The following is a 72,089-nucleotide window of genomic DNA, read 5'->3' on the forward strand; positions in this document are numbered from 1 at the left end:
ATCTTGCTCTTGCCATGATCAGAGCTTTATAGCTCAATAACACCTTATCCTTACACTGTCCTCTACAGACAACGGAGAATATGAAAAGCAATCTTGCTTCGCCCCTTTAAGCCAGTCCTTATAAGGACTGTTAATAAAAAAAAAAATATTATTACATATTATTGAAGTTGCAAAATGCAGATGCAATCACAATCGAAAATAATAGATTTATTTAAATATAAAGAGCTAATAAGCTTCATTTCGGCAACAAAAACATTATTTACATTATGATAAATACCTAAGAATAGTGATCAGAACTTTACCGACTTTGCTGCGAGATTTCCGGTATTGCACTACGTGCTGGGCCACTTGCATTTAGCGGACGCTTAGTGTTCGCCGATACTTTATAGTTTACTATACTATATTCGGCAAGAAACTCTCTGATTCCAATCTTTGAGTTTCTTATTCGGTTTTAAAACAATGTGGGATTTAATATCCCCTTAATTTAAATAATAGATTTATTATTTTATGAGCAGTGCAGTTACTTTTAGTTTTGAGATCACAAATATAGTAATAAAAGCGATTTACTTAGCATAAACAATATAAGTAGTGTAGTTATTATTACTACTTCTACTGTGTATGCTGATCCAATACGCATGTAATCTGCATACATAACACCATTCATTTTCCTGAAACAAATCTCGCCATTGCAATCTTAGGCATATACAAGCCAATACCGAACATTACTGATGTGTACACACCATCTCTCAGAAACAAAACTTCGATCTCTGGGCACTGTTTCATCTACACTGACATCGTCTCCTTATACTGTGCCATTTTCGTTGCTAAAATTTGCTGATCTCTGGCGATGGAAATGTGAAACTTCATAAGTATAATGAATACGTGATCTTTAGTTCGCACTAAAGAATTGGTTTATTTCGAAGCAACTAAGGTAATGCGATAGTGCATTTATGTTTTAATTGCGTATATACTTCTTGCATATTTATTTGTTTTGCACGATAAAACTTTAGCTTTGAAACGTTGAAATAAAAGTTCTTCGCCTCTGGGACGAGATTAGGGATTGTACTATGGCTATGGTTCTTAAAAATGTAGAAAATAATTATTTTAATTTTTTCACAAGTCCTTGCAAAATAAAACAATTATGTTTACAAGTGTTTGATAAATTGGCGATATTAGAAAAGTAAAGAAGGTAAAAAAAAAGAAAGCCCTATTTTTATCCGAAATGCACTGCTATTGATAAATCGTTCCAAAATTCTTATATTTTAGTACAGTAAATAAATTAATTTAGGATAATGAAAACAACACAAATATCATTTATAATAAGAGCATAAGGCAAGAGTTGGTTCTTGAGTCTTTTTTTATTTTCAGAGGTGAACATGACAGTCTACTTTCAAACCAGTTTGCGTTAACTCGACCCTGTTATCAGCGAGTATCAGCTTGCTAAAGACTGTAATTCCTTCCTAAAGTAATTTATTACGTCTAATGAGAAACGAGTCGATGCTCATGCCACAAGAACACGTCTAATTTTCCCCATCGATCTAGTTTTGAACGCTTTCCGATAATTTATCGTAATGCTCCCTCCCTGATTCCACACTCGTCGTGGTTACCGTAAGAATCATTAGCATCAAAAACTACAGTGTCTGAAAGTTTTTTTCTTTGTTACTTTTCTTATTCATTCGTAACAACAAGTATCTTTCTTAAAGTTAATAGCATACGTTTTGTGTAGTCAAATATGCCGAGATTTGATATTAGAACACATGCGAGTTCTCTGTTATTTAATATCTTTTGGGAGTATAATGGGTAACCACGGTATCCACAACATAACATTAATATGAGCACACATCTAAAGAATGTATTGGATGAAATTCCAGCAGTTATCATTATCTTTATTATAATTATTATCTTCAACATTCCGTCTCGGTAGAGGACTGCTTAATAATGCATAAAAATATATAATTAAATAAGACGTTACTTAAACGACCTTACAACGGGATATTAGCTGTAGCACGTACTCTTTATAGACTCCCTGTCAGAATAAAACAGTTGCAGAGAAAAACGTTTCTGCTGTAGTTCTTTAAAATTCTTCAAATATTGTACACAACAAATGTAAAATTATCATTCCAGATGAGTTCCCTAGAAGGTTCTGTATCCGTTACCTTCTTAGATAATCAAGAGAGTTATCTTTTCCATTGATTTCTTAACCAAATGAAAAACATTTCGTCCTCCATTCACCGAAATAATCATAATCATAATAATAATAATAATAATAATAATAATAAAAACATGATCCAAAACAGGAGAGAGTTTTGAAGAAAGTTCAAGGGGAGAGAACTCATTAATATTTACAGTTAAGAAATGAATAAAAGAAAAAAAAAAAAACTAACAGAGTCTTTTCTCCGACGGTTTGTTTCTTTTGGGAGAAAACATCCGAGTTTCTGGAGGAAACCACTTAATATCTTTGTATGGGATCAACTAAATCAACTTTGCGTAAAGAATATTTATAATATCTCTTATAAATATTCAAATCCTGATTTTTTACGACAGGATACACTTGATCTTCCAGGTACACTATGCGTTCTCCTGAAAGAGTTGGAACTGTCTGACGTTATCATCGAGATAAGATGCGTTATCTTTGTCGCTTGTAAGTTCTTAGGCTAGTTTGTTCTGCTGAAGGAAAACGTCAAGTTATCTGCAGGGAAACGCGATATCTCCGCCTAAGATGAATTCACTTAACCTTAACTTAAACTCAGTAACCAGTTTTTTTAATTTGGTGATGTGTCGCTAAATAACAACATCGAATATTTGGGTTGTACATTGCATTCATTTATTTTCTAAATAAAGGGTGATCCATGAATTATTTTCAATTCAATTTTATTGTGAAATACGCTGAAAACTATATGAAACAGGAATTTGTAAACCAAGTACATTCGATTCTACAAGGCATGCTTTCATGTTTTCAACGATCAAGTTTCGTACTATGTGTTTGTCTTCCTTGAGATGGGTCATCCATCAACTGTTTTCGGCGATAGCTGAGATTGTTTAGTTCTTCATTTTTATTGAAAACTTGCAATATGCTCTTTTGATTTCATGGAAAAAACAACTTCTACATTTCGGCAAAAGTCTTTTGCTGAGAGTCTCAGAAAGATGCATCTTCTCGGCCAAGCATAAGGAGTGGCAGAACAATTTTTGGAGCGTTTGTTGTCCGTGTATTGCTAAGGGTCACGTACACCAGCATTGGAGGAAAATGTGGAGCACGTCGAAGTATCATTTGCCAACAGTCCACAAAAAGCATCCAACACTGCATACAAGTAATGAGTTTAGGAATGTGGCAATCAATCATTAGACGAGTCTTCCGAAGACATCTGCGTATGAAGGCCACACAAATAATTAAAACTTCTACAGACTCTAGACGACATTGACAAAGGATTACCCTTCCCTTGACATTCTTTAATCAAATGCTGGACATCCTAGGCAAGACCGGTGCCGCCATACTTAATTGATTAGTGATCTCCAAAGAAGTGACGTTCCATCTGTCACGTGTACCATTAACGAGTGCGACACACACACACACACACACACACACACACACACACACACACACACACACACACACACACACACACACACACACACACACACACACACACACACACACACACACACACACACACACACACACACACACACACACACAATCAGAATTCTGTTTGGAAAAGGACCGGATTAAAATGTTTCGTACCGTGGCCTCTAGAACAATCAGGGCCTTTCCATTTTTTTTTCTTTCATGTGAATCTCATCTACAAGAATTTTTAAACCTATCATACATTCGTAGGCGGACTAAGGATCAGATAATTCGAAACCGTGCTCCTACAAAACAAAAATGTAATCGATTCAAGACACTTCTGGCTTCTAATAAACAGGAGACGAGCTCACATTGTGCAAATGAAATTTATCACCGTGTGGAGTTCGAACCGACAACCTGTTGATTGCAGAGTGGAAGAATACCCATTTGGCTAAATAATCACATCTTCGCTATTTCTTTGTGGTGCTTCAGTTTCAATAGGACCTTTTGAACAAAATATTATTTATTTTTTTAGCCAAGACAGAGATGCAGCTTAACGATTCATCCTTTTAACTTACATGATTTGCATACCAATCAGACATGCATGCGATGGTAAAGGAAGCATTGCGTGACCTCCAAGGTCTTCAACCGCAACTCACTCCTTTTCTGTAGTATGAAAAGTTTACTTTTATTAGCATTGCCACAAACCTTACAAAAACTCATGGATCGATGCCCCTCCCTCCACTGACACAGTTGCACCGGATGTGCTAGAGAAAGTGTGAGTTCGTTGTCCACTGTATAACAGACACGCAGCAATTTAATTTGAAACGTGTATGCAATCTAGTATACTTTAACTTTCAACTTTCGAATTTTCATACATATTATATAATAAAAATGGGCAGGTAAACAATGAATAACTTGACATATCTCTTTTGGAGGATTTCTTTTAACATATATGTTTCACAGCGAAATGAGAAAAACGTCATCTTGATATAACTGATTGTTCACCCTCATAAAAATACTAACCTATCTGAATTATTTCAAAATATTTTTTCATTCTTTGACAACCGGATCTTAGGCTGTTCAAACACGCTCTCATTAATCGCCAATTTGTTGAAATAATTCTCTTGAAAAATGGTACAGACAGTGTGTATAATCCAGTTGTGAGTTATTGTTTATGATAAAACAGATATAAAGCCTTCGTAGCTCAGTCGGTATAGACGAAGCCTTTTGGTAGGAAAGACATGGGTTCGATTCCCGTCCATGCCGTGAGAATAAGCTTTTATCTGATCTCTTTCGACTAAAAGTAAATTAGCCGGTTTCATACGAAGGTAGCGGGTTTTTTCACCCACAAACTCGGGTTTTTTCGTCTCTGAGAACAGACAAACCGACCTCGTGAACACACGCTGCTACAGTCAAATAATACATCCCTCACCCAGCGGAAGGCTCGACGACAGGTCGGTTTGGGGTTGTACTAATAAAGTCGTTATCTAATCTAACAAGCGGACAATGAATTGGAAGCGGGAATAACGCGTAGAAGAAGAAGAAGAAGAAATAGATATAAGCGATGCCTGAAATTATATGGTTCGTTTATTTCAATAGATAGAGTCACTTTTCATATTCTAATCTTTCGGAAAAATAATTTGTGCTCTTTAAAAAAGAAAGAAAAAAAGAAAAAAAACATTTTATATTAATGGATTCATGAGACCTAAATGGAAAAATAAATAAATGGATAATTAAATGCTAAAATCGGAATACAGAATACAGAAAAGAGAGTTAAATTATTAAAAGAAAATCTTGAACTAAGTAAATGGAAATAGGAATCTTCGAGATCCGACCTTATTTCAAAGCCGAATCCTGAACTAAGATTTCGTATATTTTAATTCTTATTTTATTTTGCAAATAACTTTGCGTTTCTCAGACATTGATATGCCCTGATGTTTATTTGTTTTCAGGGAAGTTTATCCCTGAGATAAGCTTTTATATCCTAATATCTATTTTGTGCGTTCAAGTGTCTCATTATTGGCCTTTCTGTGCATAAACGTGGCGCTGAGATTTAGCAGAGAGAGAGAGAGAGAGAGAGAGAGAGAGAAAAAGAGAGAGATGAAAAGATAGAGTGAAATGGTGATAGAGGAGAGAAAGAGGCCTCAGTTGACCAGTTTGACCAACCAAGTACTTCTAAAACGGTTTTTTGACTTTTCACTCATGTAAGGAAACGTCCCCCCCCCCCAAAAAAAAATACACTAAAAACCTAACAAGAGTAAACAAATAAAAACAGGAACATTAAAAATACCTTAAAACCAGTATATGAAGAATAAAAAAAGAATGTAAAACCTAAATAAACGAAAAAAAACAAAGGAACAATTTGGGGGAGACCTCTCCTGGGAGATCCCGCCCTGTATGGACTCAGGACCGCCTCAATATTGACCTTCGCAGCTCTGGTTTAGTCTCCCCCATTCCTTACATTGGAATGAAATTAAATTAGACTAAAATGACAAAAACCATATAAAAATCTGAGTTTAAGAGGTCGTGTAATCAATTTCACGACCTCTTAAACTTTTATTTGGCGTGTCCCACACTAACAATTTGTTATATCAGACAGTGGACGATTAAAGTTTGCATATATCTCTTCGTCTAGGCTTCGTCTAGACGAAGCAGTTTCCAATTCAATGGTAGATGAGGTTTTTCCCCCCCCCCTTACTATGGAAGGAAGAAATTGCAAGAATATCACCTCGGAAAAAATAGGTATCTGGATTCTAAGCACCTCAGCCAGACTCTGCCAAATGCGATGCACTGGTAGAAGAGGTGCCTTACAGTTTCAATTGCGTGGTATACTTCGCAAAAGAGGTCACAAGGTCGGAGACGATATCGTGATTTCACTAGTTTCACCGGGAGTCGGCCGTAAGCGATTCTCCAAGCCAAATCCCTGTGAAATAATCGTCCCCAGCTGTTTTTAATATTCGTAAAAGAGTACCTCTTCATTCGTTCCCAGATCAGGAGTCTCAAAACCTTAGAAATCGAAAAGTTTCCAGTACAGCTGACTTTGGGCTAAGCTGAAGCACCCGAACCCCCATCTGTAACAAATCTTTTAAGAATTTGCATATCGTATAGTACCACTCTAGCACCATTTTCACACATGGTCCAGCGTGACCAGTTGTCCCAAAACAGAGTAGGAAATATCCAATAAAGTATTTAGTTAGATTGGCAGATGGGTGGTTTGATACCAATGCTTTCCGTATGGTTCAAAGAGTGTTAGTGAATTATGAATATTTTAAGATTGGCAGGGCAAACTCTCCTTGCGTCGGGAGGGAAATAGAGAAAAGTCCTGCGGCTCCAGAAAAAGTCGATTAGTTGTCTGAAAATAACTCTATCCTCTGCATATGTGATGTTTATTAAGGTGATTGTGTGTAGCAGCATTGGTATTACGATGGGTGTGATGGCTATTGCTTTATTCGGAATAAAATCTAACTAATCGATACGATAAATCTCAAATTTACTTTTTTTTCCCTTTTCATGAAGCTAAAGTGGTATAATTCATAAAATTTCGAAATATTTTTTGTCAAATTTTGCTGTTGGAAATGGTAAAAATTTAAACGAAATTTCGGATGCCTGCACAATTAATTTTAGAGATTCCAAATATTAAATTTTAGTAATTTCTATCCAACCAAATCCGATAAATAAACATCATTTAGAAAGACGAATGGACAAAATCAATATTGGTACTTCCACATTTTGCACAACGCACCTAACAGACACTTGTTGCGCCATAATGTTACTGGGTACTTCATAGCTTTAATTCCGCCTCAGAACGAATATTTTTAGTTAAAAACAGACTGACGTTGGGTAAACGGTATGGTTTTAAATTGGAAAATGTTTTTCCAATTGAAAAAACCGCCGTTTTCTAACCTAACAACAATCTGTTTTTAAAAAATAAAACTGCTTTTCAACTAAAGGCGAATTTTAGTAGACTTGTGAAGAAAAAACTGTTTATCATTTATTTATTTGTTTATACAAATCAATTATTTGCAAAATCTTTTCATAAGCCATGAAACACTATTCTTACAAACAGCTGAAAAAACAGGAAAAATACGCTTTGTTTTTTTACAGGAAAAAACAAAGCGCTTCGTTTTGTTTCAGTAAGAAGCAAATAATGAAAGTAACATTTAACTATATTTGTACTATTTAAAAAGTAAGTTATTCATTTTACATAATAAATAATATTATAATTCTTATTATAATTAAGTTTTATCCTTAATATTAAATAATTTGCATTTTTTTTTTAATTTAAAAAAAAGTTATATTCTACACCATTAGAGATTTAATATTAGAATGTAATATAAATAAACAAAGAATAGATACTTTTCGTCGATACATTCATGCAGACTATAGCAACCAAATTCTTCTCAAAAGCAACTGTGCACCCTAACAGACTGATCCAACTGGCTGCTGATTATGATGCAATGGACTATTCTAAGCACAAAAGACCTAAAGCCATCCTCAACCCCAACGCTGAGGATTAATTTCCTAGCCCACTTAGGGCGAGTAATTAGCTCATAAACTTTCGCAACTCACAGCTTCTCTCAAGATAGCCGAATATGAAAAGCTTTTGCTTCGAAGACCCCGTAAGTCAGTAATGTTAATAGTTAATAGTATATTTTTCGTCGGAGGCAGATGCGGAGATTAACACCCTTGGAGGGTAATGGATGACAGTGCTGCAGCTAGTGAAGTTCTAAATGAGGCTCGGCTATTGCTGTTACCCTCCTGCCATGATCAGAGCTTTAATAGCTCAATAACACCTTATCCCTACACTGTCATCTATAGATAACGGGGAAGATGAAAAGCATTCTTGCTTCGCCCCTTTAAGCCAGTCCTTGTAAGGACTATGTTTTTCTTCGTTTCGAAGAAATGTTTGCAATGTAGTCCCTGAATTTTAATTTTAATGAGCTAGAACAATACTCGACAACATTTTTGTTCTTTTAAATCACAGAACAGTAATTAAATCTACATTAAAATGTTATACAAATTATAATGATGGTACTCAGACTAATTGATAATGAAGTATTACAATAAGGTGGTACTCAGAAGTTCCTTCTGAGAAACGTTTGAGTACTACCTGATAATTTATGTTGAATAACTCTCAGAAACAGCACAAAGTATTGGATTAATTTATGCACTTCAAAGAGTTTGTTCTTGTTCAAGTAAATGCATTTTGTTTCATACACAGCAAACTTGTGAAGAAAGGACATTATTTAGAAAAAGTGTGGATGCAGCTAAACGATGTTAATTATGTCTTTGTGTATTTTAATGAGCTAGAACAATACTCGACAACATTTTTGTTCTTTTAAATCACAGAACAGTAATTAAATATACATTAAAATGTTATACAAATTATAATGATGGTACTCAGACTAATTGATAATGAAGTATTACAATAAGGTGGTACTCAGAAGTTCCCTCTGAGAAACTTTTGAGTACTACCTGATAATTTATGTTGAATAACTCTCAGAAACAGCACAAAGTATTGGATTAATTTATGCACTTCAAAGAGTTTGTTCTTGTTCAAGTAAATGCATGTTGTTTCATACATAGCAAACTTTTGAAGAAAGGACATTATTTAGAAAAATTGTGGATGCAGCTAAACGATGTTAATTATGTCTTTGTGTATTTTAAGGGTAGTTTGCTTTTTTCCAAGGAAAAATTGGAATTTCTGAAATTAAAGACACTACTAATTATTGCCTGGAAAAACTTGAAAATTCCATCGATAACTTATCTGGATGTGAATTCAAATGATTCATAAGAAAATCATTAATTCAGTTCTTGCTGAAGAAATAATTATAAATAACTATTGTATTTAACATATTTGGAGATGTAATTTAAAAAAGCGAACCTTGAAAAAAGTGTAGTAAAATTTTGGCATTTTCACACAATCCACATGAAATTAATAAAGCTAGTTAGCAAGACATTTACTCCATCGATTCTGCTTGACTTCATTATTTCACAGGAGAGTGTGGTATTGATATCGCTTTAATTATTCCAAGCTGAATTTTTCTCCACCTTGTAACTGCATCTATTGTCTGCAGAGATAAACAACTCATTATTATTACATTATTCAAAGGCGCGATCCTATTATGTCTAGACAACTCGTTAGACACTGCCTATACTGCAGTAAAATGCTTGTCTGCTATAATTTACAGGACGATTATCTATAATTGCATCAAAATTGCACACTTCTGGTTCTGTTATGAATAAAATAATGCGAATATTTCGTGTAAAATAGTTTTTGTAAGAACTGTATACGGCAAACACGTGGAATTAACATAAGGAGGAAAAATAAGAAAAAAAAAATGTTACATAGGTTTGTATTATTTTGATTATTACAGCATAGGCGTGAAATTCAAATGGCAAATTAACCAGATTATTTGATTTGACTCAGCGAAGCAAACCATGCCGGCGGATACGAAAGGTATTTGTGTGTGTGTGTGTGTGTAGGGAGGGGAGCCTATGGTCTTCTGTGATATGTTTTATTTATTTATTTTCATAGAATTTTTAAACAAGCCTAAACATTACATTAGGGTTGAATTTTATTAAAGGGTAGAGCTAGTTTTTTAATTTGTTTATACATTTCTTTGCTTATTTTATTTTGTTTAGAGGAGCACTTAGCCACTAATTTCAATAGCTTTCTTGTGAAGAAACTTATTTTGTTATTATTCTTAGGTTTGCAGAACTGTCAATCAAATACGGATTGCAGGATAATACACTTGATTATTTTTTTAATAATTAATAGTGTTAATTAGTAATTGTTAATAAAAATTCCTATCCCTGACCTGCATTTGAAAACTTAATTTCAATTTCAACTAGCCTGTGAAAAAGCTGCTCAACAATTTCACGTTTCTAATTTAGCTTCCTAGTTAACCTATCTGCTTTACCTCTAATTGAATAAAGATGCATTCACTGATATCTCTTGAATATAAGAAAGGTTTCTTCATTTCTTCTTTATTATTTTTTTTTTCATGCACTCCGGTGTATGTCATACATTTCCATTGATAACAAACATTATTTAAATTCGATACCTTAATACCTTGTATCTACACACTTTCTCAGACGAGGATAACGACATAAACTCACTTATTTTCTTTTCATGGGTAGCAATAAAAATTTTTGTATATGATATTATAGTATATGGTGCATGTATTGAATATTGAGTCATCCCACGTCAACAATCGATGATACCATACTGAGATGGAAGCGCAGGGAGTCAAATGCAAGTGCTACTCGTAGCGGACGATCCACCACACTCAACGAACGTGACCGTGATGTAACATGTAATATATAAAAACTACTATTCGTCGGCCGACATTCAACACGAAGTTCCGAGCATCGACTGAAACTCAAATCTGCACGAAAATATTAAGGACTGAGGTCTCGGTTCTGAGGTTCACAACGTTGGTTTCTATGGTAGGACTGCAAGCCCCACATCACCCGAACCAACATTCAGTGGTTCAAAGAGCGTGTACAGTAGGACGTGTAATATTGGAAACCTGGGAGCGACGAATCACGCTATACCTTCGACCGAGCAGATAGACGAATGCAGGTGCCCAGTGAACGTCTCAACGACACCAACTATGAAATTCAGAGATGGTGGCGTGATGGTATGGTCATGTGTTTCCTAGTTTGGCCTCGGATCTCTGTTTGTGGTTCCACAAACATCGAACTCCGATAGGTATCCAAACATTCTGGACAATTTAATGCTTCCTACTTCGTGGCTTTTCTATGGAACTCACAATGCCATAAGGCTGCTGCGGTAACTGCGTAGTTTGTGGATATGAACGTCGCCACGTTCATATGCACTTGACTGGCCTCCACAGAGCCCCTAATCTGAATCCTATTGAACATCTGTGGGATGAACTGGAGCGTCGGGTGAGGTCAAGGGCGTCCGTCCCACAACCGTCCAGGACTTCATTACATGCCTACAGAAAAAAACGGTCCAAAGTTCCCATTCATCGATATCGTACCCTTGTGGAAAGTATTCACCGTGGGATTGCTGCAGTCATCGTAGCAAAAGGAAGTCCTACACCTTTTTAAGGTAGCCGGCATGCTGTCCGATAAAACATTGTATTTCTAAATTATTGATTACAATCCTATTTTCATTTAATTTATCCTTATGACCTTATAAGGACTGGCTTAAAAGGGCGAAGCAAGAATGCTTTTCATCTTCCCCGTTATCTGTAGAGGACAGTGTAAGGATGAGGTGTTATTGAGCTATTAAAGCTGTGATCATGGCAGGAGGGTAACAGCATTAACCGAACCTCAGTTAGAACTTCATTGGCTATAGCATTGCCATCCATTACTCTCCCAGGGTCTATGAAACCTTAGTCCTTATAAGGACTGGCTTAAAGGGGCGAATGGTTTTCGGCATTCGCCGAAATTAAAGGGGAAGATGAAAAGCAAGAATGCTTTTCATCTTCCCCATTATCTGTAGAGGATAATGTAAATATGAGGTGTTATTGAGCTATTAAAGCTCTGATCATGGCAGGAGAGTAACAGCAATAGCCGAGCCACAGTTAGAACTTCATTGCCTACAGCATTGCCATCCGTTACCTCCAAGGGTATTAATCACAGCCACGGTCCACTTCAACCTTCCTTATAAGGACTGGCTTAAAGGGGCGAAGCAAGAATGCTTTTCATCTTCCCAGTTATCAGTAGAGGACAGTGTAGTAATAAGGTATTATTGAGCTATATAAATAAAGCTCTGATCATGGCAAGAGGGTAACAGCAATAGCCGAGCCTCAGTTAGAACTTCATTGGCTACAGCATTGTCATCCATTACCCTCCAAGGGTATTAATCACAGCATCTCACGGTCGATTAACCTCCGTCGTATCTATTCAACCTTCCTTATCCTTATAAGGACTGGCTTAGAGGGGCGAAGCAAGAATGCCTTTCATCTTCCCAGTTATCTGTAGAGGACAGTGTAGTAATAAGGTATTATTTTATTGAGCTATATAAATAAAGCTCTTATCATGGCAAGAGGGTAACAGCAATAGTCGAGCCTCAGTTAGAACTTCATTAGCTACAGCATTGCCATCCATTACCCTCCAAGGGTATTTTGGATTGAATGAATCAATCACCGCATCTCATGGTCGATTAATTCAGTCTTCTCCTCAATTCAAACTTTCATGGTAATCACTTATAGAATTTTGTTATTAAAATAATAAAGGTGTATGCGCTCTAATTGCATAATTTTATAATTTATTTTGAATTACTTAGAATATTAGTTTGAATTTTAGTAAAATATATATATAAAAAAAAAAAATCAGCTAACGCCTTTTTATTCCCGTATACGGGAGTAGGCAAGGCCATTTAGCCCTATCTAACTTTTGGAGACTGAGTGGGCAGTTCAATCTCCACTGGTGCCCAATCAGAGACAGATGGCACAAGGCTCTCACTAATTAAGCGGTACGCAGTGAAGAGATACGGCTCAAATGTGCCGCCATATCGTGGTCCCTAACCCTAACACAATATATTTAATGTCTGAAATAATGTGAGTTCTACGGTCGATTTTCTTGAATTTACAGGAGACGAAAAACCCGAGAAAAACGCCACATCCACTGAGCTACACAGGCTCTAGTTGACAGGGTCTAGTAAAATATTAGTTACATTATTAATTCATGACAAATAATTTACTTAATTTTATTAAATGTAAAATATAGTAATCATAATATAACTTGGTGTCAAGCAAAAAACAATATTAAAAGCCATTTTGAAATGCTCCTTTTTAATGTTTTAACTATTACAAGTGAAATAATCGAAATGAGATTATGTTAAAATTGCCAGAATCTGTTTTTGCATTCCACCAAAGTCGCGAACGACATCAACTAGGAATTTTCGATAGAATATCACTAATAGCTCGTCTCTGTTAAACATGCTCAACCAACAAACATAACACAGCCACTGTAACCTGTACTAACTCAAAGTAATCATAATCTATCTTTTGTAAACGCTCTGGAAGTGTCAGAAAAGCGAATTGATTGCCTTAAATTATTCATTGCCAATAGCGGATGATTCATCAGCATAGGTCGTACAGTCAAAACCAATGAAAATTCCATAATCTGTTAGGAATAATCTTGTCCAATTACAAAAGTAAAAAAGAATGCAATTATAGTTTGGGGATAGGGAGTTACATCTAAGCGATACTAATTCATTTGGAACTACCTAAACACATCAGTCACCATTGTTTAGAGGTCTAAAGAAGAATTAAGATGAACGGGTCATATGAAGTGATGTACTTCAGTCACCTTCTCGTTTATATTTCATACTGCACTTCTGTGCGCTTCAAGATGAAGCGATTGCGAAGTTATCCAAACTTTTGGGATAATTTGTAGTCGGATAACGAAATCTGGAAGACGTGATAAAAAAAAATATAAAAAATATAGAGAACTCTGGAACAACAGGCAAGACGAATCACAATCGTTTATTTTATTTTATTTTTCATTTTAAAAGTGATATAAAAGATACAGTGTATCAAATGTAAAAGCTACAACGAATTTAAAGTGATAATTGGATACAAAAAATTGCTTTGCCAATCGGGAAAACAACAGTCGCAACTCTCAATTTAAAACAAGTTGTGCCAACTTTGAATGTTGAAATCTTTCAAGTATGAGAGAAGTTCGCGAACAGGTTGGTATCGTCTTGAGACATTTGTGGAATGTCTGTTATGATGGTCACATAGAGAATCCCATTTATCACGCGGAGTGGATTATCTTGACAAACAAGGAATAAGGTTGGTTAGCTCTTTTGGAATTATAACCTAAGAAACTAGATTAGAAGATAACTGTATTATAGTGGGGTGGGGGATAAATGCAATAAATCCATTGGATTTATTGCAGAAGCAACTAAGGCTATCGGGTCAACGTATTGTGTCTGTTAACTACGCATGTTATTATGTCCCTTTTGCCTGGAAAGCAGGCAAACTTCCCCGAACGTTTGGTTAAAGATTTGCGAAGAAGAAATAATATAAAGGTTCTTCTTCGAGGACTAGACGAAATTCGAATTCAGGTCCTTCCAGCATAGATCTCAAGCGAGGCGACAAAAAGAGTAAGAATGATAGCCGACGACGTGAACGTCCAGATGATATAAACGCGACGATCTTACAAAATAGAATATTTCAGTCAGAACGATGTTTCTTTGCTGTGAAATTTATACCTTATTTTTCGAGTGGTTCAAGTGAGATTTGACCCGGCTGGCCGCCGGTTCAAATCCTACTTCCGGCACGAATGCTTGCAATTATCTTTAGACAGGAGATGATTTTCATCGCCCGGTGTGAAACCGTCATCCCGTTCGTTGGAGGTCTGAAGTGGTTTGGAAATTTGCGTTTGATCTCTAGATCAGGGTTGCCAGTTTATGTTAAAAATAAATAAATAAATACTATTCAAAATAATCAAACCCTCTTGGTCCACTCACACTGCTACTGTACTATAAGTTCACAGCTTATCATGGCAGGCAGGGGAGGTCACGTAAAAAAATAAAGGACTTAATAACAGTTGTAGCGTTTCCATCAGTTTGTTTGTCAGATGAAGGCGAATATGAACATCAGACATAATTTACGCTATTATTTCATTTTTATTAATTTTTTTGTTTACTTAAATAACAGTGTATCATTTAATTTTAAATTTATTTAAATTATTTTATGTACATTAAAATTTATTAAAAATTAAAATAAAATTTCATTTTTTTTTAAATCTAAAATTTATAAAATTTCTTAAACCTTTAAATATTCTATATAATCTTACAATAAGTTTAAAAAAAAAAATCAAGGTAGTTTGGTTATAGATTAATTCTATTCCATTCGTTGTTAAAGGAAGTATTCTATTCCATTCGTTGTTAGCAAATGTCTATTTGATTGTGTTTGATTCAAGATATTTCAAGTATTTAATTGCTCGCACGATGAAGTTCAATTATTTGGATAAAATTTTTATCCTGTGTTTTTTTAATATAAAATTTTACCGTTGTTTTCATGTAAAAATTTGACCGGTTTTTTAAACACATTTTGAACAGACACATGTTCAAAAAACTGGTTGAACTTAATGAATTGACCGAACCAAATTTATCTCTTGAGACCTGACCAGAGCCTACCGGCTTCCAATTGACGTACACCCTGTGAGACCACAGGGTGTACGTCAAACTTCCGCTAAGTCGTCCCAAGTATTAACCGCTGACACAGTACATTTCAGAGCCTTATGTAGCTCGATTTAACAATCGGAATGTCACCAAATTTGGTAGGGAGACTTATCGACATATTGGAAGAAGGATTCCGCGAAACAAAAAGAAAATAGTTCGAGCAGTCGCCGATAGGGAAAATATGGCGCTGCATAATGTAAAAAAAGCGTCAAAATGGACGGACAAATAAATAACAAAGACTAAACTGAAATAAAAGATTACCTTCATGTGTTGCACTTATGATAGATAACACAGTAATAAAACATTTAATACTAATTTAACTTAGCACAGTAATTATGGTATTACAGTTACGGGAGCGTAAGTGTTGTCACAAATCTGTTGCACAACTCGAACACGTTGAGTTCACCGATCCTGTACGCAACATTCTCTGTTAAGAATGTTATGTAGAGGATGCAGACCGTAACACGTTTGAAGGAATGCTCGTCACATCCGTGATACGTTGTTCTTTAAGGCTACCAAGTTAGAGATACCGTCAAGATAGACGTTGGCCTTTAGGTAACCCCACAACCAACAATCGAATGGAGTAAGATCAGGGGAGCAAGCTGGCCAACTGGAGTGAAGCGACTAATTACTCTTCCTTCTGTGAGGTGATGCCGTAGAAGCTGCCTTACGTGACCGATCTTCTATGGAGAAAATGTAATAATTTTGCGCAAGACTTTTCACACCGTGGAATAAGGCATATCCAGTTGTCGCACTACTCTACAGGAGCTGCTACTACCAGCAACATTTTGTTGCTGGTAGTAGCAGCTCCTGTAGAGTAGTGCCAGGTCGAGCTTCCAAAGATCCTCTTTTTCCAAACTTTCGAATCTTCGATCTAACCGCATTAACTGAGAGAGGACCTTGATGCAAGTTCTAGTGGATTCTAATCTCACGAAGAGGCCGATGCATTACACTCGTTAAAGTAAAATAACTTTACAAGAACCGTGCGATAAAGTGAGGTGCATGTTGAACACGACTATCAAAAGGGAAGCGTTTGTGAAGTTTTCCATTTACTTTGTAACCCTTATGATGCATGCCACAGGTAGCTTTGTTTAATGCAAAATTTTGCTTCCTGGGCTACAACAACGCCATATACCCTCCTATGAGCGACTTTTGCAATTTTGTTTATCCATGGAATCCTTTTCCCCATGCTTTGATTAGTTTCCCTGACAAATTTAGTGATATTCCGGATGTTAGATTCGAGCTACAATAATAGGAAAGATTTCATTATGACCATCCCTGTACTTTCTATACTTGTGGAAGTTGCAAAGGAAACCAAGAGACATCCTCAACGAGCAGTTTGGATTTTCAACAGCACTCAGTATGTATCGGAGAAAGTCATATTCAATGTATCCGGTGCAGTGCAGCAGGTATATTGAGGTATTTGTCAATTCAATGTAGCTTTCAACTGGTGGCGCGCGCGTACACACACACACACACACACACACACACACACACACACACACACTTAGATATTGCAATAGCTTTTAATAAACTATAGCTCTGTGCATTAATTTTCGAACTTTCAAATCAAAATTTCTACCATGCTCTGATTCCACTCATCAAATCGTACTTAATTATCACTCAATTCAGAGAAAAGAAAATACAAAGAATCAATTCATCTGAAAGAAAAGCTACAGCAGGTGTCTATTCAAAAGAATTCATACTTATGGATACTTTCTAATCCAGGCCTACAAATGGAGGTTTAGTTGGGGTAGAGGGGGGGGGGATATTGATATTAATGCGGAAAAAAAGCGATGCAAGAAGACATTGTCAGAGTGTGACGTGGACATATTTGGCAATTCCATCACATGAAAACCACTAAGGATTAGGGAGTGCAATGGGATAAAGCCCTCCACTTTAACGCTCTTCCCGATTGTGTATAATCAATATACTCGGCTCTACCCATTTCTCAGATTTCAGTGATAAAAGATATCTAATGAAGATCGGAAAGGGTTTCATTTTGTATAGAAGGGACAGCAAAGAATCGACAAATATCACAAATTAGAATTCTATTTTGAAGAATATAAATACATCTTTGATTTTTTTTTTCAATTTGCATAATTTCGTTAAAAATTGCAAAGAATCTCAGGAACTTAAAATGCATTTGGAAATTTGTTCAAACATGCAGAAAAGCATCGCTGTTCTCTCTGGTAGTTAGTAATGGCTAATCTGTGTCTATCTGTTTTCAAATATTTTAGGAGGAAAAAAACTTAGTAAGTCTAAAAAGAACCATAAATAGTCAAGAACTTCAGTAAATCTCGACACTTTACAGTGTCGAGATTTACTGAATTTGAAATCTCGACATTATAAAATGTCGAGATTTCAAATAATTGTGCACCCTTATTTGGGATAAGAATTGAATTTCTCAAATCTTTATAAAGATGTAAGAAAACGATCGTGGACATCACCAAAATCCAATGTGAAAATAGCCACAAAAAAAAAATGTCGCCATTTCTACAGAAATTGAGACGAGCACATTTTTAGCGTGCAAAGATTGTGTGTGTGTCTTCATAGAGAACTAAAGCTTGTTTATAAGATAAATTGAATTGACTGTTAAGAATATAACCGTGCTAAATGAGAGATATAAATCAGGCCTTATCCTTTATCCGTAAAAAGATTTCAACTCGGATAAAATTTAAACTGCGGTAACTATTTTTTTTTAAATTTCGTTAGCGTATCTTATTTGAAGTCTTCCATTTTTTTCATTGGTTGATTTGTTTTAAATTGCTTATGAGGCGGAACTAAAGCTATGAGACGAGTGTAGTATATTTACATATTTCGTATGTTTTATAACCTATTTGCGTTTTACGTGGCGTGAAAAACCTGGGATTCCAGCAGTTAAAGTTGTGGAACTTCCTTATGAGACGAACTAAATCACCTTAATCCTTTCGATAACCAGTGATAAACACTCCTGTCTGAGTTTAATGGGAATATCAGTCTCTCCAACCAAAGTAGTTATCACAATGGAGTATACGACAGAAACGCTTCCATTTTTCGAAAATCAGGATAATTTATAAAATTTTATATTAATATAAAATTTTATTAATTTTATTAATATAAAATACTAATAATTACTTTAGTTTAACTGATTCGTTCTTCCTTAATTTCAGTTCTTCCATTCCATTTTGACACTGCTTACAATTTTGGTATATGTGTCGCTAATGTCATTGCAATATTGGAATGCAAAGGGACGTGTGTAGCCCTAGGGAATTATCGTTTGAACCATAGCGCTAGGACGCCGAAAAAATGACCGTTGAAAGTTCAATTCTATCTCCGCCAGCGGAACTTGTTAAAGATTTTCTTGGCCCGGTTTTGCATTCGAAGAAATCATTTTGTATCTCAAGAAAATATGTTCCACAAGAAAATACATTATTTTAGAAAATAATATATTGTGTTAAGTTAGTGACCGCGAGATGGCAGAAACTGTCTGTCGTACTCTTCTGTCGGTATGCCAATTAAAATCATTGATAATCGTAGGCCAGCTATCTGTGATTCGATAAGGGTGGAGTTTAGCGGCTCACTCATCTCCAAAGATTGACTGTGTGCTCCTACTCCATTTCGGGAATGTAAGGCGTAGCGGATTTATATATCATTTATACCTTACATGAAAATGAATACTGAAGGAACTTATACATATCAAGAGTTCATTTCTCCTATATTATTTTAATCTCTTAGATCACCTGCAGTTTTTATTATACGAAAAAAAAAATGGACGTAAAGAAAAGTTGTGCATGGTCATGAAATAACTACAGTCGAAGAGTTGTTATATTGAATCGTTTACTGTAGGGAAGTTTCTTATAATGGTATTATGATTCATTCGGGACTGTGTGGTGCTTTGTTATCGTCAGTTAATTTGTTTGTTTGTTATAATAGTTTTACTATAGTGAGAAGAGACTGTATTATCAAATGAAAACACCACCCACATAATAAAACCTTTAATTATTACCAAAACGTTATCCAGAAATTTGCATTTTATAAGAAGAAGAATTAAGAAAATAACTGATTTCTTTTCTCATCTAAGATTGCGTTTTTCTTTCATAACGAGGCAGTGTTAACAGATGAACTTTACGGGTCTATTTCTTCGGCATGAAACTTAAGATTTCTTCTTTTACAAAGTAGCAACATAATCGTATCACATCCAGTATTGTCTGGATTAACTCTTAAAGCCAAAACTAATTTGAAGCAGCATCTTAGAGTTATCTGAGAGAGGTCTTAGTATTTTATTAAATATTCATTCACAATAAAATAGGTACTTCATCAACATTAGTAGTGTCGTCCAAACAAATGCAGTATCAGTGATCTATCAGGAGCATCTTCCAATCTACTTTCCTTCTCCAGTTATTAATAAAAAAGAATTATAATTAGAGTGTGGTAAGAGCAAGTTGTATCTACCTGATAATAATTTATTTAGCACTACTTGAACGAAGCAGTCGCTACCGTTTGGTCCAGAGAAAAATTAGGATGGACGTGTGATAAGAAATGTAGCAGCAATCCGATCCAATCACGTTCACATTTATATTTCAAGCGGAATCTGTTTTGAACTCTTTTCCCCGTTCTCTTTTACCTTTAAAGAACTATGGAGCTCCATTCGTAATCTTAATAACGATGATGATCGATTTATTTATAACTTTGTTTTGTCCTCTGTCAGATCATGGTTATACCGAAAACGAAATTAAATCGTGGGAGGTTTAATTTAAATTTTATTCGGCTGGTGAAATGCAATCGGGTAACATCGATGTAGATAAAAAAAGAGTGATACAAGCACAGGTATAACTGCAAAATCTATGAATGCAGGAACATATTTAAACTGAGAAAATTGAGAGGAGATAAAGTAGGAATAAAAAAAAAGAGATGAACTTTCTTACATAATGCAAGAATGAAGTTAAAACGCAATATCTCAAGAAAGGGAATTTGGCTGTGAAAGTATACTGGTTTATTTTACATCTGTTGTATGCCATTGAAAGTAGAAAGTAGTTATTTGTATCATCTGTTAACATTAACGAAAAACAAACGTAGCTACAGCTCAATTTGTAGTTATACACCCTCTGTCCAAAACGAAACCGAACTTTTCGAAAATAGGAGAAACTATTGGCGCCACCTGTCGTGTTTTTTTGTAGTCGAAAGTTGTGTTGTATCAACTGTTTATGACATTTGTTTCATTAGAAGCTGAGTTATAGTGCCAAGAGTGACAGTGTGTTTTGACGAACGGTCGGTCGTCACGATATTCATGCCGTACGCGACGAATTCTCGCAAACAATCGCTTCGAAACTTCGATAGATAAAACTCACCATTGACCGTTTGACCAGGTGGAACGAACTCTTTGTGGATGCCCTTGGAATCGTAGAAACAAATCAGCATTGTCTTTACTTTTGACTTCTCCAAGCGAATTTTTTTACGGACGCCCCTCTTCTGCTGGTCTCTACTCAGCACTCTGGCGCTTTGTTTCGAGCTCATATTCATGTTTCGTCACCAGTAACGATCGTTGCAAGGAAGTTTGAGTCCTTATGAGCAGTTTTAATGAAGTCCTTGCAGTGTTCAATTCCATACATGCTTGGTCGTCGGTAAACTTGTGGGGGGGAGGGGGAACAAATCGCGAATTCACTTTACGAAGGCCCAAACTCTCGGTTAAAATGTTGTGCACAGTTGATTTTGGAATCTCGAATTCATCTTCAATCAATCTCAGTCCGGTTTTTCAAAAAGAGCCACTAGTTTCTTCTATTTTCGAAATGTTCGATTTCTTTTTTGGACAGAGGGTGTAATAAAGAAAAATGAAGCAATCATTTCTCTATAGGGATAAAATGCTTTTTATATACTTTTTTAAAAACCATTTTTACATCCTATGAATCAGGCGAACTCATTTTCAGATGAAATAATTTTAATGGTCTTTCGCATACTATTTGAGATTCGAACCAACATCTTTTCAAATGTATGAGACCGATGTGCCATGGAGGTTTGGAGGAGGAAGGCTAGAATGCAGCACTGCTTTCAGCAAATCTTTCAGAATAGTTTGCAGTCAGATGAAAGAAGCTATTCGGAATTTTACCTTCAAATGTCAGTTTCGGGATTCTTCATATTAACGCTCAAGTAACATTTTCCGTTTTTCATGAACAGGACAATCAGTAGCTCTGAATCTTAAATCGTGTCATCTTTCGGTTTTAAAACTTTAATTTTTATTAAATTTTAATTATTATTTATTAAGTAAATTAATCAATTAATATGAATTATTAATCGACGTCTTATGATTATTTTAATTTTAGTTTTTAATTTAAAACTACTTGATGAAAAATAGTACTAGATGACTCAAAGACATTTGTGTCTATTCTTGAGTAATACTTATATTTCTACAAGCACACGTATGGAGGATTTCTAATGCAATGGTTGCCAACCTTTTTCCACTTGTGTTCTATAAATTGTACCCTTTGTTTTTAAAATAGCTGTTTTTAAATACTGACACTTTTGTTCAATGCCTGTCTTGTGTGGAAATGAGGTGATGAGTTGGGAAAGAAAAATTACTACACTAAAAGTCCAAACCACAGATTTCATTTTACAATATTCGTAACACAGAAATAAGTATAGCTTCATGTTAAATATTGATAATGATGATCAAGTATTTAACAAACTTTTTTATTATTATTAATAATATTTATCTGTGTTATCTGAAAAGTCTGTAATAATTGGTATACAGATCACTAGCCGATCAAAACATTGTTGGTGAGATCTTTGAGCTTGCTTTGATGCACTTAGTTTCTTGAAATCAGGCTCAAAAGATGCAAGACACAGTCGTAAATCCGGGATTGCATTAAGTTTGTTGCAGTACTTATTTTTTATGAAGGTGTAAGAAGAAAAAGCTCTCCACTAGTTCAGTATTAGTAAAATGGCCAGAGGTATTTGAGAGCCTTCTCACTGAGCTGTTTGTATTACTAAGATGCTTTCTTTTTAAAACACTTATTGTTTTAAAAGAAATAACTAATGTTTTGCATTTTGTTTACTTTACTTGTTTTTCCACCATTACTGATTATTTTTCGTGTACCCCTTTCGTGTAGCGAAACGAATAACGAATAACATTTCTGGCTAGATGGGTGAAGCAAAATTGATTTTCGTATTCCCCTTTGTCTGTAATGAAAGAACTTTGAATGGAGTGTTTGTGAGCTATAGCTCGCCCATTGAGGGCAGTGAAATTAGCTGTGTTCAACTGGACGTAAGATTGGCTCGGGCCTTTTATATTTGTAACTTTTCGCTTCATTATATTTCGAAGCTTCCTTGATCAACGGGTTTGGGTGGTTGCTTGTCTTGGTAAGGAACTTCTCAGTTAGATCTAGAAGAAGGGAAGAGATATAAGGGATGTTGACTTCTTTATGAATCTGGGAGTTTCTAATAAATCAAGGGCATCTAGAATCATCCTCAGGTACTTATTCTGTAATCTCTGTAGTTTTAAAATATTTGTATTCGCGGTGGGGCTCCATGCGGGGGGGGGGGGGGTGCGTAAGTGATGACCGGTCGTATTACCATCTCGTAAATTGTTAATTTTGTTTGTGTATCTAGTTTGCTTTGTCTGTTGATCATAGGTTAGAGCTGTGCTATGACTTTGGATGTCTTCGAGGTAATGTGTCTTATATGATTGCTGAATAGGAGTTTCTATGAAGAATCACTCCGATATATTTGACTTCAGTCTCCCATGGAATCTTAACTCCCAATAGATAAATGGCCTCCATATTATGGATTTTCTTCCTTGTAAACAGTATGGCTGAGCTCTTCTGGGGGTTAACTTGGGTCCTCCAGTCTGCCAGCCACCTTTCTAAAATATGTATACTGGGTTGAAGTTTTCTAGTTGCCAGTTTTGGGCTCAGAGATCTTGCCATTAATGCAGCATCATCTGCCTATAATGCAGTGAATGTTGTTCTCGGGTTCAGAGGGATATCTGCTACATAGACTGAAAACAGGAGAGGGATCAGAAGAGACCCTGAGGTATGCCTGCCAAGACCTTGCGTCTGGATGAAATCGTTTCGCCGACCCTGAACTGCATATATCTGTCTTTCAGGTATGAGTGGAGTATTTTTATTAACTTGATTGGCAAGTTAAATTTTATCAGTTTGTAGAGAAGGCATTGATGCCATACTGCATCGAGCAGTATGGCATCGAAGGCGTTTGACCTTGATGTCAAACGCCTTCTCTGCGTCGATGAAGAATGCAGCTGTTTTGAGTTTCCAATTATAGCCTTTTGTAATGATTTCCACCAGCCCGTACTTGTTGAACTATACTATGGGCCTTTCGGAAGTCAAACTGTTCGTTAGGCAAAATTCCCAATTTATTTCTGCTTGGAATCTTGAGAGGATCACTTTCTCTGTCACCTTTCCGAGGCTGGACAACAGGCTGATGGGTCTGTAGCTTTCGGGAAGGTCAGGTTTGTTTCCCGGCTTCTTTTTCTAAAAATGGCATTAGTAATGTTGACGAGATGGACTATGGCATTTCTTGGAAGTAGTTTTACTATTCGCTTAGTTATGCCATCTGGTCCTAGAGCCTTTTTACTGTTTAGGTGAGTGATGATATTTATCATTTCTGCCGGAGTTGTAGGAGTGATATGTTCTGAATTAACAGTGTTCTGTCGTAAAATTGTCCTAATATGACGGTGAATCTTGTATATAAGGTTGATATTTAGATTTGCATAAGATGGATTGCACTGAGATTCAAGGTTATATATGCTTCAGCTTTCTCTTCATCTGTTCGAACTATCCCTTTCTTGGTTTGTATAGGGGGTATGAGTTGCTTTTTGGTGCAGATGGCTCTTAAGAATTTCCAGATGGAGTTATCTTAAGTATTGATGTTAGTCAATTTGGTTTCCCATTGATGGTTTCTGTGTTTTTGAAGAGCTTAACGTACTTGTCTGTTTAGGTTGTTCAATACTGTTTTGTCTTGTGGGGCCCTGGTATTGTGGTATCTCTTTCTGGCTCTATTTTGTGCTCTGGTTAGATCCACGATTTCCTCTGGGATACGATTAGTTGGTTGGAAGACAGTGGATTGCCTGACTGATTCTATTGCTTTCTGAATTTGTAAGGTTAAGTTATTTACAAATTCAGAAAGCAATAGAATCAGTCAAGCAATCCACTGTCTTCCAACCAACCAACCGTATCCCAGAGGAAATCATGGATCTAATCAGAGCACAAAATAGAGCCAGAAAGAGATACCACAATACCAGGGCCCCACAAGACAAAACAGTATTGAACAACCTAAACAGACAAGTACGTTAAGCTCTTCAACCTTATATACCTTATAAGGACTGGCTTAAAGGGGCGAAGCAAGAATGATTTTCATCTACCCCGTTATCTGTAGAGGACAGTGTAGGGATAAGGTGTTATTGAGCTATTAAATTAAAGCTCTGATCATGTCAGGAAGGTAACAGCAATAGCCGAGCCTCAGTTAGAACTTCATTGGCTACAGCATTGCCATCCATTACCCTCCAAGGGTATTGGATTGAATGAATTAATCACCGCAACTCACGGTCGACTGATCCGGTTCAGTTTTCCGCCTCCAATGTCGCCACATGAACTGTAATATTAAATTATTACATTTTTGAAAGAGGTATAAATGTTATATTCATGAATATTAAAAGTTGAAATAAAAATAAAATTAATACTTTTAATTATTCCTTAATAAGAATAGTTTTATTAAGATTTTTTAATATTTTATGCAAATATTTAATTTTTTTTGTATATTTACAAATATGTCAAACGGACGTTTGAGACATATTTGTAAATATACAAAAAAAACGTTTGGCTTTTTGGCCACATGAAGCTAGAGGCAATGTGATTGGACACCAAAGATCTAAAAAACTCTACATATAAATTTCACACTGTTCGATAATACCTCTTCAGATACTACTGTTTCAAAAACAGAGAACATTTTTTTATCAGCTTTATCTTTCATAAAATTTTAACATGCACTTTTTTCCCATCAACTCAAGGAGTAGTACGCGCATATCTATTACTACCGAGATGCTTCTGCTAAAAACTCCAAAAAGGTCTTCATGCAAAACATGATCAATCGTAAGACTGTATAGTTGTATTTAATTGTATATAATAATTAATTTGGAAATATTTGGGACGAAATATTAATTTTACGAAGAGTACAAATGCCATCGGGACAAAGTGAAATGTCACTTATAAACAGACATCATTAAAGACTTTTCTCACTCAAATACGATACCGTGCACACCATGCCAAAATGAATTAGTATAGGTATCTAAATATGATTAGCTGTTATATCATCAGATAGTTTGTGAATGTTATTCGATCAGCATAATCATACGTTGGCAAGGATAGCGAAGCCGAGCTAATTAAGAAATAGAATAATTAAGAAATAGAAAAACGTCATCATATGTTGGCATGGAAATAATTTATTTAAATTATAAATTAGGGAATAAAGATTCTGGTTTATTATCGAGTTTTATTATTATTATTACACATGCAGCCTACGGCTATGAGCCAGTATAGTATATATTGCAATCTATGCCAGCGTAAATTTTAGACTAAATAATTCATCCTTGGCTCAAAAGACTAAGACATTTTCCAGGACAAATAGCATCTGTAATTTTTCCTTCTGAGCCATTCAGAAAGAGTCTATTATTCTCATGAAATATTCATTCCATATAAAGTGAAAGATCACTCATCATCGAATGTGTTCCATTACGTCTTAAGTCAATAGACAAATATTATCAATATCAAAATATATGAATATATGAATAAGGAGCATTAGAAATTTATTATAAAAATTATTATACAAAATAATTTATACTGTTGGAATTAAACTTAAAGGTTCTTTTTAATAGTTTTTTTTTAAATTAAAAGTAAGATTTTTTGTGAGAAAAATCTTTTAATGATTCATAACGAAATAATTTCCACTGAGCACGTTCTAGAGCAGTGAGGGCTAACCTTTTAGGCTCGGCGTGTCAAAATTCGGAAAATGCCTAATATGACTCTGTTGGCTTGCACCCCCCCACGAACAAAAGAGAAATAATTCTTTATATATTCATTTAGTTAAAAAAATACGGTCCAGTCATGTGTGGTGTTATGAATTATACATTGAAATGTCAAATAATTACAAAAATGAAATACGTGTAAGACAAACTCAGACACATGTAAAATAATAATAATGAAAAATCAGTGATTTACTATAGAGAAAACGATATGCACACTGGATTAAAATAGTGCCCTAAAATTACCCCACTTTTAATAGTAATTTTGAATTGAACTGGAAAAAAAAATGGAACACATTGCATTTGATTTGATTGCCATCGATTAATGACTTATTTTGTTGCTGAGATATAATGGATACGTCTGAAATTGAAGGAAGGTACTTCGTGCACTTCAAGCCCAAGCAAGCAGCACTAACTTCATCTGTCAGTTGGTTTCTTTGGTCCATTTAAAGTTGTTTAACGCCGAGAATAAGGACTCGCAAGAGATGTGAGTAAAGCCATTGCTAGATTTTTGAGGGTGCTAAACGTTTCCGGTTTCAAGCATTCAGAAGTTCTTATTCTTAGTGGCATTCTGAAGGCGATTTCTTTCCACATCCACAAGTTGAGACCTCAGGTGGACAAACACTTGAGTTCAGATGCTAGCCTGGAACTCTGCTAACTGCAGCTGTAATCCTTCGATTTGTAGCCATTGGAAATCATTTATTCCATAAAAGTGTATCCGGAATACTTATTTTAACTGTCTGTTCTGGACTTCTAAATTGATTAAATCTTCCGTCAAACGGATCATTTATTGAATTTAAAATGTGCTGGTACTTTATATGCAACGGCTCTATTTCATGTTGAACATCGGAGCTCACCTTCTCGAAATGTGTTTTAGCCGAAGAAAATACTTTTAGTCCTCACGTCTCGTTTGAAATTTTGAAGTTTAGTTTCAAAGGCGTTTATGTATTCAAACAGAACGTCAATACTTTTGCCAAAACCTTAAGTTCAGTGCATTCATATGAATCGATAGAACTGTAAAAAAAAGCAGCGTGTTGAGCCATGTACAATCACTAAGCTGAGGATTTTTATTCTCAACATATAACTTAATTTCTTCACAGCTCCACAAATCTTTCGAAGACATTTCCTAGGCTTAACGCATCACATTGTTGTGCATCAGTCCACTTTAAGTTGATTTAACTTCCTGCAATAGTTCAGAAAATTCTTGCTTGAAGGGGTTGAGCAGCTATTAAAATTATATTTTTGTTACAAATGTCATTACATTTGTAACAAAATTCCTAGTTCCGTGAACCCTGCCTTGGCACACAACGCCTCATGGTGGATAATGCAATGAAACGGCATGACTGTCCAATAGCTTCCGTAAAATTTTTACAAATCCAACCTTTTTTTCTACCACATTGGATGCCCCATCTGTCGTCACAGACACAACTTTAGAACATATCAATGCTTAGGTCACGGAGCAATTTTAGGACAACGTTTCGTATTTCGTTCCTTGATTACTTATTGGCACTGTTTCTAGCTTTACCAGCTCTTCTCTCATTGTGTAACCATCGGAAAATCTAGCAATGACAGCCAATAGAGCCTGTGAGGTGACATCAGCAGATTCGTCAAGACAAATCGAAAAATTCTTACAATTATTTGTCTCCTCTAAATGATGTACGTCGGAGATCATTGTCATCACTCTGACTTTAATGGTATTTCTGCTGACTGGTAATTTATTTTGCATATCTTGAAACAAAAAAGGAGTATATTTCAGAAGAGTTTCTTTAATAAATTCTCCTTCGCCAAGGGGGGGGGGGGCTTTCCATGCTGAGCTATGGTGAGCTATGCTGAAACTTGCTGTTCTGTCTAAAGAATAATTTTAATGGTATGTAAAGTTCACTATAAAATAAGATATTAGATTTAAGGCGTATCTTCCTATGTAGAAAAGATAAATGTAAGCTATATATAGTTGAGATGGCCCGATGATTTCAGCAAATAGCCATTATGTATACCACACCCAAATAAATTAGTGTAAGTGAGCCAAAAACTGATTAGTCAATGGACAGCAGATAGTTTTGAGATGTCGGAAAGCCAGTGTAGGCGAAAATGTAATGAAAAATGAATTAAACAATCCCTTTTTATGTTATTTTTCCTTTGATAAATGTGTTTCATGTGATTGCTGAATTGAAGTTTTTGTTAAGTATCACGCCAACTTAGGTCTGCTGTGGAATCTTGACTCCTAATAGGCGAATGTCTGTCTTGCTCAAGACCTTCTCTTTGGAAAACATTATAGTTGTACTTTTTTTCGGGGGTTACTCGAATCCTCCAGTCCATCAGCCATTTTTCTAGTATATGAATACCGCTTTGAAGCCTACTGATTGCCAGTCGGGGTCTGAGTGATCTTGCTAGTAGAGCGGTGTCATCTGCATATAATGCAGTGATGGTTGTATTAGGGTTTTGGGGAATGTTAGCTATGTAAATTGAAAATAACAAGGGGGGCAAGAGAGAGAGAGAGACAGAGAGCTCTGAGTCACCAGCCAGGATTTTGCGTCTGGTTGATGCGAATTCATTTATTTTGACTTGCATAAATCGGTCTTTGAGGTATGCACCTATTATTTTTATTAGCTAAATTAGTAGGTTGAATTCTATAAGTTTATATAGCAGCCCTGATACCACACCTTGCCAAAAGCCTTTGCAGCATCTATGAAGACCGCAGCTGTATGGAAGTTCCAATTGTAGCCTTTTGTGATTTACTCAACCAGTCTATGTATCTATTGTACAGTATTATGGTCTTTACGGAATGCAAATTGCTCGTTTGGAATGATTCCTAACATGTCAGTTTCAGATTGAAGCCTTGTGAGTATAACTTTTTTAAGCGACCTTACCAAGACAGGGTAGGAGACTGATAGGTCTGTAGCTTTCTGGGAGTTGGGGGTTCTTTCCAATCTTTTTGATAGGGATGATGTCGGCAGTCTTCCAGGTTGTGGGAAAGTGCTGAAATCTGAGAGTAGCGTTGATTATGTTGACTAAATGAATTACAGTTTTTCTGGGAAGTAATTTGATTATTCTGTTGGTGATGTCATCTGGACCCGGAGCCTTCTTGTTGTTCAAATGGGCTATAATATAATATAATATATAATATATACTGGCTGGCCATAAACTAACTTTCCCTCTTTGGAGGTATCTGTAACTAAAAACTAATACACGAAATGAGACCACATTTTATACTGAGACTTTCGAAGGCATGACGAGATGAATTCCGCTTAAAAAAAATTTAGTACCAAAAGTCGCCGATAGGGGAAATTTTGGCGCTCGCGGAGCAGAAAGCAGTCAAATATTTGCAAGCAAACGCAGGTAAAAATGATTATACAAATTTTACTGTGCGTACGTGACAGCAGCGCCACCAGTTCCACTTATAAAGGGATTGGGAAATTTCAGGCAGTTATTCGAATGACTGACGAATTGTGCTCAATATGCATTCTACCTTGCCTCAGTGTGATTTACTTGTTAAGTTGTTTTACCTTAAACAGCGCAAGGCAAAGCGTTATTTCCTGTGAGCTCAGTCACTACATTAATTTCTCTCTCGCAAGTTGTTGTTTTAGTTTAATTATTATTATTATTATTATCATTGTAACGCGCCACATTATCCAGCTGGAATGAGTGACGCAGCTGTCGCTTACACCGTCGAAATGTTATTATTCCATTTTATCTGCCTTTAATTATCCGCTTGTTTTCGGCTCCGCCAACGCCAAAATTTCCCCTATCGGCGACTTTTAGTACTAAATCTTTTTTTTTTTTTTTTTTTTTCGCGGAAATCATCTCCCCATGACTTCAAAAGTCTCAATATAAAAATTTGGCCTCATTCCGTTTATTGGTTTTTAGCTACAGATGCCTCCAAAGAGGGAAAGTTATTTTATGGCTACCCTGTATATATAATATAATATTTGATAATTCTGCTGGAGAAGTAGGTGTGATACGTTCTGAATTGTCCTTTTGTTACCTTAAGACTTGCTTGACACGGCGGTGAATTTTGTAGATAATGTTGATGTTTAAATTTTCATAAGAGGGGTTACATTGTATTTTGGGCTACTCCCTTCTTGGTATACATTGGGGTGATACCAAGGTTGAAGTATTGCAGAAGTCATATTTCCATATATGAGTAGGCATCACAACTTATTACTAAAATACTCGGGATCAGAGAGAGATGTTGAAAGCTTTTCCTCTTGATTATACCTTAAATTAAAGATGCCAAGAAATTATATCTTATATTTATTTCTTGGCATCTGTAATTTACAGTATAACTAAGTAGGAAAACTTTCAGGAAATAAGTGCTATGCTAAGAACTGAATTAGTTCGTTCTGCTTCATTACAATGATGAACTCACTAGCATGTCATATTTAATAGAAAGGCAAGAGAAATTCTTTAGAAATCTTCTTTCGTCGTCAGGAGGGTTCACAAGAGGTCACAGGTTGAAACCTGATATCCTAGTTAATTTCCATTGCACTGAAAACTAATGCTTAGATTCTCGATTTTCCTTTTATCTGCTTTACTTAGTTAAAGAGCTTATTCAAACAACATATGAGTTATGCTAATCCGATCCACTTGTTTCAGGCAGTTCATCAACCCTTATGACCTAAATATAAATCAACTCTGTTAGTTTATGATTAAAACAAAGTGAAGACTTAAGTCCTCTATTGAGATAATTTATAAAAATATTTATTCTCCGTAAAGGGTCTTGAAACTATTCCCTCCTTAGTACCCCGTAAGCTGTTGCAACATCAATCATTTGGTAGCAAACGTGGTTCAGTAAGTTTTAGTTGACTCCTAGCGATATGAAGATTGACGACATTTAATTGAAGAGATTTTAATTAAATGTGAAAGTAATTCTCACAACCATATTCTCATTAATAAAGATTTTAATATTAATACTCGAAATACGAAAATTAATTATTAAGCGTAATCCTGATATATTGAAATGTTAAACTCAATAAGTATACAAAAATAATAATAATAAATAATAAAATTTATTACGTTTCGTTGAATGAAACCATCCTATATTAGTTTTTGGGAAGTGGATACAATAGATAGTATAGTGATCTTAGAGAAATTCAACACGCAACTTTTTTTTTTTTTTTTCAGTTTTAGGTAAAAGAAAAGAAACTCGAGAAAATTAAATACTATGTTTACCGAACGTAGCAACCTATAAAATAAAATGCAGGACCTATTCGAAATAATCATATAATACAGAATTTTCCCTTTAAAAAATCACATATAAGTGAATTTTACATTTAAAATGCATCAGAACTCACAATATTTCTTATATACTTTAATTATATTAATATTGATTTAATGCAGTCCTTATAAGGACTATATAATATAATATAATATATAATATAATAAATTTATATTTCTTTAAAGTTATATAATATAATAAATTTTATATTTCTTTAAAGTTATAAGTTATATTTCTTTATATAATAAATTTTATATTTCTTTAAAGTTATATAATAAATTTATATTTCTTTAAAGTTATATTTCTTTATAATAAATTTTATATTTCTTTAAAGTTATATTTCTTTATAATAAATTTTATATTTCTTTAAAGTTATATTTCTTTATAATAAGTTTTATATTTCTTTAAAGTTGTATTTCTTTATAATAAATTTTATATTTCTTTAAAGTTATTTTTCTTTATTTCTTTATAATAAATTTTATATTTCTTTAAAGTTATATTTCTTTATAATAAATTTTATATTTCTTTAAAGTTAACTTAACTAATTGGATAATTTTTTAAATTCTTATAAAATTTTATATACTTTACTTAATTTTGCATAAATATTTTAATTTTTTACTTAATTTAGGTAAGTTCATTATCTTTATGTATTTGTTAACATTTTAGTGAAAACAGGGTGAATGAATTGTCAAACCAATGCTATATTCAATGGAATATAGAGTACAAACATGCAATACAAATTAACGCAAATGATTCATAAGGTTAAAAGAAAATAACAAATTTCAACATGAACTCTGATGGCGTCGAAAAATCTCGAATTTTTTAAAGAAAAAAAAATTCGAAATTTTATTAATGCAGCTTTAGAAACAGCACATTACGATGCAAAACTAAAACCTAAAAATACCTTTACCTAGTGCATACTGATGGTTCGCGGATTCCCCTTAAAGTTCCCGCTAGGAAGATTAGTTGCTACAACGGAAGTGACGACACATTTTTTTTCTAAACTGGTGCCATCTGTTGGAACTATTTCATAATTAGTCAATAACAAATCTTTTATTGACAAGTATAATAATAATAATAATAACTTACAGCATTCTAAAATATATTTATGAAATATATTTATTTAGTAAAATAACTTGTTTCAAAGAAATTTGCGAATTTCAGTAAATAATTTCCTTTTTTAAACCCGAAAGATTTTTGAAATAAGACATTTAAGAAGTCTTTTAAAAAAGAAATTTAAAAGCTTAATAATCAAAATTGAAACTACTTCGAATGTCTGTTGCTTTATTGTAGCTTTTAACTTATTTGATTGTGGCTGATACTTATTTCTGATACGTATTTGAAATCATATCTCGTAAACTAAAATCCTTACAACTAGTTTTTATATCCATGCAAGAGAAAAACTATTAAACATCGCTTTGTACAGTAAGTCGTAGCTCTTTTTTTTTTTTTTTGGCAAACGCAAACTGTTGAAAATTCCTCTGGGCTTTTCTTCCAAAAACATTTTAGCTATGAAAAACAAGAATTCTCAAAATTCTTTCCAAAACTTCAATAAGAAATCTATTTGTAGGAGTTCAGAATTTAAATAATAATAAATTACGTGTTTTGATAAAAGTTCAGAATTTTGTTATTTCAGAAATTGAAGAAAAAAATAACTTTAATAGGATAACAACAAAGACATTATAGCAAACTTATTGCATTATAGCAAAAAAATTAAATCGCAAAGAATACTCTTGTCTTCTCACTCTCATTTCAGTGAGTCAGTTTAAATTTAAGATGAAATATTAATCCTTAATGTCATATTTCAATTAAAAGTGGGTTTAGTAGACTACCCTCCAACCAGTAAGCCGTGGGTTGAAATCTGGTTAGTGCATTGATGTCTAATGTCTTTAAGCGGTGGATACATTTCATCCTCACTGTGCAAACTCACTCTGCTTGTAGGAGGCTTGATGTGACTTGAACATTTTCATTTGGTCTCTACAGCAGGCTTTCCAAATTGTATAATTTTTAGCCTACCCACCGCACTATTGCACTATAATATTGGTTTACAGTCATTCATAATGGAAAATCACATCTCTTATATTGCATCAGTTTTATGACTGGTAACTCAGCAGCATTTCCTTCCATTCTTCTCTTCTGTTTGCTTTTCTCTTTATTTCGTAGTATGTTTTTAGTCAGTGCTTTGTTTTATTGATCAAAGTATCTTTTTCTTGGTCTTCCTCTTTTTCCTTTGATTTTGCTTTCTACTATTCTTCTCGTCAGACTTTAATGTCGTAAGATATGTACAATCCATCTGTCTCTTCTTATCATTAGTAATCTTTATCAGTGTTCTGTGTTCATTTACTTCTTTAAGCATTTCTTCATTACATTTTTTGATCTGCCCATTTTATCTTTTGTATTCGTCTCCAGCATCACATTCCAAATGTCTCTAGTCTTCTAATATCTCCTGTCTCCATTGGTCATGTTTCACTGCGATAAAATGCTATACTCCACATATAAGTTTTTAGAAGTTTTTTAGTTCGTTGTACACTTAAGTTTCCCTTTAACACCTTTTCCATTTTATTGAATTGTTTTTTTTTTTTTGCTATGCTTATTCTTATCTTTATATCTTCTTTTGACCTTTCTTCCTCATTTATTGTGCTCCCTAGGTATTTGTAATTCTTTACTTGTTTATCTGTTTCCCATTTAACTTAATTTTATTTATGATCTTTAGTTTCTTGCTTGCCAGTAGAATTTTGGGTTTTTCAACATTTATTTTCATGTGGCATTTATTAAATATTTCATTTGTGGTTTTGATGAACGTTTTTAGTCTTCTTCTGATTTTTTGCTATGAATGCAATATCATCTGCAAATATGAGGCAAAATATTTCCTCTCCACTAATCTTTATGCCAGTGCTTGTTTTTCTTTAACTTCTCTGATGGCATTTTCAATATATATGTTAAAGAGTGTAAAATATTTCCTAATATTTTATTTCTTATTGTTTATTTATTTAATTAAAAATGTCTACTGCGCCATTGTAATTCTTTTTTAAATTTTATATCGTAGTTGCTTGAGCCAGTTCATACTGTCTATAGAGTTCAATTTCTAATTCAAGCATAAAACCCTGCAATTAATCTTAATCCTTTAGTCTTTAACTTAGTTTTAATCCCTTCCCCTCTCTCAAGGTTATAAATATGCTCTTGCGCGTGCTTGAATTGTAGACTTAGGAAAAGCCTCTGGCTGAGGCCAAGTCCTTAATCTACTTTGCCGTAATTCACTTGTATTGATCCTTACATTTTTTTTCCGACTGCATCATTAAGGATCGCGTAAAAGAATTGTCGTTCCTTCCATTACACACAGCAGAAATATTCAGCTAAACACAAAATTAACTCTTAATTTAATTGTATCTCAAGCTACTCCTATTAATTAATCAGTCAGTCGTGGCTATTATTACTCTTAGGTCACACAGGTTCCATATTTTTATGAGAAGTGCATTGGCTAAACAAGATCAGGCAAGCTATTAACAAAAAACAGGTTATTGTTACTAAGGCAAATTATTGGTCGATTGGTAGAACCTCTGCTACTAATGGCTCGCAAAAAGTTAAGCAAGTTTGAGCGCGGTTAGTAGTTGGAAGGGTTCACTCATTCGATGCTGTTGGCACACTCTCCCTCGATGATTTTTTGGACTCCCTGGAGGTGTCACACAATAATAATAATATATACAACATTCAAACAACACATATCACGTGTCTGATTCTAACTAACACATCAAGAGTACACTGGAGACAATACTTGTCATGTGTCTAACTCTCCACAAAATCAATTGAGCATTTCGCTTAAGCTTTAAGACAAAGCAATCATAATTACACATAACTTTTCAGACACTTGGATGAAACTTAACACACTTAAACTTCTCTCACATTGTAAACAATAAAAGGCAAAACTTAAACCGCATTCACTCTTAGCATTACATAACATAAGCAGATCTTTAGATCTCTGTATTCTACTATTCACACTCAAACTAAAATACGACTTTCCAATTCTTTCTAACCCCTTCTATGCCACTAAATAACAGAACCAACATTTGTTGTTTGAACACAACAAATGTTGTGTTCAAACAACAATCTAGGATATTACATGAAACACTCTACTTAAAATCTTTCTAGTTCATTACACAGTCATAGATCCTCAAGGCCTATGGGCACGTTCCGCTTCTTCCCAGCTAACGTTCGATCGGGCACTAGGACACGGCTGCGATAATTCAGCACACATGTAGATCATCGGGGAATCAATCTTGAAAAGGCTGTCTCTGCTACTAGCGAAATTTCCATTTTCCTCGGAACTCTTGCTCGCAGGAACGCAACTCTCCCCGTCCTCGGAAAGGCCTGGCACAGGAACAAACTTCGAAACAAGAGCCCCATAGCCACTCATTCTCCCGACATTGGCCCTTATTCTCTAAAGTCCCCCGGATTTATTGGAGGGTTTTCAACTTCACCCACGCTATCGCTGGGTTTTGGCGGGAAAACTCATAATCCGGTGATCTTCACGACTGTTGCTAGCCTTAGCTTTACTAGCTTAATCCTGTTTGAGCTTAATTTTAGTTACAAATCTAGTGGTTCTTATTCAAATATTTTAACATTTAGCTGCAATGTTTATCTCAGTACAGTGAGTTATACATTCTTTTACTTACAATTATGATATGTAATTTAATTGCCCATGTAAAAATCAACATAGCAAAAATATTTCTGTTTTTTTTCTATACGAGATTTTACAAGAGTAAGGGTGATAGTGATAATATACACCCTTGTCTTACTCCACATCTAATATGTACGGTTTCTTCCTTATTATTTGTCTTATGTATCCCATTTGTTTTACATATATCTGTTTGATTACTCTTCTATCATTATAATCAATGTGACTTTTCTTCATAATATTCCACATCATCTTCCAATTAACTTTGTCAAGGGGTTTATCTAAACCTATGAAACATATATAAGTTTTTTGGTTTAGCTCTTTTTCATAGTTCTCAGGCTATTTAGTATTGCTTCTCTTGTTTCCTTTCCTGAATTTCTATTGGTCTTCCTCTAGTTGCAAATCTATTTTTTTATATATTCAGTTTTGTATAATTTTTAATAGGATTTTTCTAATGTGTGTAATTAGGGCTATTGCTCTGTGTTGGTTACATTGGAAAGTATTTGTTTTCCGAGGAAATGATATTATCAGGGATTTTGTGAAGTCTTCTGGGAGATGTCCATTTTCGTATCTTTTAGCAATCAGTTCAAATATATAATTTTTTGTTTCCTCATCCAGATTTTGAAGAGTTTCACTTGGGATGGTATCGATTCCTGGGCTTTTCTTCTAGTTTAAGTCTTTAAGTGCTTTTTTCAACCTCTTCTTTTATTATTGATGGTCCACTATTGTCTCAATCTCCGTGTCGTTTTCATCCTGATCTTTTCCTTGATACAGGTGTTCAAGATATTTTGAGTATGGGAATTCACATACCATATATAATTTGCGGGACAGAGGTTAGTGAAATTTGGTATTAAGGAGCTCTAAAACTTAAGTTTATTCATTCATCCGAGTTTGGTTTAAATCAAATAAATGCTTTATAGAAATGGGATACGGTCGAGGCATTATGGACACGAGAGAGAGAGAAAGAGAGAGAGAGAGAGAGAGAGAGAGAGAGAGAGAGAGAGTATATTATGCCTGATGATTCAATATGTTCTTCGGTCCAGTTATCTTTTGTGAGGGTAAAAACTGAGTTTACAGATAGGGTCCTTTCCATTTTTACACTCTCACGAGATCGGCTAACTCACCTTGGGTTCAAAAATTTCCTCGGGGGATTCCAATCCGAGGTTTAACCATCCAAGTTCTTCTTCATGATTCTCCACTTGTCAGCAGTTCTATTTTATTCCCTGGTGCCAAATTTTCTTTTCCACCATAGATCGCCATGGAAATAATTGCTTTCTCTCATCATTTGTACTGTTTCGCCTCTCCAAATTTCTAGACGTATTGCAGGTTTCCTTCTACTAAGATCAATTGATACTTTTTTTGGCCGTGTCCTATCTTGCTGGAGCATTCGTTCTCCTATACTTTCATTCTGAATTTGCTGGGTCCTAGAGATCCGACGACTCCTTCTTTGGCCATCCATTGCTACTACTGCATATGGCCTTTGTCTTTGGGATTGTGTTAGTTAACCATCATTCACCTCCATATATCGAAATAATTTCAACGACGACCTACATAATAGTCTTCTTCTTCTTTTTTTTTTTTTTTGCCAATTAGTCTTCTATTGTCTTTGTGTACTTCTCGACGCCGTAAGATCTCTTATATCATAGCAATGTTTGTCACGCTTGTACTTAAGGCGATGTCTTTCGTACAAGTATCTGATTTGTGCAATATTGTCCCAAGATGTGCTCAGCTGATTTTATTTTACCACCTCCTGTTATATCTAAATCATGCCTGTCTCCACCTCTTATCATCAGATATTCTATTTTGTTAAGATTTATCTTAAATCACCCAATTAATATGGCTATATTAAATTTTTAGTCATATATATTTAGATGATCTCTATCTTGGGGGATAATCACTAATTGGCGGCGAAAATTACAGAATGTATCATCCCCCTATCCTCCACCCAAGTGAAACCCATCTCTCGACAGAATTATTATTATTACGTGACGCCTGCAAAGAGTCCAAAGACTCATCGAGAGATGGCACCTACTCCACAACTCTCCGCTTCCACCACTCACAGCAAACCGCATCATCTACACGAGCGCCATCTACTGCCCACCACCACCACCACTAGTATTTTCACAGATAATCAAAAACATCCATGCCCACGACGGGAATCGAACCGGCAGCCTTTTGGGTGGAGAGTGGATACGTTAACCACCCGGCCAACCAGGCCGGCAGAACGTAGAATTTAAGCACCATTCTCTAAATAAATCTTTGAAACAAGTTTGAAACATTACGAATACTTGCCTTAGTCCTTTTGTTGTTGTTGTTTTTATTATTTTTTTTTTCGAAATATTTCATGACTTTAGCTGTTGCTTGGGCTGTGCCATAGATCTTCTTTATATGCTGAGCAAGATTCATGCATTCCACGTTTCTAAACGCGTTCTACTATTTGGGTAATTGACACAGAGGCATATACTTTTTAGTCATATAAAAACCACGTCTTTATTTCCCGCACTTATTGTGTTTGGTATGGGCTGAATTATAAATATGATATCCGAGGATTTCACCTACTCCCTCCCTCCTTCCCAGGTAAATCCAGCCTCTGTTTAGAAATGTTTGTATGTCCAGGGTTTCACTTGATTCGTTATTACTTTGTTCTGGTCTGCTAATAGTACTGGTCTGGTGTCAAGAAAAAATAATAATAATAAATAAGTATAAATATAAATAAATAAATAAACAAATATATAAATAAACAAACAAATAAAAATAAATAAATAATAAAATCGTAACTCTCCTATGAGATTGGCCAATTCACATTCACTTGATAAGTCCTAAACAATTTTAATGCTAGAATTTGGCGGAAGTTGAATTTCATCTTCCTAATTATTAGAAGCCTAAAATGGCTTGAAAAAGTTTGTACTCTAGAGAAAGGTTTTCGAACTATGTGAAAAATAAATAAAAAATAACAAAAATTGAATAAAATTGATAAAAATAGGCGAAAACCTCTTAGCCAGCCTACGGCACAAAATGTACTATAGCTTTGCAAATAATCTTTCGTTGGTGGGAGCAAAAAAAAAAAAAAAAAACTTAGCATTGGACACATAGGGTATAAACCAAAAAAATGTCTACGCTCAATTCTTGGAATGATGAAGGCTGTGATGTTCACTATACAACGTTATCATGATAGAATAATTCGGTTCCAAACATTGATTTTTTCTTATGAAATGCTGAGGAAACCGCCATAGGGAACAACAACTTAAACTTACAAATAAACAATAATGCAGTAAAAAAAAAAAAAAAACAGTACAACGCAATACTGAATTTTTTTTTTAAATTTTATTAACAGCGCAAGTTATTTAGTAATTTATAAATTTGTTAAGAACAACTTTCTTATTCTGTCAAGTATCTGGAATATTGTATTTCGATAAAACAGCAGGCTTATTTATGCAATGAACGTTGCTTAAAACGATATATTGTTGTGACATGTACTGTTAAAGTCGACAATGATGAATTTGCTTTAATGACTGCAGAGATTTAATATAGATATGAAAATGCTATTAGAGAAAGTGATTATACAAATATGAGAAAAGTAAATAAAAATAAAAATTCTTACTTGTAAACTCAAAGGATAAAAATATTAATGTTAAAAAAAATGAGTTCAAAAATAAACCTGACAAAGTACAAACATTAAGAGATAGATTTTTTTTTTATTGTTTTAGATTAAATACGCATGGACTTTATAAATAAATTCACAGGAACGTTTTAAATTACGACATGTCTAATATTTATAGACCCATATAAATAAAAACAATCTAAATCTTTTTCAATTAATTATTATAAACAAAAATTACAGACAAAAAAAATAGATGACGACAATTCTTTTTTCAGCTACGCAAATTCATATTATAATAAAATGATATAAAATATTTAAAGGTTTATTTGATCGAATAATGCATTGGATCAAATAATACTGATTATTATTTTTCTTTATTAATTTAGCTTAATTTAATTAAATATTTAAATGTTTTTATTTACAAATTTTATTAAAATTGAAATTATTTTTCTCATTAATTTTATAAAATCGAAAAAATAAAACTGTATTTTTAAACTAACGTGTATTATGACGTCACACAATTATGAACAAGTTTTACAATCTTGACAGAGATGGGCTGCTCTTTGTTGACCTGCAATTTTGTAATTGCTATTTACAAAAGGCTGTCGACATTTCAAATTTATTACAAAAATAGCAGCTGCTGTTATTCTAAATGAATAGTAGTTTAATAAAAGCATATTTGCTATTTTAATCAAACTACCACATTGAAACAATTGAAATTTAGTGTAACAAAGAGTGGATTAATTGCAGAGCTGTTATCTTAGTGGAAAATATTTGAAAATTGTATACATTTATTAATGCAAATAAAATATAGCATTTGATATCGTTCGTTTTTGTAATAATGTTATACAGAATTAGAAAATTTCCTTCGTAAATAAAATTTGAACTGCTGCTATCGTTTATTCGTTTTCTATGTTAAAATTGAATATGCATATATTATACAATTATATTTCGTCAATTCATTATATTGTAACATTTTACTTAGAATTAAATCAAAAGGATTGTTTTATATCAGAAATCCCAAGGATTATGTTTTAATTATCCAATTATCCAACGTTAATTATATAATGCATGATCGTACATGAAACGTCTACGAAATGCGTCGTTTTATTTGTGAATAGAAAAACCGGAGTACCCGGAGGTCGAATAATTGGAACTTTCAAAACATAATTAAATTTATACTGAAGTCATATTGGCAATAAACTTCATGTATTGCTCCGTTAAAATCAAAATTCTCACTGCTTCTGTTGGTCCCATTTTATTAGAAGACTGATATCGAAAAAAAAAAAAAAGGGGAAAAAAAAGAAGGTGTTCTTTTTTTTTTTTTTTTTTTTTTGTTTAGCGAATACATGCTAAACAAAATGAATACTTGCAAATATTTCTTGATGTGTTAAAAAATATCCAGCCTAATAACAAAGACACAAAGAGATTAAAAAAAATCGATTCGTCTGGAAACCATTTATAAAGGGAAGTGCATGCATGAAGTGTTGCGGTAAATTTTAAGCCGTACTATTTCCAGCTATCTTAATGTTGGTTTAGCATCACAATAAAAGTCTACAAAGTGAATTTATGATGATTAGCATACTATTCACTTTCCAGACATATTTACTTAAAATTCTTTAAAGCCTGCACTAGTGGCTGCGATTTCTGAATAACAGAAACCTTCAGTCTCAAGATGTTTTATTCACAGTATATCATAAATTAGGATCAGTATGAGGAAGAAACACATATATGTAAACGGAAGATGTGCAAGAGAATGAAATATCGACGCAGATCGAAAAAATCTGCAAACCGTTTCTAAATGATTGATTAAACCAATATAAACATTGGAATCGTTAACTTTTACAGTTGAATTCCATCGACAGTGTTAATCGCTTGCCTCTTAGGAAGTAATTCTATTAAATTAATCTCAACAAATCTTTCCTGAGAGGCATATCTGTATAGGCAGATACGTTATGGCCAACCAGACTGCAAAGTTGGCAGTAAACAGAACGGTGGTGGTATCCTGGTATGGGGATAGTTCACGTGGATATCACTCTATCCTCCCATTCCCACTGAGTTTATCTTGACTGCTAATTCTGACTATTCCAGCAAAACAAGGTTCAAGTGTCACATGGCTCGCATTGTGCAAGCGTGGTTGTTGAAGAGTATTTTCAAACATTCCGCGTGATCTCTCCTGGCCACCTAATTCTGATTTGAAACCCATTGAATATTTGTGGGATCATGGGAAACGCAGCATCCGCTGATCGACGATACTATTGCCTCACTCGGTCGCCAACCTACGGGACGTTATTGTGTCTAGGTTGTCCAGCCTCACGATACCTTTAATGGTCTAGTGGAGTCAATGCAAGACTAGTGCATTTGTGCAGGTGATATTAGCCAAAGGATGCCCACTGCACTTACTAGATAAGCTGTCATAATATTTTGGCTCATGAGTGTATATTGATCGAAAATTATCTGTCGTATATAATAACAAATTGATTGTAATGCTATGACGTCATTTAGTAGTGACATACTCGACCTTATTTTCCTTTTCAGTCGAAGCAACGTACGCAACCCCTTTTTATAAGCGTTTATCATTAAGAAAAAAATTAACAATAATAATACTAACCGAATGAAATCAAAAATCGTAATATGTATAAAACGATGACATCACATGAAGGAAAAAATAATACTAATAACACGCGCCCATTGTGTATTATTTTGAGTCGTACACTCGTAAACAATAATCCTTTAGTTGTGTCTTTTGCTGCTGAGAAATGAAAAAAAAAAAAAAACTTCGAATTCAAGGAAGAAAAATAATACTTTGAAATTCAAAATACATGAATGATTCTTGATGTTTTTTTTCCCGATTATTCCAATTTCTTCTGGGAATTCACTTCTACTAAAGATAAGCTAGTAAACAAAAGTATACACGACTTTCATTCACAATTCTTACGAATAATTTTTAAACTTTTCATGTTAGTCAGCATGTTTGTTTTTTTCCCAAGAGTAGATGGTCTTAATCGGAACATCAATCAGTTGAAAGATGGTACCGATGCGATGTCAAATGACATAAGCGTAATATTCCCATTCATTGCTAGTTGCTATAACAACAAAACAAGATAACTTAAGTGCTTTTTGTCAATGACGTCAAAGAAGATCCTCCTAGAAGTAAATCAATTGACTTCTCCAGAGATGTTTTTCGACAGGACGCGTTTACAACGCAAAAACGAAACCGTAGAAGAATGGTGATGAGTTGCATTCATTTGGACACGAACGACATAAGAAAACCTCTTCAGGAATAAAAATAGACATGAGACTACTTGTTTGCTCCAGAGGTCTACGGAATTTCCTCATTCATCAAACAGAAATAGTCCGAATTAGTCAAGAACTCAGTGCGTTGTCAATTAAACTAAGAAAAAAAAAATGCCATAACATCGTCTTGAAAGATTAGGAGATGCAAAAATTTTCAGTTTAAAAATAACTAACTTAGTCTTGATTTAACAGGGAGTTACAGTGGAAAAAGTAACAGCTTGATATATTTTTATCATACAGGGAAACACAGCGGGAAACGTAACAGCTTCATAAACATTTCGTTGCACAGGGAGTCACAGCAGAATATGTAACAGCTCCATATATTCTTTGTCATACAAGGAGTCACAGCGCAAAATGTAACAGCTTCGTTTTAGGCAGTTGTTATTTCAATAGCAATCTGTTTGGGTAGCAATCGATGCGGAAGATGTTGAAGAAACAAAATGTCATTTTCTGGCGTACTTCTTTATGAGAGTGATTAAAGGGTGTCCTTGAATGGAGCTGTAATTAGACGCAAATATTGTTCATGATGGTAGAATAATGTCATTAGCGCTTGCATCATTAGCACGCTTTTGCTATTCATAGCGAGATGTGCATCTACGAGAGAAACCACTTAAGCTGGCGTCTAACGAAAATGTATTTCTGATTAAATTTGGTGTATAAGATATTCGGTTAATTGATAAATAAGTTCAATTCTACGTTTTGTTTTTGCCAAGAAATGTAGATAACACTTCTCTCTTTCTCTGTTATTTGTTTATTATGTGTTCATTTAAATAACAGCATGGGTTATTTTTGTTAACATTTCTTTATAGGCCTATTTCATGTTTAGCAGCGGCAAAGCATTCCAATATACTATACAGCACATCTAAGCTAATAATATAACACGCGACTTTATATTATTACGTCACAGGTGAGGATGTGTGCATTTCTTGTAGATGTAAAATTAATTGTTGAGATAATCAACTTAAATTTAGCTAATGACATCAACAATTCCACATATTATTAGCCAAAAATGGACTGTTACTACCTATGCAAAAGTTAAATCATTATACGAAAAGAGAGTCAGGGTTCAGTGAGTGTAGATCCCGCTTCCGATGTCTTCATTCTGTCCATCAGATATGCGTTCTTTCCGTAATGGAATAATAACTACCACCCATCTTTTTATACGTCTATACTGGCAATAATTGCCATTGGGAGTGGTTTTTCCCGTTCAATTTCAAGGGACAGCACGCCACGATAACCAAAGAAAAAAGATCAGGAAATTTTTTATTTGTCTGAATAAAAAAGACCAACAATTCGTTTTTATATAATGGGCGTGGTATAAGGTTTAGTCTGCTTAGCATCTGCCCGAGGTCTTTTACCTTTCTTTTTCTTTCTATTATTCTTTCTTAAAGTGATACAACAATAGTCCATTATTTTTTCCTTGAAATTTCCACTTCGTGAATTTCACGTATGAAGTAATCTGCGCGCTCTTTCGTGCGCCAACTACTTTGACCTGTCTTTTGGACAAGCAAACACAAAGCTCAGAGTAACGTTTTCACTATAAACAACTTCCTTAATCATATTCAAAATATATCGAATTACGTCTTTCTAAGAGAAAATAAAAAAAAAGAATGAATTTCTTTGCGATGTTTATTTCTTAAAATCATTGATTTCCCAACAAAAGATATAATTTAATACGTAAGATGTAGAATCATTTTCTAATGTCAAAATAAAAATTTTACACGAAATTTAAATTGCTATATCTCCCTACGAGTCAAAAACTGAACTTTTTTTCTCTTTTTTTTTTTTACTGAAAATCACTTAAGTTATCAACTCCTAGAGTTTTGAAAGATTCCTCATGGTACACACTGTATAATGCAATAAATCCATTCTCGAATTGTCTAGCGTATCACGTTAAACGCTATATATTAAGAAGAATTTATATAATTACAATGAAATTGGAAGCATCTGTGATTTATATATATGTGTATTATTTGAGCTGAGTGACAAATAAATGTTCACATAAAATAGATTTATAACTTTTTATATTTGGTCCCTTGACACTAAGTATGAGAAATTTTCCTTTTGCATTTATTAGTAGACCATAGTTATTCATAAATATACAGTTGTCGACAATTAGCTGGCGAAACTTGTCGACAACTGTATATTTATGAATAACTATGGTCTACTGATAAATCCAAAAGGAAAATATCTCATAAAATAGATTTGTTTATGTTCATTGATAGAGTGTAGCATATTATCTTAAATCCAATATAATATTCAAAAATAACTGTTATGGAATGAATTACAATAATAAAATAAACATATATAAGATATATTGGAGAAATTTCTACCAATAACGGACATATACTGACGTTTAATTTAAATGAGAAATTGCTTTCTAAAAATGCATTATATAAACTGCTCTACTTTAATTGTTAATCAAAAAAGTGCTAATGACGTCATCACTCATAAATGTTACCTGATTGTTACATCATATGCTGTAGTAGTCCAGTGTAGTGACGTCGTTCTTATAACACTTAAAGGTTTATGCCTTTTGTGTTACAGAAGTTTTACAATTGTTTGTAACATGACTCAGGCCGTTAATGTTAATTTTACTTCAAATTGGATACTTTTAATGATATTACTAATTTGTTGAATGCACTATGGGTGTTTCTGTGTTTGTGTGTAATAACATCCAATTATCTGAAGTATAAATGGCAATTTTGAAGATAAATTAGTTTAAACTGGCTGACTGCTTTCGTTACAATACGATATGTTCTATTTCTCATCGAATATTTTGTTTCCAGATGATAACGAAATCTGAAAAATGTATTGAAATATTTAAGGTGATATTTGTGGAATTTATTAAATCGAATCTATTAAAAATAACGACGACAGTCCCCTTAAAATTGTAAAGAAATTATGTTATTATATTTCTCAGTACTAACTTAAAAATAGTCCAACTGAAATCAAAATTTCAGGTAAACCTATAAATAAAAATATTATTAAAAAAATCTCTGAAATCAGTTGTTATTACGTGCACGGAAAAAAAAAATTAAATGATGCTTACAGATTATTACAATATAATTAAATGCTGAAGATTGAAGCGCCATCTGTCGGTTAAGTGGAGAACTACCGCAAAATTGCTAAATAAGATAAATCCTGTCAAGAGCAACCGGAAGTGGGTAAATGGACTCTAGATTTTTTATTCGAAAAGTGCTAGCGTTTGCAAAAAACTAGGCGGCTACTGTTTCAACAGCAACAAAAGTAGTGTTATTGCTAAAACCTTTCTCGCATAAGAGTACCTCAAAAGCATTCGTCGGATGTCAACTGCGGGTTTTGTAAGAACACCTCGAGTCATAAGAGACCCCACAAGAGGATCTCAAGGACGCTACCAAATCCAAGACACTATACGATCACAAGAAACACGCGCTGACACCTGGTAAAACCTACTTACATAGATGACTGAACGCGGCATCTTATGCTATCCTTTCTAAGAAAAACGTGCAATCTATCAAATTTTCAAGCCTCTAATAAATATTCTTCGCAAGTTTACTCTGCACTTCTTTCGGAACGAGAATTTTTTTTTTATATACATTTTGATGGAGATAAGTTTTTGTGTTCGAGTATTTAATAAGCTAAGAAAAAATACTACCAATTACTTTTTTAAGTAAGCAATTAACTCTTCTTGAGTAACTTTCAAACAATTTTTTAAAACGCAAGCACAACTGTAACAATTAAATTTTAGTTTGTCACTTGTTTAAGTAGGAGATAAGTTAAAAATAGGCTACCGTATGATAAAAATGTGTATCATATCCGCTCTTCATTTAATACAATGACAATAGTTTGTTCTAACCAGATTTTCCAAAGATACTTTGATATTATTAATTCTTTTATGAGACAAATCATTTTAGCATCATCATTATTAACAGCCTTTGAGATCGATTTCATTTTGATGGCATTTAAAGGCTATGAATTATTTTAATAATGAATTTTTCGATTTCATTGTTATTTGGCATTTAAAGGCTATGAATTATTTTAATAATGAATTTTTCGATTTCATTGTTATTTGACAATTAAAGGCTATTAAATGCTTTAATAATGAATTTTTCGAGTTCATTGTTATTTGACAATTAAAGGCTATTAAATGCTTTAACAATGAATCTTTCGATTTTATTGTCAGTGACAATTAAAGGCTATGATATCCTTTAACAATGATTTCTTTATTTCATTGTTAAAGCATTTGTTAATCATACTCATTAACAAAGACGGTAGATTTCATTTTGTAGATCTCACTTTAAATTTCATTTAAAGCAATGAAATTCTTGATCAATGCACGTGTATATTTCATTGTTGAATCATATGAAAGCTATCAGATTCTTCAACAATTAATTCATCCACTTTATTATTAAAATGTTTCAAATAATTTTGTCTTAAACATTATTCAAAACATTTGTTGTTGTTTTATCTATTTTATATGATATATTTTATTTATTCGTTTTTGCTTAAACTTAAAAATGTGCTTATCAATATATTATTGAGTAGACAATATCCACGAATACCATTTCTTAGAAATGTGTGGTTAGCTTTATCCAATGCATACGCAATAAAAAAAAATGCGTATTATTTCTCATACGTGTCAAGACAGTGTGAAAATCAAACTCTTTTCCAAAGAAATAACTGATTCGGTGCACACCATAGCTGCAAACTTCTCACTAAGAATTTCATTAATACTCTATGGTTTCTGGAGTTCGGCAGGTAACTACCAACAATACTGATGGCTATCATGTATCACGTTCACCAAAGAATCCCTCTTCAAACATTCATTACATTCTGCAGCTGAAACGTCCATTTATCTTTGATTTCAGCTGGGTTGTCTAAAGTGCACTAGAGTGGATAAAGTGAAGAATAAATTGGCTGCCAGTTGGTTTTAGGGAACAGTTTTTTCATATCATGTTTGTCGAAACCTAACAAAACTCTGAGACTTCTCGGCTCTTGGGTAATAAAAAAAAGGTCACTAATCCTCAGTTTGAGGCTGATGTCGCTTTAATATTTACAGAATATACAATAAACGATTAGATGAAGTTATCCATATAATTATTCGACAGCGAAGTTACACGAACATTTTATCAATTTTTATATTGTCCCCAAGCCACAGCTTGCATTCCTATTGATTTTCTGGTGTACTACTGTGAAGGGCAGGATAGAACTTTGGATAATTTATGATTAAGACTTTTTTTTTTTCATAATATAATAAGTATGATTTTATTTCAAATCATTTATTCCATTTTCTCCTTACAATATGTTTTTTCTCTTTTATAGATAAAATATATATGTAACTTTCTTTTAATTTATAACACATAACTAAGATTTTAATGATTTTTTGAATTTCTGAAAATTTAAATATTAAATTAAAATATAATAATACACCTTTTTACAAATAAAATAACTAAACATAAAATTGATTTGAATTTAAACGATGCATGTGCATAATGCCTTGCAGCGTTTTTTTTTTAAATTTTTAATTTTTTTATTTTATTGATACTTTCTCAACATATGAAATAAACTAAGAAAAAAATTCCCTGGCGAAATTAACTGGAAGACATTATCCATTTGACTACTACGTCACTGCAATGTTTCGAATGTTAGAATTTAATTACATGGAGTATATTATTAAAGAATGTGAGCTAACTTTCAAAACGACATTGTCCTCTCTAGATTTTTTTTTTTTTTTTGTACAGTCGTCCATGGATGGAAATTCATAGACGATTGTGAAGTTATAACATATTTCAATAAAAATCGTTTATCCGAATCCGATAGACTATGGATAAAAGAAGGGACATTTTAGACCATTTTAGGCATGTTTAGCAGGTGTTTTTTTTTTTTTTTTTGTTATCCAAGCAGATAAGAAAAAACAACGCCTAACACCCAAAGTTTCCCGAAGGTGCTTATGCATTCCTACGTAATAGTATGTGGTCATCTAATGTTCTTTGGTAATTAAAAACACAGCGAATGTCTATCCTCTACCGGTGTACGAAAATCAAAATAGGACTTCTATATTATCACTGAGTTGATACCATAAATTCTTATAGTTCGAAATTTAAATCTTGAACTCTAAAGATGTGTAGGAAGTAATATATGATAAAATTAGCGTTTCACATCTATATTAGGGATGAGTGTGTGGGAGGGGGCGGAGATTTAGATATTTTTACTATTTTTGTCAAAATCCAGTAATAGGTGAGTCATCACATACCGGTTATGTAGCTGTATCGATTATTTCACCCTGTCACAGAGCCATGGGAAAATTATTCTTCACTTTATGGATGCATTTTTTTCATCTGGTTAGTTGGAAGATAGCGAAATTTTCGAGTTCTGTTTAAAATTCGCTTCCGGTGTACTTGTTTCTCCATTACAAGCACGTTGACCATATAAAGAATCAGGAAATTCTCAGTCACCGAGTGAAAGAATTAATAACAAAAATAACCTGAGGCATATAGAAAAAAAAACACCATTCTCGAGACATCTGATACTCCATTTGAAATGAATTGTTTTAGTGTGATACACAGGAGGACACTGAAAAAAAATCACTGAATTGAAGACTTTTAGTTTTTATTAAACACTAGATAATACTTCAATACAGAAGTCAATAAAACAGACAAAACAGTCAGAAGAACACACGCACTTTACAGATTTCATACAGGTGTAATACAGTAGTTTCATAGCCTTAGAGGCTTCGGCCGTACAACCAAAGCAAACAAAGAAACGCCTAATTGTGCACAAGATACACTGTGTGAGCAAAGGTGAACTGCACACCTCTATTGAAATAATGAAACATCAATATCCTTGTAAAGTTACGAAGCCTTATGAGACATCACCGTCTATGAAAGGGGTGAGGGTATTTAGAGTGATGTTAAAATGACAACAATTTCTATTGCGATTTGTTTCGGGAGGGAAAGACTATAATATTTTGGAACAAACACGAATCATCTTGGATCCGCATTATTTACAGATCACCTAGAAATTATTCGGATCCATCATGAACTGAACGATTTTCAGTCCATTCTGGATCCGCATGTTAATGTGAAATGAGTGAAGTCGGATGTTCTTGTTACGTATTATGGAAAGAGGGTGGTCCACCTTTGTGTCCACAGCTAACAATCATTCCTCGTTTTATGATAAAAAAAAAAACTCAGTCTTTATAAACTTGTCTCTCATCATTCTCGCTACTTTCCCTATTCTTTGATTTCCAGAATCTTCGTCTTCTCTCTTCATCTTCTTCTTCTTCATCATCATCGCTGTAATCATCATCATAGTACACTCCGGGATTTCTATTATTACGGTCTCTATAACGAATAGGTCGAACGTCCCTTAAATCCTCTCTCTGATCATCTCTCTCCGGATAAATCACTCGTCTGTAATAGAACCGAACGAGTCCTTTGTGATGTTGGTGACAGTCCGGTCCATGACAAGGTCGTCTTCCTGGGGATCTGATTTTATCCATAATCACTTTAGGAGGGAATCCCTGATCAGTCAAACTATCGACTTCTTCATCTTGTTCGTCATCATAGTCTATTCTACCACTCCGCAACCGTGTGGCGATTTCTGAACTCGCCGATGGCTGGATCACCATCACCCGTTGAGGTCTAAGACGGCGGATGACGTACTTCGAAGGATTTCCAATAACCATGTGAGTTACTGGTGCTGGTTCGTGGTAATTATCGGCATTGTAACGTTTGGGTGGTCGCCGATTGTAATACGGCCGACGACGCCTATTTCTCCGGTAAGGTCTATCGATATTAATTTCTTCAGGTTCATAAGGCGTCTCGTAATTTTGATAATCGTAGTCGGATCTGTAATGTAATCCAGTGGGAGTGACAGATTCGTCTGCGTAAACACGTCTTTCCCAAGGTTTATTCTTTCGCTTGATGGAGATCACAGGGGATGTTTTAGGGATCTGTTTTGATGAGGGGTGTTGTTTATTAAGTCCGATCCACATTCCTGATGTATCTTTTGGAGGAGATAGTATCTGATTGGTCATATTATTCTCTATAGCTTCTGAAAAAGCAGCCAAGGAAACCATAGAAATACCCTGAAAGTAAAAAAAAAAAAAATGAATGAGAATAAAGGCGTTTGTGTCTGAATTTTTTTATTTCTTGTCCGATCTATACGACGAACATTGCCGTTTGCAAATTACAAAGAAGCTCTTTCCTACCAAGACATTTATGTATTCTTGTATACAATCAATAATGTCTGGGAGGAACATTTATTATCGCTGCTTCTATATTATAATCCTGATCATCTGAATTTCTGATTAGTAAAACTAAACAGTATATAAAACACTCAATCTCTGAGAACTTATTCCGTAATTTAATTGCTTTCAGTAACATGATCACAAGATTCCTGCAAATATTGAATTTGTAAATCACGAATTAAATTCAAAAATAAACTGAAATTCATAATATATTTTAAATTTAGTGCATTTAAATCTTTAAATATATATATATATAATAATAATAATAATAATTTATTATTATTATTATATTTTTGTGTATGTATTTTAAATATTATTATTATTATATAAATTTTTTATATTTTTTATAATAGTAATCATTTATAATAATATATAATAATATTTATTTATAATAATAATAATTTTATTATTATTATTATCACACACACACACACACACACACACACAAGAAATATATCAATAATATTATTATTATTTTTTAGGTGTAAGAAAATTCTGTAATTATTTTTGGTCGACTAAGAAATGCAGTAATATATATGATCATATTCTGTTTTACTTTAATATTTAAAGTTTTTCAAAAAATTAATAATTTTAATTAAAATTTATTAAATGTCCTTTTATATTTATTATAAAATACATAATTTAATGCAATAATAACTGTTAACATTTCTTTTCAAATTTATTATGGCGCCATCTTACGTTAATCATGAAAATATGGATACAGGGAAGAGTAAGCTATATATAAAAAATTTTTAAAAAGACAAAAACTGAACGGCAGAAATATTTGATTATAAAATCACGAAAATCATTGAAAAGAGAAATATCCATAAAAAGTATAACCAAGTATGAATAATCGTTTTATTTGAATCATCGATTATCTTACCGATAGCATCTCAAAAACTGGGAGCGGGCATCAAAGGTCTCTTTCTCTCTTTGTGTGTGTGTGTGTGTGTGTGTGTGTGTGTGTGTGTGTTTCTTCCCAAGGAACCTTTCTTTGACATCCATAAGAAAAAAATAAGACATTAATTTTTATTTTAGTGGTCCATTTTCTTGTTCTAATGGTGCTGTTTTCGACAGATAAAGCACCTCTCGCTAATCTCATCTGACATGTCTCAACTTAACAACTTGTACTTGCTTGTCTCTGTGTACGCAGAATCAGCATGTCTTTTCATCTTGTTTCACGGCTCGGTGAAAATAAATAACCTTGTTATTCCAATCTCTTTTAAACAGCCGATAGTTCTTTTCATGGGTGAAAGGATGGATTCCAAATACTTAAAATGCATTTAAGTAAAACATTTCAGAGTGGTAACCATAGTAACTTACTAAACAAAACATCCTACTTTTTCTTCACGAGATATTTATCTTAATGCATTTATCGGAGAGCAAATGGCGTAATGTAGTTGCTTTAGCAAATGCAATGATGTCATTGCATAAAAAGTAAAAAAAAAGTATTTTTGAAAAGTAATATATATATATATATATATATATATATATATAAATCTCCTTACATCTCCTCAAATCTCCTCCCGAAATCTCCTCAAAACTTCGTATTCTGTTTTCAGAGATTAGTTTTTGTAAGTTTATTTAAAACGGAAGTTTTATGTATGTTCAAATTCAGAATATTCCTTAATAACAATTGATAAAATGTAATAGTTTTGATTGCAATTCAAAAGACAGGGACGAAGGCACGTAATAGGCTTTCATAGGTCGGAGATCGCTGTAAATCTATTTGTGAAAGTGAAAATCTCCTGACATTTTCTGGGGTCCCTATATTTCTCTGATGATCAAGATATTCTGTACTACGAAAACGATAGCGATAGAAATAGACTTAAACTACTTTTTTTTAGGGAGGATGGAGGTTCTTTTGAGGAGAGAGTTTTTTTTTTATTTTATTTAAAGATAAAATTAAGCAGTTGTTTTCAAGTTCGCTAAAACGCGAGGAAAATTGTTTGTGATATCTGGAATCTGGCTCTCTGGGTATCAAATACCTAAAAAAAAAAAAAAAAAGAGCGAAATTGTGTGTGTGTGTGTGTGTGTGTGTGTGTGTGTGTGTGTGTGTGTGTGTGTGTGTGTGTGTGTGTGTGTGAACAAGATTGGGTTGATATACTGTAAACTCCGCATAAAAGGAGGAGTTTGTGCCAGGAAAGGTTTCATAAGAAAGTCGTCGAGAAAGTGAATTGAGATCTTTCTTGTATCAGTGAAATTCACTAGATTATCCTCACCCCACTGGAGATTAGAAAGGAGATCAGTGGTTGATATAAACGATTTGGGATTGCTGCACTTCATGGTACACTTGTGTCATAGATTTTATGACCTGCTGTGAGTGAATTCGTCGATATAAAAATGCCTACTAGAACTTAAAATATCGAACATCCTTGCTGTTTTTCTACACATGAAAATAGTTTTGTTTGTTTACTCGAATAAAACAGATGTGATTTTTTTATCTTCTGCGTTCCCATAGCAACAGCACGTTCTCCTTTTGTCTATTCGGTAGTAATTAGGTATCTTAAAATGCTTCAAAATATTCTGCATTCGTGTATCAATTTATTCCATAATTTATGCCTGTGCTTTTATGAGCAAAATAATGTTTTAACGATCTATGTGGTGGCAAAGCTCCGGCTTAAGTGAAATCCTTTTTTTTTTTAACGCACGCTGTTTCGAAATATAGAGATTATTCAAAGATTTTAACGTAGGTGTAGATTCCTGAATATTAAAAGCGAGAGAAAATGAAAGCTTACAGATGTCGAATAGAACAACAAACAATTAACACAGAATATTTGAGTATTCAAATTTCAGACGAACACGTCATTATAAGGACTGGCTTAAAGGGGCGAAGCAAGAATGCTTTTCATCTTCCCCGTTATCTGTAGAGGACAGTGTAGGGATAAGGTGTTATTGAGCTATTAAAGCTCTGATCATGGCAAGAGGGTAACAGCAATGGCCAAGCCTCGGTTAGAACTTCATTGGCTACAGCATTGCAATCCATTACCCTCCAATAAAAAAATAATTTGTGAGTTCAACAAATCTTCATCATCGGCCTGTAGAGTAAGATAGGCTGAGAGTCAGCAGATAGTAGGAGAGGAAATAAAGATAGAGTGCATAGTGGTAGAGTAGGTTAAAGAGGCCTCAGTTGACCTATTTTAGCTGTTTGCCCCCCAGGGGCGTTTCTAAAACGGTCGTTGATTTTTCACTTTACAAAAAGTGAAAAATCCTAAAAAGGAAACATGTAACAAAGCAAACAAACAAAAAGTACAGAGAAAAGCAAAAATTGAAAGGTAAACTTAGAGGTGGAGGAGGATCTGGCCTGAGTGATGCAGCTCACAAGGAACTGCACCGCCTCGCTGTAAGCCTTCGCCGCTCGGGTTCTCAGGTCCTCCCCCACCTGTGGGAGCTAAAAACCTGTGAAACTGAGTACAGAAATCCACAAGGTGGTTACTGTTCCTTTCTTTTGTTGTGGGCTGTTATGATTCTTTTGGCCACCTCACTTCCCTTGGCCATGTCTAGTTTGCAGAGAGCTATGAAGAACGCCGAAGCTGCCTCCTAGTCTATATCCAGGGCTACCTCTACTTGCTCAGGGGTAATTTTGCTGATGTCATCAACGAAGAGGTCACCCCATTTTGCACTGGCGATATCGGGTCCATATTTCCCTGTGAGGAGGAGTTCAGGTTCTCCTACTTTATCTATTGCCTCTTTAAACTTTTCTGCCACCCCGGGCATACCTCTAAGGAGATGTTTTAGAATCTCTCCTGCTTTTGCATGAGGGACTTCTGGGTGTTCGGTTTCAGATACTTTTGCTGTTTTGAGATTTGTCAGCTCTTCTTCCTGCGGACTTAATGGCCTTTGGAAGTTTCGGTGTTCATCTCCATCTCTACTTCTTCTACTGTATCTGAATTGGCGATGTCTATATTGGCAGTGGTAGCTTCGCTTTCGTCCGTGGGAGTTACCATGATGGTTTCTGCATTGTCAGTCTCTTCTGTTGGGATCGTATTGCTCGTCTCTGCAATTCTGGTTGGTTTCCCTCCCTTACGGGACCTTTTCGTTGTCTTAGACATGGCGGCATGATCAGGAGTGGCCTCAAGAGGCGGAAACTCTTCCTGTATTGTGATCGTTTCATTAGTTGGTTTTGTTGCTGATGTGACTGCACCACCCATCCTCTCTGCGAGGGTTCTGGATGGGCAGGTGTCGACTTTATGGTCAGTGACCCCACATTTCAAACAAGCTGCCTCACATTTTTCTTGTTTGTGGCCAATTTTTAGGCAGTTCTTGCATTTTATGCGAGGGCAGTCTGCCCCAAGATGATTGAAGGCACTACATCTAAAGCACTGCTTTTTGACGCCTGGGTAATTTACCATTACCCGGGCAGATCCTATGAGGACAAAGTTAGGAACTTCGGTCCTCATTTCAAGAGAGATAGTTACCTCCCCTGACTTCCACTCAGGATTGTCTGAGTCATTGTGAACCTGGATTTCCCGTACAACTCCCCACTTAGAGAATACGCTGTGAATTATATCGTTGTTCTCTGCGTATTCTAGGGGAAATCGTGGTATCTTAAGGGTTCTCAGGATGCTCCTGAGAACCCTTAAGATACCACGATATTACTTATTACTTAATTAAGATATTACTTATTATGTAGGTTCAATTTGCTCTTGCGGTTGATCAATGGGTAGAGCTGAGCTATGACTTTGGAAGATTTGGAACAAACGAAATTGATGTGTTTGTTGAAAAGGAGTTTCTTATCCATCAATACCCCAAGATATTTGGTCTCTGAATGCCATGGGAGCTTTTGACCAGAGAGCAGGATGTCTTCTTTGTTGCAGATCTTTCTTCTTGAAAACGTCATGGCTGAGCTTTTGAGGGGGTTTACTTGAATTCTCCAGTTGGTGGACCAGTTTGCTAGCTCATTGATACTTCCTTGGAGTCTAGTGATTGCTAGGTGAGGGCTGAGCAATCTGGCTAGAATAGCGGTGTAGACGAACACGTCCTTATAGTCCTTATAAGGACTGGCTTAAAGGGGCGAAGCAAGAATGCTTTTCATCTTCCCCGTTATCTGTAGAGGACAGTGTAGGGATAAGGTGTTATTGAGCAATTAAAGCTCTGATCATGGCAGGAGGGTAACAGCAATAGCCGAGCCTCAGTTAGAACTTCATTAGCTACAGCATTGCCATCCATTACCCTCCAAGGGTATTGGATTGAATGAATCAATCACCGCATATGACGGTCGATTGATTTAGACGAAGACGTACACAAAACTAGAAACTATATCAATAATGTTATCATTATTTTTTTAGGTGTATGAAATTTATCACAAAAATAAAAGGAATATTTAAAAATAATAATTTGCAATTTTTTTTATTTGAAGGCATAATAAAATTTCACTTTTTCTAATAAATAACTTTTATAAAATTCTCCACAACTTTTCTCTGACTCAAAGGTATCCTGCTACAGTATCATACATAGTTTACTGTAGAATCGTATGCGACCACAATGCTCATTCAAAGTCAGACAGCGGCCATAATCTTTCTACATGCAATGGAGCAAGCATGAACCCGTAGAATCGTCTCATCCATAAGAATCGTATCCCCATGAGGTTTGTGTTTTAGTAGCAACGAACGCAGCGATTCATTCGTAGGAGAAAAATCTCTTTACTAAGATACTCAATAACATTTTATGAAAGCACATGACATAGTTGAAATAGAGATTTTAAAAGCAGTGGAGAGAGTGATTGAATAAGATGACATACATGTTTATTTTACACTTTTAAGATTACAAACCTTGTATTGTTAAATAATCGTTTGAAAGACGTTACAAATGTAGCAACAACAAAGGAAAAGTAATTATTTCTTCTCTTTTTTCCTCTGAGGAATTAAAAAAAAAAAAAAAAAAAAAGATTAACGAAAAATGAAGTTTATTTTTATTTTTTAAAAAATTCGCTAAGGTATTTACCTACACTTTTATGTTCCGATATTGGCATGTCCCCTGCGATTGGATACGGCTAGGCAAGAGTTCGGTCTATTATTAACATGATAAAATAGTAAGATACAATGTATCCCCTGATTTTATTTTAGGGAAGACTATTTGATGGCGTCAGAGCTTGCTTTTCGATATAGAGTAGAGATCGCAAAATGTACCGTAAGGCCACAGAAAACTAATATGGCAAGTCACAGCCAAGTATTGCTTTGGGGTATCTTCCTTGACTTCCTTTATAGGAAGCTTCATTTTCATTATTCGTCTTGGGGGTCTCAAAACCACTTACTCCTCTGGATATTTATTCCTTCGCAGTGACTTAAGTTATAACTCTGAAATAAAAATAAATTTCAAATAGGCAAGCATCTTCTCCCTTTCTACATCCAGACATGTGTTAGGGTTGTTTGGAATTATGGCCAACTCAGCAAAGAGATCGTAAATTTGTCTTGGTAATTCGTGCGGATATTTCCAATGCAGTTTCCTCCACAGCTACGAAAACTTAAAACAGAATTGCTGACCAGTTACGATGTACACTTTTTTTAGCTCCACGGAATCTTGTTTTCTTTTAAAAATGCAAAAGGAAGAACCCATGATTATTTGTGCCTATTCTTTATATGAAGTTAAAAAATAAAAAAAATAATAGAAAAAGAACCGAACGTTTAGATCTTCGTAAAAATATAATTTTAGTTACAAAATTTTGTTTTAAGACTGGTTTAGGTAGGTGATGAAATATATGACTAAATATATATCTTAATTTAATATATATTAAATATGTATATTTAAAGATTCAATTACTAACATATACTTCTAAATATCAGTAATTTTTGCAATATTCATGTTAATGCTTAGAAACACCATTTAATTTTATCAATATAAAATCTTTAATAGATGGCTTTAAAGTCAATCGAAGATAGCGGATTGATTCATTCAATCCAATACCCTTGGAGGGTAATGGATGGCAATGCTGTAGCCAATGAAGTTCTAGCTGAGGCTCGGCTATTGCTGTTACCCTCCTGCCATGATCAGAGCTTTAATAGCTCAATAACACCTTATCTCTACACTGTCCTCTACAGATAACGGGGAAGATGAAAAGCATTCTTGCTTCGCCCCTTTAAACCAGTCCTTATAAGGATTTATAAGGAATCGAGGATAGTGAAAATTTAGGACCCTTGGAGGGTAATGGATTGCAATGCTGTAGCCAATGAAGTTCTAACTGAGGCTCGGCTATTGCTGTTACCATCCTGCCATGATCAGATCTTTAATAGCTCAGTAACACCTAATCCCAACACTGTCCTCTACAGATAACGGGGAAGATGAAAAGCATTCTTGCTTTGTCCCTTTAAGCCAGTCCTTATAAGGATATAAGGACAAGCGAAGATCACAAACATCGAAAGGCTTATCGTTATTATTAAGTATGTAAATAAATTTAATGCTTGGAAGGACTTCTAACCTAATTTCCTTTATAGAAAATAGTATGCAATAACAACAATGAAACTAGGTAAAAACTAATTTAAAAAATTCATTCCATTCACTGAGAATGATCTGAGCTGCGCAATTTTAACGGATATTAAGTCATTTATGGAACAGAGAAATCAAATATATAGAAACTGATGCAAGCAGAAAATTATCCTTCATCATTTAAATAATCTCTAAATCATCGCTGATATCATCTTACACTAAACGTCTTTTGATCACTTCCAAATATGCATTGAAATAGTCATCCCGATTACAGTTAAAGAACTTTAGAATTAATTGATCATCCAGTTAACAATTTTATAGCAGTTTTGTATAGTTTCCAAAACTAAACCAATTCAAGCATTACAGTTCATCCAAATTCGCAACAACCGTATGGTATTAAAACATTTTTATGGAAAAGAATGCAGGAGATAATAACAGAACAAAAATAGCGCATGAAAACTCATAGCTGTTAAAATAAATCGAAAGACATGAAGACAATGATAAAGTACTGTGTGATGCGCAATTTCTGTTTTTGACAGTATTCATGTATAGGAACTCCTTACGATATCCACTGTTCTACAAACTGAAATTTCTTCCTTCAATATTTCACAGTTTACTTCAAAACGACCAGCACACTAAATATAAGATCTATGCTGTTACCTGTGGTTCCTGAACATCTCAGTGGTTTACTTTTGATAAGTATTCAGACTCGAACTTATCTGAAGTTTGTACTCCATTCAGTAGGACATCCCCTCTGATCTGCTGTCGGATAAGCTAGTCGTTGCTGCAAACCAGTACATCTTGTCCGTAATCTGTAGAAGGATGAGCACATAGGTAAACCGTCTTTGATCTCCCCAATATATACGCTCATTTTTCTGTGTGCACATCTCTGTAACCCATATTTTCAGGATCTCTGGCTCCTATGCCATCACAATTCTTCTGGTAGAGGGGAATTCAATACTATTCATAGAGTACATCACCTACGTCCGTGCGGATTCAATCGTTACTACAAACACAGGATACACCGATTGCACTGCTCTATTATACGTAGCCATTCTCAGCCACCGACTTTATTTTTCATGCTAATGTAATCTGAGTTTTCTCCTTCATCCACAATTAGTTCAATCTTTCATTACAAACATATTTTAGGAGTTTAGAAATACATTAATTTTAAATTCTGATGAGGAGAAGAACCATTGCAAGTTGACACAGATTCTTCCCACGGCATTTCAGGGATTTGCCGTTTTGTATAAGGAGATTAACTGACTATCATACTTAAGAATTTTGATAAACAGTTTGAAGTAGCTTAAGGACCTATAAACCTGTGCGGGAACCCATGAAAATTTGAAAGATCTCTATTAGAAGCGATTTGCTAAAATGCCAAACGTCCTGGTTAAGCCTCATTGACAAATTTCTCTGATTTATGGGGTGCCTGAGAGCTCCGTGATGTAGTTCAAGGGATATGGATGGAGATGTAGACGAGTTTACTGCTTTGTGGAACTGAAGAAGACCTTCAATCGTCTCTTTCACAAATATCTTTTCAACATCTCGCAGAATATTAGCATAGATAAGGATGATCGGGGTATCTTTAGGCGGACTCAAAAGCAACTGCGACAGGATTGTCTAAGTATTTTTATAGTCAAATTCACAGAACTCATTCCTATTCAAGAAATTTCTCTTTCAGTTTTCGGTACGAGGTATGTCACCAAAGTGATCTTTTTGAATATCTTCTTTGTTCTGTGGATTAATCCAAACAAATAACAACAAAAACGAGGGATTGGGATTCTTCCTCCTTTCGATAGGAAAAGACCTCAATTCAAATACATTTTTTCAAGTATTAGTAGAGTATTTTGTAAACAATAGTTAACTCAATTAAAATTTCAAACACGACAAAACTAAAACTTAAAGGAATACGTATCATTCTGCAGTTTAAAATTTTCTGGTCAGATTTTGTTGATTTTGTTGATTTTCGCAAAATTTTGATATTCTTTTAATAATGACTACATAGACCCATCAGATTTCTTTAAAGTAGACTTTCCTGAAACTCTTTCATACATGCGTCATTATTTTCTTGAAATATAATTGAGTTTTTTTTTAATAAATATATTATGTATTAAATTTTATTTGCGAGAATGATTATTTATTAAAGTTTTTCTTAATAAAATTTTAAAAAATTAAAATTTTCAAATATACCCTTAATTTCAAATAAGACAGAATATCTAAATAATTTGCACTTAATTTTACAAAGAGATTCAAATACCTTATTATTTCCGTTGTGATTCTGAATTTCATAGGGTTCGATCTCAGCGTAATAGCTAACGCTTTCATAAGTATTCTGCAGTAGGTTATGATTTAGTTCTATTTCATTCAAATGTATGCTACTTTATGCAACAGTACCATTGTTTTCTACGTCATATTTGTAACCAAAAGTATTTATTAGATCTTTTGCAGTCAGTAAAGTGATTCTTTACCTGAATTTTGACCAGTTTTTTACCATTTCATGAACAGTTTGATTTACATATCAATTAGTGTAAAATATCAAGAACTCATTGAAACATGTTAATGATGGGACCCGTTATAAAAATCTATTTCGTACATATGTAATTATTATCTTAAAAATATTTGAAACTTCTTCTATAAATATATCGTATATTAAATTTTATTTAAAAAGTTAATTGTTTATTAAGGTTTTTCTTAAAAACTTTTCAAAATTTGTGTTTTTTCTAATACACCTTTAATTTATAATAAGATGTAAAGTAGAAATTATTCAAAACAATGACTTACATTGTGTGATGCGCATTAACGTGCTCATGTGCTGAATTAAATTATTTCAGTAGTTCTCTACATGCATTTTATATTTTAGTGAACAGATGTTATACACTTATGAAAATAATCTATGATTAGTTTATGCATAAATTCACTTCCAATGTATTTTATAAATTCACTCCCAATGCATTTTACAATATCTGATATGTGCAATATCAAATTATTAGTTTACTTACAAGAACCAAAAGCAGGGAAATATTCATGACGCCAGTGGTCACCTCTGGAAAAGAACTGTCAACTGCAATGGTTATGAAACGCTGTGGAGATCGAGTATTAATTATTGTGACCTGTCCCCTCGTTCTTCACCCGCACAATATGATACAATGTACAATACGGTGTTGCATTCAAATACATCCTTGCGTGTCCGTGACAGTTCAAGGTCAATGCACATAGTTCTCAAAAGACCTTCACGTATGAGCGGTCGAAAATGTCCCAAAATAATTTATTGGAGAAATATCGTCCCGTTTTACTCAAGCAAGACCAAATGAAATTAATATTCTATGAAGAGTAAGATCGAGTAAAACATCACGCAATAGGGAAATTTTTTATCATCAAATTTATATTTTAAACACTACATTTATGAATATTACGTTTGTATTTTATTTAAGTGTAGTTACGTTAACCTTCTAGCATTTACTCGTGCAGGTAGACATAATTTTTTTACGGTAATTAAAATCAGAGCCAAAATTTTTGTTTCATATGGGTGGTTTCTGCGGTATGATTCACTCATATTTACATGTTCTTAATATTAATAATTTTAGCATGTCTGGTTTCATCATTCAGAAGACATGCATCTTGGCAGATTTTCGGAACTCTAAAAGATTAAGTTCACCAAGTTCCATTATAACAAATTTCGCTGTAGAGCCAATGGAGCTTAGAGTTCAATCTTGCAAGTCTGAGGGGATTTTCTGAATATGGGGAAGTGGAAAAGTTTACATATATGAATTTTAATAACTCTAACTTTCAAGAATTCATTGATATACAATAAATATTCCATGAATTAATGTATGAATAATAATTATGGACACACACAGGAGAGAGAGAGAGAGAGAGAGAGAATCAATATAGATTTCACGCAATTCTTTTATCTTATTCAATGACTCAACACTGATCATTTTTGGTAATAACTAATCACTGCATTCACCATATTCCAATGTATTCAATAGATCTGATTAGTTTATTGTGTCAGACGAAAGTACGCGATGATAAGACACATACTGAATCGTTACTGCCAAAATTCAAACCGTTTATAGCTTCAGATCTGAGTTGAATGTTATCGATCCGCCACTAGTTGTATTCCACGGACAAATTTATATAGCCAACGAAATGTGAATTATTAAATCTTAGTAAAAATAATAATAATAAATTAGAAGACTGAAAATGGTGAATAATTTTCAATTTGCAAAAAAATTATCTCAATCGAAAATATCGTACACATAAAAAATGCTACAGCCTAGTAACTGAGAAAGGAAGTGGTTGGCTAAAATTTACAAGTGGCTACTTGTCTGGCATTGTTCCAATTGTTGAAAATGGTCAATATCATAAAAATGGAAACAAGAATACTAATAATTATTTTTTAAAAATATCTCAATTGGAACACGATGATAATCTATTTTAGAATTATTACTACATAAAATCACAAAATGTGAATTTTCTTTTTTTTTTTTTTTTTTGAGTTTCGCTAAAAATCGAAACTATTTCTCAGTTCCAGATACTTTATCAGGCATATAGTATCGTAGAAAATTAACACAAAAATGGCACGTTCTCGCACAACACCTCTTTTGATCCACTGTTACCACTTGCTGCGTAAATAAAATCATTCTTGTTACTTGGCTGTCAAACATCGTACCATCCCACTCTTTCTGGTAATTTTTGTGCGATTAACAGGTGACGAGAGAAACAGAAGTAACCATGACAACAGACAATGACAAGAGCTCTTACTAATAATACTCGTGTAAATAGCAGGAGACCATTCTGTATCATTCGTTCGCTCACACGTCAATGCTTATCGTCCTTGATGGTAAGATAAGGAGCTGCCGGTCTTATCAAATAACGCAAGAGTTATATTCAATAAAAATACAGTCAACTCAACGTGGCTTTTCTAGAACTCGTGGATGATATTTGTTATTATTGCTGACAGAATGGAAAGAGTAGACAAATCCTAATTAATGATGCCAAATACGAGTAGACGGTCGATATAAGGTTAGGTTTACAGAATCAGACATTGTATTATGGATTATTTTAATTATTTCCTTCAGCCCTTTTCACATTACTTAGCAAAGAAATTGCGAAAGAATGTGATGCGACACTCTTTCTGACGAAGCAGTGTTCTGATAACATTTCCTCACTCATTCTATTTAGGTGGTCTTTAGATTAGCTCTGCTGACACATTTTGAATGCTAATAATGTCAAGTTCCTTTCTAATATTATCATTTTTAATATAATTCTGCCATTGATGCCATCGGTTCACTCCACTAATTTTTCTCACACCCCTCATATCTCTGGTTCCTAGTCTTTGATCAAGTGTATTATTTCTAACCCAGTTCTCAGATCCATAAGTTAAAATTGGTTTGAACACTGTTAATTTAATGTTTTGGCTAATTTCTCTCTTATTCTATATAAATTAATTCAGTTGACTTCCTACCATACCAGTTTTGTTTATTCTGTCGTCTATTTCAAGATTTGTCATCTTCACTAAAACTGCGTCTAAATAGCTGAAATATTTTACTTGTTCTCTAGGATCTGATCTCCATTCAGAATGCAGCTGAAGTTTTCTATGCTTCTGCCTATTTTCATAGTTTTGGTCTTTTTATTGCTGACCGTCATTCCATATTTGGTACAAGTTATTCAGTTTAGTCAGGGAATCTTGCAGACTTGTACTGGATTTATTTAAAAGTATAACATCATCTGCATAAAACAGCTAAGGTTGACGTCTCCAATTTAATATCAGGCTTAATACCACTTTCCTATATAATGTGATCGATATAGATAATGAATAACAGAGAGTATAATGTGCATCCTTGTCTGACACCAGATTTAACATCAAACCATCTTCCTGTGCTTCTTTCAATTCTAATTGTTGACTGTCAACTTAAATATAGACTATCTATTGCTCTGTATAATCTTCCATTCACCACATGCAATTGAAATGTTTTGAAAAGCTTTTCGCTGAGTACCTTGTCGTATGCCTTTTCCAGATTTACAAAACTGTAGTACAGATCATTGTCACATTCCAACGATTTCTTAAATATTTGTCTTAAAGTGAAAATCTGATACTGACAACTTCTATTTGCTTTTCTCCAAGTTTCTGTTCCACAATCTTTCACAACCTATTTTCAAGTATGATTGTATAAATTTTATCTGGAACACTTAGTAGAGAAATTCTGTAATTCTCACATTCAATTTTATTTCCCTTTTTTATAGATGATGGGTATTATGAGTGCTCTCTGCTTCATTGGGAATTTGACTTTCTGATCAGACCCTCTAAATTATGCAGTGTAGCCACTGCAAAACCTTTGTACCTCTCCATACTTAACATTTCTGGTCGAATATCATATACTCCAGCTGCCGTTCCACATTGTTTTTTACAGCTTTTTCGACTTCAAGTATTGATATGTATTCCTCTTAAAATATTTTCTTGTTCCGTTCTGTCATTGCTTGGTTTGTTTAACACTCTTTCAAAGTAATTACTGCAGGCATCCAGGATATCCTTATCTTTAGTTTTCACCTTTATCATCTTTGATTCCTTTTACAGTATCCTTTCCTCCGTTTCTAAGCGTCACTAGCCTCTAGAACACTTTGCCGTCTTCCTGATGTTAATTTGCTATACTCTTACCAACGTCTTCTCAAGACTTTTGTTTAGTTCCTTTCATACATACCTTAACGAGATTACATTTTTATATGTATTCTTTTAGGGAATCTGCCAACTTATTTGCTAGGAACTTTTCAAGAGGTATGCTTTTTTCTTATGAAGAAAAAAAGAAAGCATACCTCTGAAGAAAGGACTGCGTCTTTAACTTCTTATGTCCACCATGGTATTCTTATTTTTCTGTCCTTGAAGACAACTTCACCACATACCTCCCTAGCTGAATCAGTCAATGTCTTCATTAGGGTTTACCACTGAAACTCCAAGGTTTAGTTCTCTTTTTTCAATTTGTTTTTCATATTTTTAAAATAATGTTTGTATAGTCGAGTCTGCAATTTACCTGTAAAATCTGCTCAACATTTTAATTCTCTTTAAATCTTCCTTACCTACATACTGTTCCTTTCAATGTGATATCCATTTTTATCCTGATTAGTACTTAATAATGGTCACTTCCAATTTCAAATCCTCTGTACATTCTTGTATACTGAACGAGCATGAAGGTATAACAACAATAACGTAGTCAATGAGGCTTTTCTTATTTCTTGTGTCTTCTCTTCATGTGAACTTGTGTATATCTTTATGTTGGAACATCAACGTATTAGTAATGACACGTCCGTGTCCTCAGTAGAAGTCTAGTAAATACCATTATTATTATCTCTGCCCTTTTCTCCAAATTTTACAGAGATGTTCCTATATGCCTGGTGGGATTAATTTCCTACTCTGCTATTCAGATCTCCAACAAGGACCACTTTTTCCATTTTATTTATGTCAGTTGCCTGTTCTAATGACTCAAAAAATTCCTCCACTTCTTCCTTAGTGGAACCTTCTGTGGGACCATAGGCACAAATAAGTTTCACTGTCCATTTCCCCATTTTAGAGTTTCCCAGCATAACTCTACTTGAAACTATCTTCTAATCAAGAAGTTTATCTTCATGTTTGGTATTGAATGCTATCGCTACTCCTTCCTTTCCTTGATCATTATTGCCTGAAAATAGCATTTTATACTTAATATTTAGTAAGATCTCAAGTGTTTTTGTCTCAGTAATGCCAATTATGTTCATGTGGTACTTTTCCAATTCTTCTGCAAGTTCAATTTCTTTCCCATTGAAAATGGAAAACAAATTGAACTTGCAGAAGATTCCTGAAAGGTGATGTACAAGTCTCCTTCCATTTTTTTGTAATTAATTAATTTATTTATTTACTTATGTTGTGCCAATACACAGGAGGTTGATTGGTCAACCTATAGAACATTAGCACCGTGTATTGGTGGTGTGTTGGAAAACGAGGAGTTTGTTTACATTTGATTTGAATGACTTTAAATTGTATTTGTTGGGAAACACAGCTGGTGGGAGACTGTTCCACAGTGCAGCAGTTGCAGGGATGAAGGAAGAGGAAAAGAAATTTTTTCTGTCTGTTTCTAGGTGTACTGTGAAGGGATGTTGTGCAGCAGCTGCACGTGTTCCAATGAGCTTAGTACTGAGCGCGAGAATTATTGATATTATTTCAGATTAGCATTTCCCATGGAAATATTTGTAGAATAGACTTACTGCAGAGACCAAACGTCTGTGTGAAAGTGGGGGAGAGAGTTGGTAAGGGATAGATAATTGATAAGTCTAATTGCCCTCTTCTGTATTGAGTCGAGCATTTTGAGAGAGCTTTTAGTGGCCCCACCTTATATGTGGAAGCAGTATTCAATAGCTGGGCGGATTTGTGACCTGTATAATGTTAGTAGCTGTTCCGGGGTGAAGTAACGTTTTGAGCGAAAGAGAAATCCTAGTTTTTTTGAGGCTGAGGATGCAATGTTTGAGATATATTTGTGCCAGGAGAGGTTTGATGTGAGGGTGATTCCGAGGAGCAAGATCTTAGGCTGTCTGGAAATTTGGGTATCGTAGAAAAGGATACTGGGAAAAAGTTGTTCTTTTTTATGGGAAATAGTACAGAACTGGGTTTTTCTGGCGTTGAAATTTATGCGGTTATCCAAACCCTATTGTAGGATGGTTTGGAGATCGGAGTTGAGGGTGGTGGTTGATGGTCTGTAGGAGAAGGTGAGTTGTGTAGGGTAAGGCTTATCGAATGCAAACGAGGAGTGTAGTGTGCTGTCATCTGCAAAACTGTGTATTGGGTTGGAGGTCAATTGCAGTAGGTCGTTGATGTACGGCAGGAACAGCGTTGGTGAGAGGACAGAACCTTGTGGGACCCCAGCAATAATTGAGTGGTGCGAGGATAGGGAGCCATCCACCATCACACTGTGATGGTGGATGGCTCCCTATCCTAGCACAGAAAACTGGCAATCCACCTACAGAAGTCCTGGATCAGACCGAATGATGGTAGTTTGTCTAGTAGGCCTTTGTGCCAGACCCGGTCAAAGTTTTGGAGATATCTAGTGCAACCACTTGAGATTCGCCAAACCTCACCATAGCATTTGTCCAGAGATGGGTGACGTATGTGAGTAGATCTCCTGTTGATCGGCAGTGGTGGAATCCATACTGGAGGTCATTTTGGTGAGTGTCTTCAAGATAGTGTAGGAGGTGGGAATTGATGATTTTTTCCATTATCTTTGAGAGGACTGAGGAAAGCCAGATAGGGCGGTAATTTGATGGCAGTGACTTGTCACCCATATTGGAAATGGACTGAATATAGGGAAATTTCCAGTTTGTGGGATAGATTCCAGTGGAGTAAGAGAGTATGTATAGGTGACATAGGATAGGGGTCAGTTCTGGAGCACAATTGTTCAGAACAATTGGGGGAATGCCACCGGGGCCAGGAGACTTTTTTGTGTGTAATTGGGACAGTATTTTTCTGATTTCATCCTGGCAAATAGGATATAGGGGACATTGTATGTTGGATGTCTGGAATGGTTGAGGGACATTTACTATCGTCAGTTATGAATGCATTTGAAGCAAAGTATGAGGCCAGAAGATTGGCTTTTTTGTGGGTGATGAGGCAGTAGAGCCATCGGGGTGTGATAGAGGTGGGAATAGTGTTGGACAGAAGTACGGCCAATTGCTTTGGGAAGAGACCAAAAGGCTCGGCTGTCGTTTGGACAGGCTGTTAGTTTCCTGCTTTCTGCTCTTTCGAACTCTGTTTTGGAAGCGTTGATTTTTTTTTTTTTTTGCATCTATTCGGGCATCGGTGTAAGCTTTGAAGGAGGATGAGGTTCTTGATTTCAGCCAGTTGTGGTATGTCTGGTGTTTCATCTCTACAGCATTGGCACATGTTTTGGAGAACTAGAGTTTCGTTAGGGAACGGCAGTGCAGAGTGTTGTGTGGAATGTATGTATTCATGCCGGCGAGGATTATTTTGGTGATAAGCTCAGTGCATATGTTTGGGTTGGAAGGCCGGAAGCAATAGTCCAACCACGAGAATGCGGCATAGAAGTTGCAGAGGCTATCCCACTTGCCACTGTTATAGTGCCAAACTGGGAGTTTGACACTATATATTTATGGGAGTGTCTGTGTAAACGTTGATGCATGGGGGAGGAGATGAGCACTAGGTTGTGGTCAGAATTGCCCAGGGGTTCACTACGTTTACTGTGTATTCGGAGGGGTCATTGGTGAGGAAAAAATCTAGGGTGTTTGGGGAGTGGTTTGGGTTATCTGGTTGGCATCTGGACAAGTTATGTAAGGTCATTGGTAATGTCAAATGTTTCTGCATCTCTGCCTACAAGATCTATACAACTAGAGGAGGAAAGCCAGCTAGTGTTGTGGACTTTAAAATTTCCTAGAAGGATGATTTCCCTGTTGGAAAGGTGGGATTGGAGAAAGTCGACTCTTAAGGAGAGGAAATTAAAGAGCTCAGGGTGGTTGGTTGCGTTGTGGGAGCGATAGAGGCAGTAGATGAATTGAACTGATTGGGGAAGGGATATTTTCAACCAAAGAAGTGCAAAGTTGGGTGATTCTAGATTAGTTGCTCTCTGGCAAGGTATGTCTGAGCGGTTGTATGCGCAGACACCACCCTTGGGTGGTGTCTGCGCATACAACCGCTCAGACATACCTTGCCAGAGGGGGGGTTGAGATAAGTGGTGCTGGGGGCGGGTGAGATTTGGGGTTCTGCCAGGAAGAGTAGGTGGGGTTTGGTAGACTGTAGGTAGCAGTGGACAGTTGGAGTTTAGGCCACGGATGTTGGTGAAGTGGATGTGTAGGATTTTGTGGGACATTTGTTGGACCGTATGGGTCTTGCACATTTCCTATGCGGTGCGTGCCTGCTGGTCTCCATGGTGGCTGCTAGTGGCATCACTTGTTTTTTTCACCAGGTTATTTTGTCTGTAGTGGATGGTCCAACTGTTGTCACCATTTTGACGTTTTTCTTCGAGTTTTCTTCGAAGCTGGCGTCTTCGTTCTCTTTGCTCAAATGATAAGTTTGGTTGTGCCCGTATGCGCGATTGGGAGCAGCAGTCTTTGAACTTGTTGTTGATCGCTGTTATTATTTTTGATGTGCTTGTCGCAAGTCACTTTTACTAGGCGCGGAAAGTTCGTACCGAAATGATGGCACCTGACGATATTCTCGGGATCGATGTCGCATTCTTCGGCTAGTTTCTTGATGTCCTCTTGTAGTGATTTTCTGTCTTCCGTAGGGAAATTCAGAACGATGGCGTTGAGTTTTTTTGTGTTCAGCCTCCATCAAGTCGTTTACCGTTGATGCGATTAGATCGCGAAGTTCTTTCACTGGCGGAGTGGAGCTTGCGTTGCGCTGGTTTTCGATTTGATCTAGCTTAGCTTCGACTGCACGTATTTTGTCGGTGAAAGTTTCATTTAAAGCATTGATGTGCTGTTCGAGATTTTCGACACGTTTGCCTATGTTCAGAAGTTGTTTTACCGAAGGAAGGCACAGCGAACAGAAGAACGGCTGGTTAAGTTCGATAAGTAGCTTATGTGCAGCTTCGTCAATTTTCGCGCAGGAAGCGTGCAGCCAGTGGCAACAGAACTCGCAGAATATGCCCTTTTTTTTTTGTCTGTGACACCGGTTTTGCAGTTGCGACACTTAATAGGATTGTCGGTGGCGGTCGACGGCACTGTGCCGACAAGGCACGTGGTACTCGTTCGCCGTTGGCTTTTAGTGCCGCCATCTTTGCTGCGTACGGTAGGCATCGTGAGCGCTTACACGTGGCTGATTTTGAATTGGAAGGATAGCTGTTTTAATACACTAAAAGTACTTACAGGTTGTACTGAAGTATTCCACTACTCGGCACCCGCTGTTAGATTTCCGTTTGATGGTTAATTTCAATGGAAAAACACTCACAATAACGGTAACTTAGGGAGCACAATCTTATAGTAGCTTGACTTCCAACTCTTAAGCGACTCGGCATTTAAATATCTTTAAAAGTCTGAGCTCTCGTGAGAGAGAACCCTCATCCCAAGCATTTTCAAAGTACATTTCATTACAGGCTTTCAATTTTATATTTATATACAGTTAACCCTTGAAGAACCCGGTTCGAACTGTGCGGGTACACTTATCTGCGGATTTTTTTTAAAATAAATATATTAAACATATATTGTTTAATATATTTTTTATTTTAAATTATAATGGAAAATGTTTTGGAGATTTGCATCAATTTGAAAAAACTCACAGACGAACCGCGTAGTTTAGAAATATCGAAAAAATTAAGAAAAGTTAGGTATGTTATGATTGCATAAAACCTATGTGGATATTAGTCTATTTTAATATTTACTACCATAAAATATGCAAAAATCTAATATAAAAAGTTAAACTTTATCAAAACTTGCGCACACAACCACTTACAGACCATACATGGCCATTTACAGTCGTGAGAAATATAAACAAAAGTGAAGATGCAGTATTAAATCATAACTGAATAAAATTAACTGCTGTTAAGTAATTACTTAAATTTAATTAATTGATTAGCATACACATTAAAACAATATGATGGTTCATTCATTAGTGTATAGGCAAGGCTACCGCGAAGGAATCGTATCGATTGCACTAAGCTACCATAAAGCAATCATTATTGCTGCTGCTTCGTTATCAATGCATGAATCGTTAAATAAATACCTGTAAATAAATATGAATTTCGTTTCGCATTATCTTTCCAATTTTGATGTCTCGTGTTAGTAATACGTAAAACATCTACATATAATTTGTAGATATATAGTTTTTTATCATATAAGAAAATATTGATGCAGATGTTGACAGACATACGATTCATGCTGTAAAGACGACGTAAACGATAAATGCAGTACAGTACTGTAAATG

This window comes from Typopeltis vanoorti, chromosome 19, assembly GCF_054136105.1.
Source record: "Typopeltis vanoorti isolate ZY-2024b chromosome 19, IOZ_Tvanoo_1.0, whole genome shotgun sequence".
NCBI lineage: Eukaryota > Metazoa > Arthropoda > Arachnida > Uropygi > Thelyphonidae > Typopeltis > Typopeltis vanoorti.